This window comes from Rutidosis leptorrhynchoides, chromosome 8, assembly GCF_046630445.1.
Source record: "Rutidosis leptorrhynchoides isolate AG116_Rl617_1_P2 chromosome 8, CSIRO_AGI_Rlap_v1, whole genome shotgun sequence".
Lineage (NCBI taxonomy): Eukaryota > Viridiplantae > Streptophyta > Magnoliopsida > Asterales > Asteraceae > Rutidosis > Rutidosis leptorrhynchoides.
Window position 1 is genome coordinate 322,896,052 of NC_092340.1, and position 72,089 is coordinate 322,968,140.

Genomic DNA, 72,089 nt, shown 5'->3' on the forward strand with positions numbered 1-72,089 from the left:
TAATTAATGGATCAGGGTCTCGGAATTGTCCCTGAGTATTCTCCGGATTCTCAATTGTGATATTGGTTTCAAAAACTGGATTATCGGAAATTTGAGTTGAAGTACTCGGTCGACTTGATGACGAGTCTAAAGAAAAATCAACGGCAGCTATATTTGTTAAACGATGTCTTGATCGAGTTACAGGTGGTGAACGTACAAAAGGTGGTGAACGTCTTGCTCGGTGCATTCACTGAATATCCTATTAGTTTTAAAAAGGAAAGAAAAATTATAATAAGTTATCCAACCAATAGACTTTTCTGATTTTGCCCACGTTTCGAATAGCCAAAAGATGCAGCAGAGGGGCAGGATTCGTTTGGTCTCAATATAATTGAGGACTGTTTGGCTCCAATAACCCGGTCCACGTACAAATCCAACTATTACTACGAACCAGAAAATTTTGATGTCTATTAATTTAACCACTTAAAATAAATTTTCGTAATTTTAAGAAATTTAGAGAAGAAGTAGAAAAAATTCTAAGTCCTAAAAACTAGAATGGCGAGAAATAAGAAAGAAATAGATTGCGCGTCGAAAAATGTCGAAAAATAAAAGGTCGAAAAATAGGCGTCGAAAAATAAAAATAAGAAAGTAGTGCGAAATACGGCGTCGTAAAATTCTAAAGCACCTAAAACTTAGTCTAAGGAATAAGCACTTAAGGGATTTTACGGCAAAGCCTAAAAATTCTAGAAGTAAAAATAACTATGGCAAAACTAAACTTAATACTAAAAGTTGCGACTATAGTCTAAAAATCTAAAGGTAATAAAACTAAAAAAAACATTTTTTTTTTATAGACAAAATTTTAAAAATATATAATTTTTTTTTTTTTTTTTTTTTTTTTTTACGTTTTTTTTTTTTTTTTTTCGTTTTTTTTTTTCTTCGTTTTTTTTTTTTTTTTTTTTTTTTTTTTTTTTTTTTCGTTTTTTTTTTTTTTTTCGTTTTTTTAAAAAAAACGATTTTTTTTTTTTACAAAATTTTTTTTTTAAAACGATTTTTTTTTTTTCTTTTAAAAAAAAACGATTTTTTTTTTTTTTTTTTTTTTTTACACAAATTTTTTTTTTTTTTTTTTTTTTTAAAACGATTTTTTTTTTTTTTTTTTATTTTTAAAAAACGATTTTTTTTTTCAAATTAATAATTTTTTTATAATTATAATTTTTTTTTTAAAACTTTTTTTTTTTAATTCATTTACTATTCATGAATAGTAAATGAAAATAAATTAATTAATTTACTATTCACATGAAAGCGACATGATAGCAATTATTAATTATAAGTTACATAATATACCCCTGAAGTATTTAATAAATACGACTTTTGTTTTTAAAATTTACGTAAACTTTTGATTCTTAAATATTTTTATATTATTATATTCTATTTCAATATTATTATATTATTATATTCTATTTCAATATTATTATATTATTATATTTTATTTCAATATTATTATAATTAAAAATATAGCGTTTTAGCGCTCCCCGGCAGCGGCGCCAAAAACTTGATGATGTAGCGTGAGGGTACGAAATAGTATTATTTTTAATACAAAATACTACAAAATATGACACAAGTTTTATTAATTTACGGATGGGATATACCTAAACCTTGCTACAACACTATAGGCAGTGTACCTAATCGTAGAGTAGTGTAGTTTTTAGTAAGTCCGGTTCGTTCCACAGGGAGCTGGTGAAGTTAACGCTATATTATTAAGTTTATTTGTAAAAATATATATATAAATAAGTAGTAGTATTATTATAAAATGGGGGTTTTACCGTTTAATGACCGGTTTGTCGATTTTAAGCGTAAAAATAAATGACAAAAATTAAAGTGCGTAAAATAAATTGCGATAAATAAAATGACAGAAAATAAAATTGCGAGTAATAAAATGACAGTAAATAAAGATACGATGAGAAATATAATAAAAGAATTATGCTTATTTAAACTTCCGTAATCATGATGTTTGACGTGTTGATTTTAATTTATTACCATGGGTTAATTGTCCTTTGTCCTGGTTTATTTGATACATCTATCTGGTTTTTGTCCATAATAGTTCATCGGTCATAAATATAAAGTGCGAGTATCCTCGTCAAATTACCCTTATACCCGAAGTCAAATATTCCAACTGATTAAGGATTTAAACTGTGACGCAGTTATCACTTCTGTCAACAATTACACCAGTTATCACTGTATGTAATCCACCCCTGTTTTAATTAGTTTATGAATATTAATTCATCCACTTGATCAGAATGAATAATCAATTACCCAACCCAATTGATTAATTAAATGATTATAACAGATTCCATATGAACATCACTAAATAGGACAACCATAATCATTATTAATTATTAGGTTAATTAATTTGAAGATAGGTTCGACAGACTCCAATGAGTTGTCACTCAATTAGACAATACCCCCCATCTATTAATAGTCAATAGTTCAATTTCCACAAGTGTCGGTCTTTTGCCCAAACCTTAATTATGGTACAAAGTTCAATAACCCCGTCTTAATATTTTAGCCCAACATCACGATTACTTCGGCTCAAATAAGCATAATAATAACTTAGCTACGAGACATTAATGTAAAAAGGTTGAACATAACTTACAATGATTAAAAATAGCGTAGCGTTACACGGACAGAATTTCGACTTACACACTCAAATGATCTCTATCATAAATCTTATTATTATCATAATTTAAACTTAAAATTAAGATTATTGTTATATCTTATTACATTAACATTATGATAGAGATATAGAATATAGATATTGATAATTGATATTGATAATTGATCGAAGAAAAAAAAGATCGGAGAAAAATTCTCCTCCCTCATTCATCGAACATAGATCCCTTTTATAGCGAAATATGAAAATTGAATTTTCATTTACGACCCCTGAACTATGCTCAATTAACAACTTTTTATTATTTAATATTATTCTTATTATGAATTATTTAAATATTATATTTTATTCTTGTGCATAGTTGACTCGTAATTTTTACACCGTTGCGTCGAGCGTTGAGAGTTGGTTCATGTCCTGGTTTCGGATTTTCGAACGTCCTTGCGTACAATTTTATATTTTGTACTTTGCGTTTTGTAACTTGTACTCTTGTCATTTTTAGACGTTCCTCATCAATAATTTGAACCTTTTTAATTGTATCTTGTACATTTGAGCTTTTTGGACGTTTTGGTCTTTCAAATCTTTGTTTTTGTCTTTAAATCTTCATTTTCGAGCGATTTGCGTCTTTCGTCTTCGCACTTATTTATTTAACTATTACAACTAAAAATAAGGAAATTACATTTAAAAACTTTACATATTGGAACGATATTGCTACTAAATATATGTTCATTTGGAGCACTATCAACATCCCATGTATCGATCGCCCCTTCAGGTAACGATTCCAACCAATCTTTGGCTTCTCCCTTTAAAGTCCAGGGAAATAACATGAGATATATCTGTTCATCCTCCACTTCTCGGATTTTAAATAGTGTGCAGATCCTATTAAAGGTACGTAGATGTTCATTTGGATCTTCCTTCGGCGCACCACTAAATTGGCATTGATTAGTCACCATGTGTAAAATTTGTCCTTTGATTTCATAATCTGGCGCATTAATGTCTGGATGAGTAATTGCGTTACCTTGGCCAGTGCGTTTAGCTCTCATTCGGTCTTCCATACTTAAAGGTTCCAGATTCTCCATAATTGAATTTGTTGAATCGGTATCACTAGATGATTCTGATTTAATAGTTCGTTCCTCAACAATCTCTGTTTGAATGATTGGTGGTTCCGGAAGAAAGTTTAATGGTTCGGGATCTACAAACCGTTCCTGAATATTCTCTGGATTCTCAATTGTGAGGTTTGTTTCAAAAACTGGATTATCGGAAATTTGAACTGAAGTACTTGGTCGACTGGATGACGATTCTAAAGAAAAATCAACGGCGGTTATATTTGTTAAACGATGTCTTGATCGAGTTACAGGTGGTGAACGTACAAAAGGTGATGAACGTCTTGCTCGGTGCATTCACTGAATATCCTATTAGTTTTTAAAAAGGAAAGAAAAATTATAATAAGTTATCCAATCAATAGACTTTTCTGATTTTGCCCACGTTTCGAATAGCCAAAAGATGCAGCAGAGGGGCAGGATTCGTTTGGTCTCAATATAATTGAGGACTGTTTGGCTCCAATAACCCGGTCCACGTACAAATCCAACTATTACTACGAACCAGAAAATTTTGATGTCTATTAATTTAACCACTTAAAATAAATTTTCTTAATTTTAAGAAATTTAGATAAGAAGTAGAATAAAAATCTATGTCCTAAAAACTAGAATGGCGAGAAATAAGAAAGAAAAAGAGTTCGTCGAAAAAGGTCGAAAAAGAAAAAAAATGGTTGAAAAATAAAAGGTGACGGAAAAATAAAAGAAACTTATCAAAACTTAAAAATACTTAACTAACCTAACCTTATTACTACAACTAACTTAAAATTATAATCGCAAATTGAAATTACTAATTGGAATGATAATTGGTACATAGTAAAAGGTCTAAAAATATTAAAGCTTACAGTAAAAAACTAAATCCCAAATGGAAATAACTTAAAAAGAAACTAAAACTTAAAAAGGCGTCGCAAAATTCTAAAGCACCTAAATCTTAGTCTAAAGAAGAAGCACTTAAGGAATTCTACGGCAAAGTCTAAAAATCTAGGAGTAAAAATAACTATAGCAAAAACTAAGTTTAAAATTAAATATGGGCTAAAAATACAAAAGTTATGCTACAACGATTAAAAAGGTACAAAATATAAAAATATACAAAAAGTTGTAAAAAGTACAATTTTTATAAAAATATTATTTTTATATTATTTATTTAATAAAACTACTAATTTTACAATTTAATAAAAACTAATTAAAACTAAATACAACAAATTAAATAAAAAGTAAAAATAAAACTAAAACTAAAACTAATAATAATAATAATAATAATTAGGTTTAATAATTAATAATAATTAATATTAACCGTAATTAATGCAGTTTTAGGGCTTCCTGTCGCCTGTCAGAAGGTCTCCGCGAGTCGCGGTGATTAATGAGGAAAACCCCGCGAGTCGCGGGGTTCAGGAATTCTGTTGACAGGTTTGAAATTTTTACGCGTTTTCTTTATTTATTTTTTTTTATTTTATGTTTTCTGTTTTTTTTTTTTTATAAATAAAAGATGTTTAATAAAATTTATATTTTTATAAACTAAAATAGAAATAAAGAAACTTATAAAACTTAAATATTTAACAAAATCTTAAAAATACTAATATTTTTGTTTTTTTCTTTTTATATTTTTGAATAATTAAAACGTATTTTTACAAAAGCGACTTTTAATAAAAGTAACTAAAAATCTTTTTTTTTTTTTTTTATATTAGCGTTGCGCTTCCGGCTTTTAAGATAGGTCCCCGGCAGCGGCGCCAAAAATTACTTGATGTGAAGCGAGGTGTATATAAAATAGTTTATATTTTACTAGGAAAAACTATTAAATATGATACAATTTTACACAAGATATTTATTTATTTATAGAATGGATATACTTAAACCTTGCTACAACACTTATAGGCAGTGTACCTAATCGTTCAGTAGTGTAGTTTTTAGTAAGTCCGGTTCGTTCCACAGGGAAATCTTTAAGCAAAGCTCAACGCTATATTAGTTTACTTTTATAAAAATACAAATATATATATAAGTAATATTATTATTATAAAGGGGGTTTTTACCGTTTAATGACCGGTTTGTCGATTTTAAAACTTTAGTCGCAGTTAAAACCTAAAGTAAAATATAAAATAAATACAAGACTTTAAATTAAAGCGTAAAGTAAATAACGATAATGAAATTGCGAATAATAAAAATGCGATAAAATAAAATTGCGATAAATAAAAGTACGATAATTAAAAATGCGATTAAATAAAATAACAATAAATAAAAGTGCGATAATTAGAAGTGCAATTAAATATAAAATAAAGGAAATTAAATATGAAATAAAAGAATTATGCTTATTTAAACTTCCGTAATCATGATGTTTGACGTGTTGATTTTAGTTTTATGCCCATGGGTTAATTGTCCTTTGTCCTGGATTATTTAATATGTCCGTCTGGTTTTTGTCCATAACAGTCCATCAGTCATAAATATAAAGTACAAGTGTCCTTGTCAAATTATTATTATACCCGAAGTTAAATATTCCAACTAATTGGGGATTCGAATTGTAACAAGGTTTTAATACTTTGTTTAATGAATACACCAGGTTATCGACTGCGTGTAAACCAAGGTTTTATTACTTTGTTAACAATTACACCAATTACCCTTGAATGTAATTTCACCCCTGTTTTAATTATTCTAGTGGCTATTAATCCATTCCCGTGTCCGGTTAAATGAACGATTATTCGTACATATAAATACCCCGCCCATCGTGTCCGATCGAGTGTAGATGGTAATTTATAGGGACGCCCAATTGTAAATCTTTATATTAACATTAACAAACTTTCATTTAGTTAAACAAATATAAAGCCCATTAATAGCCCATAGTCTAGTTTCCACAAGTGTCGTTCTTTTGTCCAAACCCCAATTATGGTACAAAGCCCAATTACCCAATTTTAGTAATTAGCCCAACATCATGATTACTTCGTTTTAAATAAGCATAATAATAACTTAGCTACGAGACATTAATATAAAAAGGTTGAACATAACTTACAATGATTAAAAATAGCGTAGCGTTACACGGACAGAATTTCGACTTACACCCTTACAACATTCGCTAACATACCCTTATTATTAGAATTAAAATTAAAATTAAAATTAAAATATAAATTATATATATATATTACTCGTATGAATGAGAAGAAAAAAGATATGAAATTTGATCAGAATTCGGTTGGCTTTATAGCCAGAGTTGAAAATTGGGGCTCCGCGACTCGCGGCAAAATGCCCTTAAAACTCCGCGAGTCGCGGAGAGGTATTTACAGCTCACACCCTTGGAGTTTCTTGCTGCCGACGGTTTTTAATATATATATATATAATATATATATAATTAATATAATTAATTATATATTATATTATATTTATATACATAGTTAACTTGTAATTTTTAGTCCGTTGCGTCGAGCGTTAAGAGTTGACTCTGGTCCCGGTTCCGGATTTTCGAACGTCCTCGCGTACAATTTAATATCTTGTACTTTGTGTTTTGAATCTTGTACTTTTGTAATTTCAAGACGTTTCTTATCAATAATTGGAACCTTTTTGATTGTCTTTTGTACTTTTGAGCTTTTTGGTCGTTTGCGTCTTCAAATCGTCGAATCTGTCTTTTGTCTTCACCTTTTATTATTTAAACGAATATCACTTGTAAATAGAACAATTGCAACTAAAAGCTTGTCTTTCTTGAGGAATAATGCTATGAAATATATGTTCGTTTTTAGCATTATCAGCGCCGCGCGAATCCAAAAACCCAGATGAATGGCCCTTTAAGTCAAGTTCTGACCTGGTTTTACACTTGGGTGCGCGCCGCGCAACCCATTGCGCACCGCGCAAAACCCCCAGGCCAGGCTCTTGTGTTTTTAAATGTTCTCAAAATGTTTCTCGCTTAACCGTAACTCCGATTAACATGAAAATCGGCTATTGTGTTCATATATGATTTCTCATCAGGGGAAAATTGTCGGATACCCGACCCGACCCCGTTGACTTTGACTTTGACCAAGTTTGACTTTTAGTCAAACTTAACCAAACTTTTATGCAAATGTTCTAACATGCTTTTATACGTGATTCTTGCATGAAACTTGACAAATTGATTCACATGCTATATTAATCGAGTCGTAACGAGCCATAGGACTAATTGAACACATTTCGACCTTGTGTCGTAACCGGTTAATTGATATAACTTACTTGTTTAGGTCAAGGCTAAGCAACTTTCATGCACACGTTTACTTGTTGAAGTACCTTTATACTCGTGCACTCGAGGTGAGATCATAGTCCCACTTTTTACTCTTTTGAACTTACTTTTGGGATGAGAAAACATAAACGATTCTTTTGAACTAAGTGAACACAAGAACGGGAAAACAAACATTCTACATACGAGTTTAGAACGAAAATCCTCAATCTGATTATCATTAGTTACATCAGATGGTGTAAGCGAGAACTTATGTTATATGGCCATATGGGTTTGACAACCCTCATCTTTGACGATTCGCTACCGTTTACGGATGAAATATATTTTCGAGAATCAGTGTTTGTTCTAGCACTATTGATGGGGTATTCAACGGACGGAATGTTAAGTTTTGATAATTGGGTGCTCGTGAATATTAACTTTTAGAATGTACTACTATTATTTCAACTTTGCAAATCTTGTGGTTCGACTTACTTTACTTTTACTCACTACTTAAACCTATGATTTCACCAACGTTTTTGCGTTGACAGATTCTTCTATGTTTTCTCAGGTTTATACATGGCTACTTGATACATGCTTCCGCACTCTTTGATTACTTGATTGGAGTCTACCATGCATGCATACGCTAGGGATAGTACTTTTGGATTCAAACTTTTGTCTACTTACTTACGCTATTTATAGCAACTGTGATTTTAAACTAATTATGTCGCGAGTTATTTCAATCATACTTTACTACTTTTGTAAACTTAAACTTGTTGTCGATCCGTTGTTAAACTAAACTTGCAGGTCTTGTACCTTTCAAATGAATGCGACATAATTTTGGTCAAACGAGTCTCATATAGGGACTACGACCACGCAACGGGGCCTAAGTTAACGGCGCCGTCAATAACGGTTTTGGTCGGGTCGTTACAAGTGGTATCAGAGCGTTGGTTGTAGGGAACTAGGACGTGCATTAGTGTGTCTAACAGAGTCGTTAGGACGCATTAGTGAGTCTAGACTACAACCGGATAGTTAGCATTTGCATTCTGACATACATTTGCTATAGATAGCACTTACTTGACTACTTGTGCATTATACTTGAATCATTCTTAGGCAAACTTTTTAATGGTACCCAACCTTCATCATACGAACTCGTATTCCGCCACTTTCTGGTAATACACGTAAATTCAAGATTCATGCGCGTAAGGATGACAACGACTTCATTGGTCACACTTGTCCGGGAACCCTGTCTCCCAGATTATGATTCGCGACCGTTTCAACTTACTATCGGTGTCACACCGGTGTTCCTTACTATCTACCACTTCTTGTTACTACCATCACTACTCTAGGTGAGTATCGTCATCGCTAATTATCACTACGGTTGCGTACTTTTTGTTATCATGATTCGTTACTCTTCTCGTGCCTAAGGGCATTATCGCTTGACTTGAACCGCAATGACGTGAACAATCATTTATACACTTCCCTCGGGGAACGCTTCTTTATAGTTGCACTAATTCTTTCGATTCAATACGAGTCACGTTAGAGACGTCGTTACACTTTGTTTATTTTAAACTTCACGATTACACGAACTTGAATCTATAGAGTGATGTGGGAATGGAGGTATGAGTTAGCGTAATATAACGACACTCGATCAACGTGGTTATATTACGGTAAGACATACCAAAGTTCTAGTGACGCGTGATGGTGGTTAGACTCGATCAACCTAAACACCACCATGTGCCATGTACATGACTTCATCTTTTCATGTTTGGACATCCGAAAACTCCGAGAATATTGATAACAACCATACCGGGGACACACCTTCGACTTTTGTCGAACTGTATTTATGCTTCCGAATGAATTACCGATTCCTCTCGACTTCAACCGTATGTTACACATGTATACTATCTCGTCCTCGCACAGTCTTATTGACTAATTACGATTTACTCGTTATGCTCACATCGGGGCGGAAACTTCTCTTGCATCACCCTCGTACTTCCGGTTCAGGAGGTCCTTATTCTAAATTCTCAATGGAGAGCGACTCTTCACGTCATACAAGTATTCGCCGCGAGGGTGGATAGTCCTAACAATCGTTTTCAAAACCCGATAAGAACTTGCCCCGACGAACGTTTTTGGAAACCGATAAATCTTCCGCGACGCGAATTTTCTTGAGAAACTTGTCCTAGCTAACGTTTTCAATTCCTAGCAAACTTGTTCAATATGCCTTAGGGAAATGTACCCCGTTTCGGATCGAGATCCTCGTTTCACTTCTAGATTTTGGAGTACCTTACAAAAAGCCTCGGGACCGCGTTTAGACATGAGTACCGCGTACCATCCACAACCCGACGGACCGAACAAACATACGATTTAAGTCTTGAAAACCATAATACGAATTTGTATTACCAACTTCAAATTTACTTGAGAAAAGTATTTTCCTTTAACCGAATCCTCGTACTACAATGATTTTCATTCGAGTTTTAACGTCACTCCTTTTGAAACCACATGTGACCGGAAACGTCATTCTCCTTTGTCGAACCAAGTAAACGATGATCAATTCACCGGGGCCGAGGTTATTCATGAGCAACCGAGAAAATTTATTCATATTCAGGTAAAACCCTACGCGACTCGTAATCACCAAGAGCTACGCCGATGTTAGACGTAAACATTTCAAATTCCACGTGGGAAACCGCGTCACGTTAAGAGTCGCACCTTGGAAGGGTGCAATCCGTTTCGGGAAAACGTAGGAAGCTAAATCCGCGATATTTTGATCCTTTAAATTCTTGGGGTGTTTTGGACCCGTCGCTAGCCGTTTAGATTTTTCCGACTCATTTTGGGTCTCCGTTTATCCTACATTCGATGTATCAACTCAAAGACGTGTTTTGTGAAACGAGAACTTGTTATCTCCTTTGATGAACTCACTATCGACGATAACCCTCACTTCCTAGGAGGACCGGTTGAAACCATAAATCGTGAAGCCAAACCTTAAAACAACATATGATCCCGACCGTCGAAATTCGTTGAAATACCCTAGGACGTACTTCTCCCTCACTCGTAGAATTGGCAACGCAAGATCTCGAGGAAGATTCAACAACTACTACTTCCAACTAAATTTCGGGACGAAATTTCTTTTGAGGCGTGGATAATGTAACATCCCGCGTTTTTCCGTTAAATTTAATTTTAACACCGTCTTTTTTTTTAAAACATAATCTTTCGTATTTAAATTAATAGTTTCCGTGAGTAACGTTCATTATATTTCCGCTATTTAATTTTGACATCACCCGTTTACTCGAGCGTTTTAAAATATTCGTTTGGTTAATTACCGCACCTGCTTTGAAACTTGAGGGACCAATCTCGTCACTTGGCCAAATTGGGGCAACTAGTCACCACCTCCCCACCTTCCTCTCCATTCATTTCACCACTCATCTTCTTCTCTCTTTTCTCTCTTCCAACTTTTGAACATAAACACCCATCCCCACAAATTCATCATCTAAAATCGGATCAAGAAGCAAACATCAAAACAAATTACATTTTCGTGATCCTCTCTTCATCCTCTACATTTTGGTACCAATTTCATCGAGTTTGGGTAACATTTCTAAAACACTAAATTTCTCTAAATTGGTTTTAATTACTTGAAATGGTGTTAGTTAGTGTCTATGGCTCGTGTATAACATGAATATATGTTTTGTTTGTTCGATTTGTTGTTTTGGAGTAACTAGTTGAACATTTGAAATGGGTGTGCTTAATCTTTGATTTTGGAAGATTAAATGTTGTTAAATTGTTAAAGTTCATGTTTTAATTGTGTTACTAGTATCACTAGCTTCGTTTTGATGTATAGGTTGATTTAGAAAACTTCAAAAACCCGATTAATGATTTTGTGATGTTTGACTAGGGTTTGATAGTTCTTGACATGAACTTTTTGATGCTTAAATGCCATGAAATGGTAATTGTTAGTGTTTAGTGGTAATGTATGCTTCATTACCTTCAAAACGGCATATCATATGTGTGAATTGGATTCCCGAAACTTAAAATGCATAGTGTGAACTTGAAGCTTTGAAAATCAACTTTTATTGTTCACTTGACGTGAAATCGGTTATTGAAAATGATGTTTTTGTTTGATGAAATGCGTTTAGTTATTTTCCTTGTAAAATTTCCTTTCCAACGATATATGGTATGCATTTTAAATGTTTTCGGTGGATGAAATGTGTTAAATTGTGTTTTGGTTCGAGACTTAGTCTATTTTCTGCAAACAGCATTTTTCCCAGGTATGCGCGCCGCGCATACCACCGCGCGCCGCGCGAATCCAAAAACCCAGATGAATGGCCCTTTAAGTCAAGTTCTGACCTGGTTTTACACTTGGGTGCGCGCCGCGCAACCCATTGCGCACCGCGCAAAACCCCCAGGCCAGGCTCTTGTGTTTTTAAATGTTCTCAAAATGTTTCTCGCTTAACCGTAACTCCGATTAACATGAAAATCGGCTATTGTGTTCATATATGATTTCTCATCAGGGGAAAATTGTCGGATACCCGACCCGACCCCGTTGACTTTGACTTTGACCAAGTTTGACTTTTAGTCAAACTTAACCAAACTTTTATGCAAATGTTCTAACATGCTTTTATACGTGATTCTTGCATGAAACTTGACAAATTGATTCACATGCTATATTAATCGAGTCGTAACGAGCCATAGGACTAATTGAACACATTTTGACCTTGTGTCGTAACCGGTTAATTGATATAACTTACTTGTTTAGGTCAAGGCTAAGCAACTTTCATGCACACGTTTACTTGTTGAAGTACCTTTATACTCGTGCACTCGAGGTGAGATCATAGTCCCACTTTTTACTCTTTTGAACTTACTTTTGGGATGAGAAAACATAAACGATTCTTTTGAACTAAGTGAACACAAGAACGGGAAAACAAACATTCTACATACGAGTTTAGAACGAAAATCCTCAATCCGATTATCATTAGTTACATCAGATGGTGTAAGCGAGAACTTATGTTATATGGCCATATGGGTTTGACAACCCTCATCTTTGACGGTTCGCTACCGTTTACGGATGAAATATATTTTCGAGAATCAGTGTTTGTTCTAGCACTATTGATGGGGTATTCAACGGACGGAATGTTAAGTTTTGATAATTGGGTGCTCGTGAATATTAACTTTTAGAATGTACTACTATTATTTCAACTTTGCAAATCTTGTGGTTCGACTTACTTTACTTTTACTCACTTACTTAAACCTATGATTTCACCAACGTTTTTGCGTTGACAGATTCTTCTATGTTTTCTCAGGTTTATACATGGCTACTTGATACATGCTTCCGCACTCTTTGATTACTTGATTGGAGTCTACCATGCATGCATACGCTAGGGATAGCACTTTTGGATTCAAACTTTTGTCTACTTACTTACGCTATTTATAGCAACTGTGATTTTAAACTAATTATGTCGCGAGTTATTTCAATCATACTTTACTACTTTTGTAAACTTAAACTTGTTGTCGATCCGTTGTTAAACTAAACTTGCAGGTCTTGTACCTTTCAAATGAATGCGGCATAATTTTGGTCAAACGAGTCTCATATATGGACTACGACCACGCAACGGGACCTAAGTTAACGGCGCCGTCAATAACGGTTTTGGTCGGGTCGTTACAAGTTGCACCCGAACCTGAGATTTGACAGACTTTAGATAGATTATCCAAAATATCAAAGGGGTTTACATACTCTTCATTCTAAGGTTGTTGAGGTACCGAGGGTCATAGAATGGGGACCCTTAGAAGCTGCAGAATTGGCCGGGCCAATTAGGGAATTACTTGTACAGAGGTATGGTAATTCTTCTTTTAATGACTGGGTATGTTTATTCACCATACGTAGAACTGTATATAAAGTATGGTGTGAAGAATTGTTATGTAGTATAGAGTTGAATGATCGGGTAGCTAGTTTAACCGATCGTTCTTTTATTAGATTTTTGTTAGGCGGTTCGATGCACCACATGTCTTTACTGGACATGGCTCAGGCTTTACGTATATATACGCCTGAGGAGTTAGCGTCTGCCGATTGTAGAGGATTGATACTAAACGGTAGAAAGATAGATGAAAATTTTGATACACACGGTGTGTGGAGTCAAATGACAAGCCATCACCGTTTCAAAGGGGGAAATTACTCTTATTTGGATATAGATAGAGCCGAATTAAGAGTGATACATAGGTTTTTAGCTAATTCGATTACACAAAGGGGTAAGAACAAAGAAAAAGTAAATGAACATGATTTGTTTTACCATATGTGTATTCGAGACCCACAAAGAGCTGTAAGTATACCATATTGTGTGGGTTATTATTTATCAGCTATGGTTCGGGGGATGCGACCGCATAGCATAATAGGAGGTGGTATTTTTATTACTTTGATTGGTGAATATCTCGGTGTGGATATAAGTCGGGGGGGGGGGATTATTAGTAGAAGAACCGGAACCCCGCGATACTATAGGTTTAAATGTATACCATGGTGCGAAAGTTTTGAAGAGGCGAAATAACGCCGCAGTACGATACCATGGTAGACATCCACAGGTGGAGAGAAACCAGCAGCAAGGTAATGTAGGAGGGGGGAATGAGATGCAAGAAATGCATAGGTTTATAGCTTCTCATGAATACGAAAATGCTAGACAGAGAGCATTTGAAGATTGGCAAGTTCATCAGAACCAAATCATAGGTCATTGCCAAAATATAGGTAGAAACTATATTCCTACACCGAAACCCATCTTCCCTCCCTGATCTATAGAGATGCAGCCACCGTATCCTACGTATGACCCTGCCGAAGCATTCTATAGCACCTATGGTTATGCCTGGAACCCCTATTGATACCAATATCATCCTTAGTTTACTTATTATTTTTTTTTTATTTTGTAATTTGTAATTATTGATACGTTTAATACTTTTGTTAATATTGTAATCATTTTTATAAGTGTCTAACTTTTATTCTTAGATTTTAATAATTTTTGAATGTGGGGTAATATACCAAACTTCAAAAATATGTATATATGTTTGCAGTTTATCTTATGTACACAACAGGGTAAAACAACGCATTTTCAAAGACTGGCATTAAGTTCAGCAAAAGCAACTAATTTTGACGACAAGATGCAAAATATATGTGAAATAACAACAAGACGGAATGAACAAATGATGTGCACCATTTATCATTCAGCAAACAAACGCCAATATATTTGGAAACTTTAGTAAAATTTAATCATTTTCACACAAATCACCCTCAATAATTTAAATTGTTACTGATTTCTTGCAAATGAGGGCATTGCAAGATCTTAAGTGTGGGAAGGGGTTAAATTCTTTCGGATTTTAAAAATTTTTACTTTATACACTTGGTTACCATTAAAAATACTAGTAAAGCAGTAGTTGTATTAGAATCTAGTGCTCTCTGATAAAAAAGAACAGCCCTAGTCTTATATACTGATTACCCAATTCTAGTAAAATTTTTCAAAATTTTCAATTAAATGAATTCAAAATCATGTTTATACATATTTATGAAAGATAAAACTAGGTTTTAACACCGAAATTATTGTTACCTCGGAAAGGACATAAATTAAGAAACAAACTAAAATGTTAAAATTCATTTAAAATGGAATAGAGGACGATAAAAAGGAAAATAAAAGCCAAGTGTGGGAAAATTTACCAAGTTATCTTAAACATATGTCACATATATCTGTAACAAATAACTGAAAATACTTTTGCTTTGGACTAAACTAAACTGTTTTTACCCGGTGAAAGAAAAGAAGAGATGGATCTACATGATGAATCAATTCCATCATTAAAAGGAAGTAAAGTCTTCCGAAGAAGAAACGCGCTTCTTGATTTAGGTCATGAAGTTGTCGTCCAGACCAGCTGTAGGTTGACGAAAAATCTAGAAAAGTCATCACTAAAATCAGCAGGAAATCCACGGACCTCAGCATTAAACAGGGTCGCCAAGTGGTCAGATTTATCCTAACCATGAGAAGGATTTATCTCGTACAATGGGGGGCACCATGCAAATTAGCTGGATAAGACTAATGAATCAGATCCCCAGAAAGGATAATCTCCTTAAAGATTAAAAATCAGCTTTTAAGACTGATATTACTCAATCCTAGAGATTGACCTTAAAGATTGAGAATTACAAACTCATGGAATTCAATGATATCTAAACTCGAGCTTGAACGAGAAAATATTTTGATCAAAATTACAAACCGATTTGTTTTCTGAAAACCCTATTTTCAATGCGTTCATTACCATTGAACGTAAAATCCTAGGAATTCACCTGGAATTCATTAGGTCACCTGAACTAAATCGGGTGTCAACCGTAAGAACGGTGGTTGCATAGTGGTCAAAGACAGGACCTTGTGCCATACCGAAAAATTATAAGGGTGAGCTTTACTATTGCTCCTACCAAGGATAGTAATTGCGTCCGACACGTTATAGACCATAATTAAAAGCATGTCAGGGGACATTGCCTTAACAGTTGCTTGTTCAACGCTTTCCTTTACAACCGGACGGTAGTTTACCGAAAGGTAATATACGGGACAAGTAAACTGGACTTGTTGCTTTCCAAATACAAGGTTAGCAAGTGGGTGACACAAAACCGCAAGTTTTGAGCTAAAATTTTCAAATTTGAAACCCACCAAACCCACAAAAATATTTTGCAAACACCGGTAAAGGGTTATTCCGGAAAACTTATCTAGGGTAAAAACTAGATTTAATTTTCAAAAGATCAAATGTTTTCATAAAGATCCAATTTCCTTAATGGATCTAAATTTTTATAGTCATGTGGGACTGTAAACCATATCGTTACTACCATTGTTTATACCGCCGTATAGAAATCACTGATGTACAAAGTATGAAGAATAAAGAAGTGATTCTATTATTTCAAGACAATATTGCTTGAGGACAAGCAACGCTCAAGTGTGGGAATATTTGATAATGCTAAAAACGAACATATATTTCATAGCATTATTCCTCAGGAAAGACAAGCTTTTAGTTGCAATTGTTCTATTTACAAGTGATATTCGTTTAAATAATAAAAGGTGAAGACAAAAGACAGATTCGACGAATTGAAGACGCAAACGACCAAAAAGCTCAAAAGAACAAAAGACAATCAAAGAGGTTCCAATTATTGATAAGAAACGTCTCGAAATTACAAGAGTACAAGATTCAAAACGCAAAGTACAAAATATAAAATTGTACGCAAGGACGTTCGAAAATCCGGAACCGGGACCAGAGTCAACTCTTAACGCTCGACGCAACGGACTAAAAATTACAAGTTAACTATGCATATAAATATAATATAATATATAATTAATTATATTAATTATATATATATTATATATATATATATTATAAACTGTCGGTAAACAAAGAGCCAAACTCCTCTGAGCTGTAAAAGTAACCTCCGCGACTCGCGGAGTTTGAAGAGGTTTTCACCGCGAGTCGCGGAGCCCCAAAATTAGACTTTTCCTATAAAAGCAACCGAATTCTGATCGCAATTCATAATCTTTTTCTCTCTTCTCTCATATATACGATATATATATATATATATATATATATATATATATATATATATATATATATATATATATATATATATATATATATATATAATTTATAATTTATATTTTAATTTTAATTATAATTCTAATAATAAGGGTATGTTAGCGAATGTTGTAAGGGTGTAAGTCGAAATTCTGTCCGTGTAACGCTACGCTATTTTTAATCATTGTAAGTTATGTTCAACCTTTTTATATTAATGTCTCGTAGCTAAGTTATTATTATGCTTATTTAAAATGAAGTAATCATGATGTTGGGCTAATTACTAAAATTGGGTAATTGGGCTTTGTACCATAATTGGGGTTTGGACAAAAGAACGACACTTGTGGAAATTAGACTATGGGCTATTAATGGGCTTTATATTTGTTTAACTAAATGATAGTTTGTTAATGTTAATATAAAGATTTACAATTGGGCGTCCCTATAAATTACCATATACACTCGATCGGACACGATGGGCGGGGTATTTATATGTACGAATAATCGTTCATTTAACCGGACACGGGAATGGATTAATAGCCACTAGAATAATTAAAACAGGGGTGAAATTACATTCAAGGGTAATTAGTGTAATTGTTAACAAAGTAGTAAAACCTTGGTTTACACGCAGTCGATAACCTGGTGTATTCATTAAACAAAGTATTAAAACCTTGTTACAATTCGAATCCCCAATTAGTTGGAATATTTAACTTCGGGTATAATAATAATTTGACGAGGACACTCGCACTTTATATTTATGACTGATGGACTGTTATGGACAAAAACCAGACGGACAGATTAAATAATCCAGGACAAAGGACAATTAACCCATGGGCATAAAACTAAAATCAACACGTCAAACATCATGATTACGGAAGTTTAAATAAGCATAATTCTTTTATTTCATATTTAATTTCCTTTATTTTATATTTAATTGCACTTCTAATTATCGCACTTTTATTTATTGTTATTTAATCGCACTTTTAATTATCATACTTTTTAATTATCGTAAGTTTATTTTATCGCACTTTTATTATTCGCAATTTCATTATCGTTATTTACTTTACGCTTTAATTTAAGTCTTGTATTTATTTTATATTTTACATTAGGTTTTAACTGCGACTAAAGTCTTAAAATCGACAAACCGGTCATTAAACGGTAAAAACCCCCCTTTATAATAATAATATTACTTATATATATGTTTGTATTTTTATAAAAGTAAACTAATATAGCGTTAAGCTTTGTTTAAAGATTTCCCTGTGGAACGAACCGGACTTACTAAAAACTACACTACTTTACGATTAGGTACACTGCCTATAAGTGTTGTAGCAAGGTTTAGGTATATCCCATCCGTAAATTAATAAAACTTGTGTCATATTTTGTAGTATTTTGTATTAAAAATAATACTATTTCGTACCCCTCTGCTAAAACATCACATATATATATATATATATATATATATATATATATATATATATATATATATATATATATATATATATATATATTTACATCTAAACATAAACTACTGTTCGTGAATCGTCGGGCATGGTCAAAGAGTACATGAATATAGTTTCAAACTTTTCGAGACTTAACATTACCGATTTTTGCTTATCATGCCGGAAACATATAAAGATTAAAGTTTAAATTTGATCGGAAATTTCCGGGTCACTACAGTCCAAGGTATGGGAAGTATGGAACAACAATACCTGTCTGTACTATCTGTACAGATGATGAAGCAAACCCTCGTGATGTTTTTTTTTTTAAATAATAATTCCGACTCGGACCATTCACCACTCCCTTCCCGGTTCTTTTGGCCGGTCGACAACATAGGGCAAAAGGTGAGCAGTAGCAGTTCGTGAGAGGAGGGAGGACAGGTGGACCAATGGGAAGCCAAAAATCACATTTGCTATTAGTATGTGTATAATTATAATACCAAAATGAAACATAAAATTGAATTCGAATGCGGTGCATTTTTAGTTAAACCAGAAAAACTCGAAAAATAATAATTTAACAATAATCATATTAATTATATTTCAAATTCAATTTGTTTTTTTTCCTCAATTTTAATGTGACTGATTTTTTGGATTACTCGATTTAAATAAAATCAAGTAAAATGAGGTAAGCTTTAATTATTTGTTTCTTGACAAAATTTCATGGATGGTCATGTGAATTGTATCGAATTACACTCGTGGTCCATGTGTTTTTTTTTTTTTTTTGTTAAGGATGGACTATGTGGTTTATACATGAATCACCGGTGCTCCCTTTGACTAACAGTCGTTAGAAAATTTCGTTAAATATTGACATATGCTAAACCTGCGACGATAATATTGTCCTTTCATTGTATCTCGTTCATCCCTTACTCATCTCCTTCATGTTCACTTGTTTCAAAATGCGAGACCTATTAATTTTAAGATCTTAACTAATTAAAAACAATGTTTGTTAATCCAACTCGTAACTAAAAAGTTGTTAATTTACAAAACCTAAACTTACAGAAGCTAAACTTTAATAATTAAAAACCTGTTTATTTACAAAACACATACTTAAAACCCGTTCGTAAACCAGTGTACGTAAATTGGAGTTCTACGGTGGTCGGAGTTCGCAAACCGGTTTTCGTAAGCAGATATGAGCCATGATGGTGTAGATCTCGTTGAGATGTGCCTCGTTTTGTAAACAGATCTGCCGTGACGGTGTAGATTTGAGTCTAAATAAGCCTCGTTTCGTAAATAGATCTAAGCCATGGCGGAATATGCACAACCTCCTCTCGTTTAATGAAGATGAAGATGTAGGGGATTTAGGGTTCATTAATTTAAGGTTTTTAAATAGTTAAAATTTAAGTGATGAAAAAGATGATTGGATGATATGTTGGAAATGTTATGAAACTAACTAACTGCTATATATAAATCAACGATGAAGAGGAGACTTAAATATTGTATACTCCTCAATATCTTTCGTGGAAAACTATCACGTGAGAAGAATGTAGAGTATTTATAATGTTACTGTTGAACTTCGGAATGGTGATGGAGCTAAATGATTTGTGTTAAAAGACAAAGTTGCTTTGCAGATGTTGAGGATGTATTTTATGAAAATGATGATGTATATGTGATTTTCATATTTAAGATTTTCTTTGATGGAGATGGTTTATTTGAAAGTGGAAGAGAGTTAAAAAGTGTAGATGTTTTGAGGAAGAACGAAGATGAAGAGCTATATGACAAATAAAAATGTAAATTATTGAAACTACCCTCATGTGCCTTGCAGAGGGACCACGGGTGATACAAGTATAAACCACATGGATCATCCTTGATAAAAAAAAAAGAACAGGGACCACGAGTGTAATCTGATACAAACCGTGGGGACCATCATTGAAATTTTGTCTTTTTTTTTTTTGTGAAATGTAAGCTGTGCCAGTGTGCCGTGTCAAATTTGTACAGAAAGTAAGCACTGCACAAATACATACAATATCCTACTGTCGTATGCAACCATCCAACCTTATTTATTTTCCGATAACCGCCGACGATGAAAGCAGTAGTAATAACAACTCCGGGAGGTCCAGAAGTACTAAAACTACAGCAAGTAGATGAACCAATTTTCAAAGACGACGACGTTTTGATCAAAGTGGTTGCTACGGCTCTCAACAGAGCTGATACGCTTCAACGGCAAGGCAAGTATCCTCCACCGAAGGGAGAGAGTGAGTATCCAGGTCTAGAATGTTCTGGAATCATCGAATCCGTTGGTAAAAACGTTTCTCGTTGGAAAGTTGGGGATCAGGTTACTTACTTAATTAGTGTTTAATTGATCATGTTTATTGTTATAATAACTCTTAATTTTTGTTAATTACGTTTAATTGAGTATGAATTTAGTTAATTTGTTTCAAGTACTTTTGTGACTTTTGTTAGTTGAAAACTGAAATGGCTGTTAGGGCTTCAATTTTAGGATTGTAAGTGCATATAGCTTATTACGTATAAAGCACTTTTTTAGTGTTTGGAGCTTATTTATAGAGGAAAATGGCACTTAACTTTAAGTTTGTGGAGTTGTGTTTAATTTGAATGCAATAAATACTTATTTTTAGCTTCCCCACACATTATGAAAGCTTCCTTGTGTGCGTATCGTATATATTATATGAGGGTTGAATCATAATTGACCTGAAATTGTTGAACTATGGGAAACATCACTTATTTTTAAATTTTTATGTTTCTGAGTTATGTTTAATGAAAATGAAGTAGCTGATCATGTGCCTAATACTCTCCGACTGTAGTTTGAAATGTGATACAGTATTGCAGGGAGTTAATGTTGAATATTTGAAATGAGAACGCTGTATAGATTCTTGTTTGCCAATTTGATAATTTGAATGTGTTTCTCAATGGTTGCTCTGTGTTATTAATGAATGATAATATGGGAATTTTGATTTTTGAACTGTAGGTATGTGCTCTTATAAGTGGAGGGGGATATGCTGAAAAGGTAGCTGTACCTGCTGGTCAAGTTCTTCCTATTCCGTATGGTGTTTCTTTGAAAGATGCTGCTAGCTTCCCCGAGGTGGCATGCACCGTTTGGTCAACTGTCTTCATGACAAGCAAGTTGTCTTCTGGGGAAACATTTCTGGTAAAGTTAAATGTCGTCTTACTTCTAGGATTATACAACTGTTACCTCCTCCTTCATTTCAGTTCAGCTACTAAAATTTTAGTCACTAAACCCTGAAATTGTATAGAAAATGAGCTAATGGTGTACTGTGTATGCATAAAAGAAGTTTGTAAGTCTAAATGATTGCAACTTTCTTTTGCGTCCAAGTATGTGTTTGATGTCCAATGCCAAAAATAGATATTAAGTTGAAGAATCACATGGCTGCAAATCAATGGCAGTGGTTCATGTTTAATGATAAGACCAACAGGCTTTTGGTTTTGACTTAGTGGTAACATATTTGTAGTCACCAACCACCATTTTGTGGGTTCAACTTCCATTAGAAACATGTGTGTGAGTGTGTGTGTGTTTGTAATTATGTGTGTGTGCTGGGGATATGAAAGAGATATCTCATATTTTGCCCCAAAAGCTACCATATATTTCCCCCAGCCTCCATATTTTGCTCTCAAAGCCTCCATATTATGCCCAAAAACCTCCATAGTTTACCCAAAAGTCTCCATAGTTTACCCAAAAGCCTCATATTTTGCCCAAAAAAAGTTGTGGATGCTTTATAAAAAAAATCCCTGGTTCCGCCACTAACCGTTCTTATACACTTTCAAACATATTGACCAAGAGCTGATATGATTTTCAGATACATGGAGGTTCAAGTGGGATTGGTACATTTGCAATTCAAATGGCTAAATACCTAGGTATCAAAGTGTTTGTCACTGCAGGTAAACTCTAGTGTTCAAAAATTTTCACCATCAATTAAGCTCCATGATAATTTACAATCATACATCATTTAATTACTTATTTATTTAGGGAGTGAGGAAAAGTTAAAGGCTTGTAAAGATCTTGGAGCTGATGTTGGAATCAACTACAAGACAGAAGATTTTGTTGCACGGGTGAAGGAAGAAACAGGAGGGAAAGGTGATATATCTTATAATTTTCAATGCTAGTGTGACTTATTTTGTTTCTTTTTATGTCAATTTCGACCTATTTACTTAAGAATGGCTTGAGTTGGATGATATTTTTTCTCAAACGGGTTAAACGTTTCTTTTTTCCTAAAAAGGAGCATGTAAATTACTTCATTTAAATATATATGGGAACAACTGGTCAAAATGGGTTAAACTTTACCAAAGTATGTATTAATGCATACAACCATCCAAATTACTTCATTTAAATATGTATTTTATTATAGCAATATTTTTACGATAATCACATTTAATGCAATAGTTAATAGTTAAATAATATAAATTCAAAAATTGGAAAAAAGTGTTTTCGATTCAACCAAACCCGTTTTTGCACATGAATAAAAAAATGATCATGCTGACCCATGTACAAAAATGAGTTTTTTTTTACCTGAAGCTTACTCAACGTGTACTTGGTGTATTGCTCCAAATAGATCATCATTAAAATGGTTGGTTTCTCTTGCATGCTGCACTTGTGTACTTGGTGTATTGCTCCAAATAGATCATCATTAAAATGGTTGGTTTCTCTTGCATGCTGCACTTGAATCCATCTATCTCAAGTTACTTTTTGTATTTGGCCGTTTTTACTAGAATATTATATTATTTAGTCATTGAAAAAAATGAAAATGATACATTGATTAAAGTATCATTTACTCTTTTATCTTTCTTAATGTGTAACACTGGATGATATGAACTATAGGAGTTGATGTTATACTGGATAATGTTGGCGGACCCTACTTCCAGAAAAACCTAGAAAGCTTAGGTGTTGATGGTAGACTTTTCATTATTGGTTTCATGGGTGGAGTGAAAACAGATGCAAATTTATCGTTGATGCTTGCAAAACGTCTCACTGTTCAAGGTATATACAAGGATCTCTTGTTTATACATATGGTAATATTTTGTAAATTGTACATTCGGTTCCAGAATGGTAGAAAATGTTTTGTCAAATAGTTTTCATTAGTATCATAATCTTTGATTGAACCTACTAAACTCACGTCAACTAAATATAAGTTTTAGGTCAATGTGATGCTTGCGCTTAGGTTATTTAAATCCATTAAAATACTTTTTTCTCATAAAATACTACATAAACAAGAGGTTTTTTGGTTGATGCAGCTGCTGGTTTAAGAACCAGAAGTTTGGAGAAGAAAGCTGAAATAGTAAGTGACGTGGAGAAGAATGTATGGCCCGCGATTGCACAAGGAAAGGTTAAACCTGTTGTGTATAAGTACTTGCCTTTATCGGAAGCAGGAGAAGGTCACAAGCTTATGGAAACCAGTACACATATCGGGAAGATTCTATTGCTCGCATGAAGGTTTTGTGCGTACTCTCATGCTTCAATCACAAAGCTTTAGCGACTGGTTTGGGTACTTGGGAGTTTCGAGTTATTTGTTCCTTTATGTATTTTGATAATAACAGATTAACTAATAATCTTAGTGTTCATAGTGATAACTGCTTCGACCCCAAACTACGTCATACGATGAATAATTGGTACCGTAGTGGTTTCTAAAATCAGAAAATGTTCGCTTATATAGAACATTTACATGTTAGTTGGTACTTATTATCCAAACTCTATGTATGGTAAATATATTTGGCACTGTAGTAGTTTCTAAAATCAAATTTGACAAGCATAAAATATTCATACTTGTGTTTGATCAAGCATATATTCATACTTGAGTGCCGATACGGGTGATGAGTTTGATTTGGTCGACTTGGAAACCCGCCGGTTGGATACATGATAACCCTAGCTGGATGAGAATATGTTGGAGGGTGGTTTATGGTCGAGTCTTGATGAGTTGCCTTTAGTTCTTGTTGGAATTTGGTCGCAAAGTAAGGACTAGGTTTAGCTATCTATAGGCAAACACTAGTATCTTGCATAATCATGGTGAAACGACCTTGGAATATTCTGGTTCAAGGACTTATTTTAGGGCTCCAAATCACTATGTCTAAGTGAAAGTACTATAGTGTCTTTTGTCCATTTTATTGTCATGTGTTCAAATAGATACTAACTTCATATGTTTATGTATAATATTAACATTGATTTAGAAGAAAAAAATTATAAACTTATGTGAAGTTGGTGTCATGTGTTTGGTATGTGTATATTATTAGTCTTTCTTGTATAATTTTGACTTTAAATATTTCTTTATGTTATGTAAAATTAAATAAAACTTGTACTAATGAAAATACATTTTAAAACTGAATTCATTCATAAAATTATTATTAAATATTTTATAACATATGTAAAAAAATTTGAAGTCAAGGTTTTTTTTAAAAAGCTTTGAAAAGTCAAACAATCTAGTTATTCTATACGGAGTACTGTATAACATAAAGAAATTGCTAGTTAAAATTAAAATTAAAATTAAAATTAAAATTAAAATTGAAAAAGAAAGAAGTCATTAGTGGACATGGCGGGACTGAGGGAGTATTAATTATTTAAAGGTTTTTGGGTCTCAAAGGTGACCGGAGGGAATTTGGGTGGAGAACAGACGAAAAGTTAGGTGGAGAAAAAAGTTGGAAAGCAACTTCTACTTATAATAATAAAACCCAGCCAACCTGAGATACTTTCCGATCACCGGAGTCGATGAAGGCAGTAGTAATAACAACTCCGGGAGGTCCAGAAGTACTAAAACTACAACAAGTAGATGAACCAATTCTCGAAGACGACGACGTTTTGATCAAAGTGGTTGCTACGGGTCTCAACAGAGCTGATACGCTTCAACGCCAAGGCAAGTATCCTCCGCTAAAGGGAGAGAGTAAGTATCCAGGTGTAGAATGTTCTGGAATCATCGAATCCGTTGGTAAAAATGTTTCTCGTTGGAATGTTGGAGATCAGGTTACTTACTTACTTAATTAGTGTTTAATTGATCATGTTTATTGTTATAATAACTATTAATTTTAATTTTTGTGAATCACGTTTAATCGAGTACAAATTTAGTGGTTGAAATTTGAAATGACTGTCAGGGCTTCAATTTTTGGATTGTAAGTGCATATAGCTTATTGCGTTTAGAGCACTTTTCGAGTGTTTGGATACAATAGTGTTCTAGCTTATTTTTGTTGAACTATGGGCCTACAACTCTCAATTTTGTTGAGTGTATGTAGACGTTGTTTCTGGATCTTAGAACCTATCTAAGTCGACCTAGAGGCGGAAAACAATAGATCTTACTAGAACTAGTAATCGAATAACGGGTTTACTTTAGGGTCGAATGAATCAAACCTAGACCTAAGAATAGATTAGATCGACGCCAAGGTGTTGTTATTCAGTGGGTTTAATGTTGGGAATCGACTGGAACCGGCAGAAATCTCGTTTAGGTTTCTGTAGGGTGTGTAACATAACAATATGAAGCACAAAACCCATATATACTGATATCAGACACAGTCGACTTGGTGGTCGACTGTCTTGCCTTCACTCAATCTACTATAACATCAGTTTAACTATTGATTAAAAACATTCACGTACTATAAACAAACGTTCAATAGTCACAAGCACATTATATTTTATATTGTTTAACATTACATGACCGGATTACATAAATGAATAAGAACTAGGGATTACAAATATGCACCTGAAATGTGAATGTTGAATATTTGAAATTAGAAAATTGTATAGATTTTCATTTGTCAATAAATTTTAATAGTTTGAGAATGTTTCTCTTGAACTGTAGGTATGTGCTCTTATCAGTGGAGGGGGATATGCCGAAAAGGTAGCTGTACCTGCTGGTCAAGTTCTTCCTATTCCGTCTGGTGTTTCGTTGAAAGATGCTGCTAGCTTCCCCGAGGTGGCATGCACCGTTTGGTCAACTGTCTTCATGACAAGCAAGTTGTCTTCCGGGGAAACATTTCTGGTAATTTGAAATGTTATTTTAATTCTAGGATTATACGACTATCACCTTCTCCTTAATTGCTGTTCAGCTACCCAAATTGGTATTGAAACAAACTTATGGTAATATGGTTTGGTAATTAACGTGCTCAATACTGACTCATAGCTCGCATGATTTTCAGATACATGGGGGTTCTAGTGGAATAGGTACATTTGCAATTCAATTGGCTAAATACCTAGGTATCAAAGTGTTTGTCACTGCAGGTAAAAGAAATTTGCACTATCGATTAAGTTCCATGATAATTTGCATTGTCAATAAATTATTTATATATTTAGGGAGTGAGGAAAAATTAAAGGCTTGTAAAGATCTTGGAGCTGATGTTGGAATTAACTACAAGACAGAAGATTTTGTTGCACGAGTGAAGGATGAAACAGGCGGGAAAGGTGAGTATTTTTACCTCAACCTTACCCAATTTGTTAGTGTCTTGATCCAAGTAGATCACCGTATTTCAAAAATGCGTTGAAAAGGTGCTTATTCCATAACGTGAGGTACTTGAAATAGCATTCGCAAGTATGATTATTGTTTTTCTGATACAGTGTTGAAATATTAGTCAGTACTATTTAAATCTTTTCTAATGTTTAACACTGGAAGATATTAACAACAGGTGTTGATGTTATATTGGATAATATTGGTGGACCCTACTTCGAGAAAAACCTAGAAAGCTTAGGTGTTGATGGAAGGCTTTTCTTTATTGGTTTCATGGGTGGAGTGAAAGCAGATGCAAATATATCTTTGATACTAGCAAAACGTCTCACTGTGCAAGGTATATGTAAAAAGATCCTTTCTTTACGCACATGGTAATATTTTGTACTTGATATAATCCATTTCACAAGAGTTGTTTTGGTTGATGCAGGTGCTGGTCTAAGAACCAGAAGTCTGGAGAAGAAAGCTGAAATAGTAAGTGAAGTGGAGAAGAATGTATGGCCCGCGATTGCACAAGGAAAGGTTAAACCTGTCGTATATAAGTACTTGCCTTTATCTGAAGCAGGAGAGGGTCATAAGCTTATGGAAACCAGTACACATATCGGGAAGATTCTATTGCTCGCATGAAGGTTTTGTGCGCACTCTCATGCTTCAATCGTAAAGCTTTAGCGACTCGTTTGGGTACTTGTGAGTTTCGACTTGTTTGTTCCTTTCTGTATTCTGATAATTACTGATTTAATAACGATCATAATGTGAGGAGCCCATTCAACTAAGAGGTTGGTGGTTCAAGCCTCGTGGTAGGCATGTATATATTCTTGGGATTAATCTGTGTGAAAAGTGTTTGATTTTGCAACAGGTTATAAACAGTTCAATTACCTTTGTTAATTGACTCATTGTAGTAGTTTCAATGATAAATACTTGTTGCTAAACCTCAGTTAATGAGGTGGGTAGACACAAAATTAAATCATATGGTTGTTACAAATTTCCATACAATATTACCATATCATAAATAAATTCAGATATGCATCAGAAAAGTGTTCAGGCACTGCATAGAGCTTCAATTGCTAAGCTTTTCACCAACCCGGGACAGGGGTCGCCTAAGTTTGCAGTCGAAACAGGAACTGAACACTTCTGCTTCCCAACACAAACCTGCATGGTTCATCAAACATAGTTTCAAGCTTCTTAATTTTCATAAATATATATTTTAAAACCAAGTTTATGCTACCAATCCTATACATCAGAGTAAAGCTAGCCCATTCTGTTGAACTGAATCTAATATCTAATAAATATTAATTATAAAACACTTTTAATAAAGTGAAATGAGAACTTTAGTACCAGTTCAGCAATAGAAGTAACATCAACGTGACAGTTGCCTTGAGTAAACATGCCACAATCTCCTTTTGGATTTCCAAAACTAGCAAACTTAATTGATGCAATTTTCCAGCCTTGGTCACATGTTAATCGGACCTCAGGGGTTTGAGTACCGAAATCGGGAATGGAATCATCCTCTGAGACATGGCTACACACTTCCTGCCCTGTTCGTGTCACCACCGAAATTTTTGAAGGGTCCCCACCAAGTTCTTCATGAAGAACAAGCAAGTTCTCACCTTCATGTACCCAGGTTCGTGGTACGTTATATCTACACACAGATTCTTTAAACTTAGTCGTGTTGGGTTGAGGGGGTCTAAACGGGCAATTTTGAGTGTGGGTCGGTTAGGTTTGGTTGACCTGTACCATTTTTTGCCCAAAGTGTTTCAAAAGTTTTATATAACCTTTTTTTAGGTTGCACTGACTGAAAAATATTGAAGAGGACTTTCAACTTGCCCAATTCCTTTTTTATATAATGAATTTGACATGTTAAGAAGAATCATGAAGCCAAATTGACCCATTTGTAAGTAAATGGGTCATAAACTCATAATTCCCACCTGTAAGTATTGATGAAATTTTGTGGACCATGACCTGTTTATGTTACTTACAATATTTGAGCTGGTTGGCCACACTTCTTTTGGCATTTTTGTGCATTATAAGTTCCCCTGTAATCACAATTATCGGTGCAGCCTGTTGTTGGTGATAAATAAGCAGTCCAATATCTTCCTATACTTTGACCGTTGACCCAAGCTTGACCTTTTCCCATACTGGCAAGGTTCAACGATAGTGGACCTTTTCCTTCAGGGGCCACAAATGTAGACTGCAGATAACATAGAAAATTTCAAATATCACAACTTAAAGAACCATACACTCAAACGTAGACCGCACACACAATACTTGTTAGCAGGAACAAAAATATGTATGTTAGGTACCTTTTACCAAATCAAACTATGATTAATAGGTACGGAACTGTCCTGAGTCCACAGGGAACTATTAGCAAGATCGGTTTTATCGAGTCCAAGGCTTTCGCCTTCGGTTCCCACCTGATAGGTCCACTCACTTGATGAATAGTCTTCTTTTGTATTCTTCAGATCGGCTAAAATGACTGAGTATAAGCCTGCGCCCAGGGGCGGACCTATGAAGGGTCAGGGTGGGTCGCCCGCCCCCAGTGGATTTCCAATTTTTAGTGTAAATTTTTTCGGTTTTTTGATTTTGCCCCCGGTGGAAATTTTTTTTTGCCCCAAACCCTTCATATTTTGTCCCAAAACCTCCATATTTTGCCCCAAAACCTTCGTATTTTGCCCAAAAATCTCTAAATTTTGCTCAAAAAACTCTATATTTTGCCCCAAAACCTCCATATTTTCACAAAAAAAATCTTTACGTTTTAGAAAAAAATTTCGGCCCCGATGAAAAAATTTCCTGGATCGGCCACTGGCTGTGCCCATAATATCGAACCATGGACGGAAGTTCTGAAAAATAAATAAAAAATAATTAGAAATAATAAAGATAGTGATATAAAAAGCTGTAAAATCACAACAGTAAAAGTTCCACATTACTGGCTTTAGGTCCACTCATTGATTGCCTAATACTATGCTGATATTTGGACCTTTATATAACATTTTATGCCCAATCCTATGTTTATAAGGGCATTTAGCTTATCATATAAGAACAAAACCATCACCTGTAAACCAATGATCATACTAATTATGTCCAGTGTGTTGTTTCCTTGTTCGAGACTAATCTTTTTGCTTATGTTGAAACTTGCGTCATCATGATAGCCATAGCCAAATGCTACAATTGATTGCAAGAATAAAAGAGTTTATCCTATGATAAATTAGTTTAAGTTTACAGACATACAAGAGTAATGACAATATTACTTTGATAGATACTATTGGCACAATAAAAAGTTACCTAAAACTTTCTTGTTCAGAAAAACCAAAGCAGCATGTCCCAAACTTTGAATCAACAAAAATGCATCTTTCTTTTCATCTGATTGTATACTGCAGAGTTTACATCAAGTCAACATGATAATGTTTACAATATTAAAGTTATCATCAAACTATAAGATAATGAATAGAAATCAACGATCGGGATCTTGTTTATACACGAATTACCTTGTTGTGTACCATAGAAAATCACTTGTGTCTTTAGTTACATTTATCTGCTCTAGCAAACTGGTTGCTGTTAACGAATCGTTACTCCAAATACCTACTTTTTCTACATACCAACTCCAATGTGAATTTGACAGTGACGATTCAAAAGTAGGATCACCAACAGTTTTCTGAGCAGCTACCTTTATTGAGTGATATTCAACATAAACAACAGTTAAATTACACCCTTTATCATATTTTATGCAATTCAATGAAAAGGAAAACATAGATTTATATGTGAAATATCTATATCTATTTCAAAGGGCTTACCTTTGCTGTGTTGAAAACAACATTGGTACAATCTGGAAGTATGCTAACAGACCATGCAGGAAGAAAATATGATATCCCGTTAAATGTCACATTTGCGTCTAGACTGCTACCGTAATTTGCAAGAAAAGCTGCACAGTTGTTGGCTGTTTTGTAGTATATATCTGCCTGGTGAATTAGACAATTGTATCATGCACATAACAAGAACATACAAAATGAAAGAAACTAAACCAACAATAGTAGGAAATTATCTTCATCTATCTTTTATTATATTTATATTTATATTAAGATTAAGATTAAGATATAGATATGCTTAGTGTACCTCTAAATTTATACCAAGAGATTGATGAACTTGATCTCCTTCTACCAAATATTCCTCACATTGCTTTATTGCCATGTGTAGATCTCGCAGGTGACCCCATTTTGGCTGCCTTATAAATCCTGCATAATTTAGTATAATTTTCTTCTGCTGAGCTTTTTTTTAGTGTAGTTTTTTTTAACAATCAAACATTAGTTTTACCGAAAATACTTCCTTGTAGTATTTTTAAGATATCGGATAAATTACCATACTTATCTATCGGGGCATCATAATCATAGCTGGTTGCAATTAGAGGTCCTCCAGCTGTTCGTCCGAAATTTGTTCCACCAAAATACTGTAGTATACTACTGTTAGTATTTACATATTTACATAAATAAATAATAACAGTAGAAAATGATTTTCTTTTGATTGTACCATATAGTAGTTATGGAAAGTGCCCCCTTTTTCAAAAAACCTTGCAACAGCAAAAGCCAGGTCTTCAACTGGACGATAAGGAACAGGGTACCCAAATGAAAGAAACCTGTAAAGTTCAAGAAAAAAAAAACGTACGTCTTTATATATACTTTCATAAAGCAGAAGGCTAAAGTAAACAGATAACAAATTGTACTACCATCCAGTGTAGTCTTCAGTCCACATCTTCGGCTTTGAAGGAGAATTTGGAACGAAGGTATCACAGTAGAATCCGTTACATGTGTTTATCTACATTTTGTTGTGCCATTTTTCATATTATAAACTGAGACAAAGTTATTGAATGAGGAGGATCATAAGTTTACTTACAATGGGATCTGGTGCGTCTTCCTGTGAACACATCACCCAAGGAACAGATGTGTTAAGATTTAGAGCTGTTTCTGCAGCCCATTTTACATAAAGCGCTCCACCAATACCGTAAGCCCACTCTACATCACCATACTCATTCTCAACCTGGCAAGTGTATACAACAAACATTTATCTTGTTCCCATAAGGAAAAAAAAAAAAAAAAAAAGGAGAGAATTTGAAGAAAATGATGATTTAGATACTAATAAACAGATGATGTTTAATATGTTTTCTCCGTTCAGGCTACCCAAAACCTTTTTAGCTCAACCGCTTATAAAGTGACAGTTTACGACCTTTTTTCGGCCGCTCAAAATATGCAGCTAATGAGGTTTGAACCCAAGACCTCTTGTGAGGATATTAAACCAGTAGGGATGATTATTAAGATACTACTCCGTATTAGTTAAATGTAATTAGAGTAACCTGGGCCAGAATGATTGGGCCTCCTTGTAATGCAAATAGATTCTCAGCTTTCATTAAGTTGACAATTTTAGTAAGAAAAACCTCCATTTCCGCCTGCAACAAAGTTTTTCGTTATATTATATGCACATATATATGCCGTAAATCAAACAAAAACAATCAAAACACGAGTAAACAAAATGAAAAATTTAAAGTGGCTGTGGTGTTAGTACCTTAAATGGGCCATTTGTGGTGTGAAATTGAATTCCAGGAATGAAGTGTAACCATAGAGGGAATCCTCTGCTCATCAACATAAGAAAATTGATAAAAAAAAATGGAAAATAATAAGTTTTCGCAACAAATTAGTTTTATGTACTTAAAACTAGAAGATATAAGTATGAAACAACAGACCCATAATTCCATTCTGCACACGCGTACGGACCAATACGAAGATGAACAAAAAGTCCAGCATCCTGCACCGTCTTCACAAACTTAACCAAATCGAACCGCCCTTCAAAATAGAACTGTAGCATAAAGTGAAGCAATAAGTATTAGTACTAAATTCAACATATAAACTTTGGTTTATCTTCTATAATTCAACATGAATATAAATATATATATGCACATTTGATACTTACTTGTCCCTTCACAGGCTCATGATAATTCCAAAAAACATAGGTCTCGATCACATCTAATCCACCCTCTTTCGCCTTTTTAATTATACCTGGCCACATCTACAATTTTAACACCAAAATTTAATTAAATACAGTCTCATATCACATACATTGCATCACAATTCACAACAAAAAGTAACCGAAAATGGAACTAACTTCAGGAGTGGCTCGAGGATAATGAATAGATCCGGACTGCAAAATCTGTTTTCTTCCATCTATAACTAATGCTTTACTGTCATAAGTTACACTAACAGAAGACACTAATTGAAAAAACCAAGCTCCGTATAAAACTACTAACACAATCAACCTTAAAATCGTATGTTTATACATGATTCAGAATAAAATAAATGCATGAAGTATTAGATAGTAGTACCGCTATATAAAGAACAGCATACCTGAAGGATTGTTTCCATGTGATTGGTTTGTAACATATGGTGATATTGAAAATAAGAATAAAAATGTGATAAAAGAATTATAAATTGTTTCGTAGTATTAAGATTACATGTAGAACGGTGATAACTAAATTTGATTCGTACGAATTATTATGATTTGCTAATAATTAAGGTATAAGACACTTTTGTGTTCTTATTTCTGTTGTTTTCCCGCCAATTTTATTGTGCAGATTCCAGTTTGGCTGGATGTGAGTTTGATATTATTTCTTTTGGTTTTTTATGTTCCAAATAAACAGAACAGACACTATTTGAAAATATAAAGACGGGATGTTTTAGTTATGTTCATACATTAATTATTCAACAAGGTTAAAATAATAAATAGAAAATAGGCGTTTATCGGTATACTGGTCACAACTAGTCCAGTTTTGACTCGCATTGACTCAAATGGACCTGTTTTGACACATTACTTAACCAACCCAATTTGACACCACAATTTCACATTATTAGATATTTAAATACAACCAAGTGACCAACCTGATCAAATGATACTGCTTTACTCACAACCATCATTTCGTTTGGGGCTTCGTCCATATAAAATTACTCAGGTCTTAATTACACAGTTAAGAATAACTGTAGCTGCTTCCCCTAACACTTAGATTTACATGTTTTGAATAGCAAACAAGTTTTCATTCAACAAACAAAAAATATCGAAAGTTAACATCACATATATCAAATGAAATGTATTGCAGCACAAATACTGAAAGCTAAGGCATAAACATTATTAAGTTGCACAAGATGATATAATGATGAACTAACATTCTTGTACTTTGTAACCTTCATAAGAAAACAAACGCATAGCGTTTTTGTAGCTCAAATCCGCAAGTTCTTCTTTAGTCACATCATACAAACCCGCAACGTAAGAAAGCACAAAGTGAATATTGGCTGGTTGATTAAGCACGTCTGAAACAGAGTCCTGTTCCTCAACCAAGAATAAGTCGTCTGAATCATTCAGTTTGGGTAATGCATCTGGTGCATCAGTCTCCAATAAAATCCTATCATTAGGCACCGCTTTCACTATTTTCTTCCCTCTAGTCTCGTCCATCGGCATAAGATGTCCAGAAAACGAAAAATACGCACCGAGTTTAGCAAACTCAGGAACCATGTCAGCAGATCCTATATAAGAATGCAAAATTACACCTTCAGGAAACGGCCCAATTAACTTCATAATTTCAAGAAGTTCATCAAAAGCATTCACACAGTGTACAGAGACGGGTCGTTTGAGTTCTTTAGCAAGTTGAAGCTGCGGGCGAAAAGTTTCAATTTGATCGTTGAAATCAATGTGTTTTGCTAATGGCCCGTTGTCTAAACCAATCTCTCCTACTGCTGCTTCGGGATTAACGATTAATAAGTTTCTTAAAGTGGTCAACCATTTGGAGGTGCGGTTCGTGATGAACCACGGGTGGAGCCCAAATGAAGGAATTACAGAAGGATAGTTGTCGCCCATTTCTTTGACCAATTCCCAATCTTTTTCCGAGACCCCGTTGACCACAAAATGATGTACTCCGTTGTCTAGAGCTGTCTTGGTAAGCTTCGGGGCTATGTTGACGACTCTAGGGTCTTGTAGGTGACAGTGAGCATCAAACAGTTTCATCATCAGTTTCAATTTTTCACTGTACGTATGATGTATCGATGCATACACTAGTGCAAAGAAAGCAGATTACAGATCACAGATAGGTATATAAAAGAACCTTAAGTATTGACCAATCAATCAATATATTTATTACTATATAATAAGTATTTGTCAGGGTGAAATAATAAACAACTGTATAAAGTTTAACAATAGATGCTTTATACTTAATTTTTAAACAATACTATCTGTGTCACTCTGTTAATGCGTGATTAGTTAGCAACAAACAGTTATATTAAAAGATTATTGTAATATTGCTGAATGTATAATAAGATAACAGGTTTGGTTTTTAATTGACCTTTTTTTGATTAATACGGAGTAACATTTTTTCAAAACTAATGAATATCTGTTTTACCATCATCTATAGGTCCACTTCTTATTATTAAAAATAATATCTGTTAAAAAGGCATCACGGTATTACTAGACCAATGAATGTGATTATTAAACATCCCAGATTTAAAATTTAAATGAATATGATTATTAACATCCCACTATGAATGTTAACAAGCATTTTATGATTTTTTTCATCATAATCTCATATGGGTCATCACTATAATTACCACCCATATACACCAAACACATACCAATAATAGAAGCATTAAATTCACAATAACATAACAAAAAACTAAGCAGAAACTTAGATAATTTAGCTACAAAAGTTACCATTTGCTATGAATAAAACAGGTCCAACACTAAAAAGTCTCCCAAGAAACACTTCTTACATCATATATATGTTTTTTGTATAAAATTTATACAATATGATACTAGGCTGAACTACCCTTTCCTAATTTTGATCCTTCATAAGAAAACAAGTGCAATGCATTTCTGTAACTTAGATCCGCAACTTCAGCTTCAGACCGATCAAGCAAACGCGCAACATAAGAAAGCACAAACTTAATATTAGCCGGATGATTAAGCACCTCTTTCGAGTCTCCATCATTCACAAAATCCCGTTCATCAACCGAAAAAACAGATTCCAAATCATTCAATTTAGGCATCGCATCAGGCGCATCAGTCTCCAGTAAAATCCTATCACACGGTACCACTTTCAACATCTTCTTCGCCTTGTTTTCTTTCATCGCCATAACAAACCCCGAAAACGAAAAATATGCTCCAAGTTTCGCAAATTCCGGAACCATCTCTGCAGAACCTATATACGAATGCAAAATCACACCTTCAGGAAACGGCCCAACCGATTTCATTATCTCAAGAACATCACCAAAAGCACGCACACAATGCACCGAAGCTGGCCGTTTCAGATCTTTCGCAAGTTGAAGCTGCAAATGAAAAGTCTCAACCTGATCTGCGAAATCAATTGTTTTTCCGTGTGACCCTTTGTCTAAACCGATCTCACCAACCGCAGCTGAAGGATTTGCATCGAAGAATTCACGCAATGATGTCATCCAGTTGGTGGTTCGGTCCGTTATGAACCACGGGTGGAGCCCGAACGATGGAATTATACAAGGATGGTTGTCGCTCATCTCCTTAACCACGTGCCAGTCTTTTTCAGAGACCCCGTTGACCGCAAAATGAAGAACGCCGTTTTCGAGAGCCGTTTTGATAAGCTTTGGTGCCCTGTTAAATATTCTAGGGTCTTGTAGGTGACAGTGAGCATCAAACAGCTTTATCATTACGTAAGATCGAATTTCGATTCACTTTTTTTGTTATATAATAGATTAATGGATTTATCCCTGTACCGAAACGACAATTTAATTACATCATAGTGTAAAATGTATGAAATTTGTACAATCATGACACAAGAATCACATTATTACAGTTCTAATCTAACTACGCTCTCACAAAAAGCTGCTAAGTGCTCAAATCATATAATTAGGGTTTTGAATTAATATTTCAGATCATATAGTGGTTTAAAATACGCAGGAACATTTTATTCCCAAAAATAATAATTAGGGTTTTGAATTGACAAAGAAAAAACTGATTTACGAACTATAACTGCTACAAATTGATATCTAATAATTTAATTTCACGAACTAAACGAACCTGAAGATAATAATTTGCAAACTCGATATATCAGTTAAGAATATTGATTTTCATCAGTGAGAGCTACAAATATATATACAAAGAGGAATGAAAATATACATACAAAATTCACACAGCAACATAACTTTATGAGAATAATATACCTGTATTTAGCTGTTTATGTCCACTGATTTACATAGAATTGATATTTCCACCACTGTTTTTACTTAATCCACCTAAATGTACTATAATACTCTTAATGATAAATTATACAGATTTTTTGTTACAATCAAACAAGGGATATTGTTGGAATAAAGACACCAAATGATGGTGGAAGAATAAAATTTGAAAGTGAAAATATCAACTCCCGTTTTTCATGGAAATGAAATGAGAAACTCTGTAATATGGAGTACTACTATTTATATTATTTTAACCCCATGTAAACTAACTAGTTTTTGGAACCCTTTTCGCGCCGGTATTTCGATTTTCAATGTATTTTATTGCGTTTAGTTTATAAAATTATTTCGATGGCGTCGTTGAAGAGCAACTCGAGTCGAACTAAAAGATATAACCCGTGAAAGATTTAAATGTTATTTTAATTTAACAATATATGTGCATCTCCGCGTTTCGCTATGGAATTGTTGACTTTAAAATATTTAACGCAAAATCAACGTGTATGAAAAGTACCCCAAATATTTAGCATTTTTTAAAAAGCGTCCGTTTTGCGTATAGTTAGTGACATTGTGTTCCTAAAATTATTTCGAGTTTAACGATGGTGTCGGAAAAATTTAACTTGTTGCGAACGAGAATATATGACCCGTTGAATATTTGGGTGGAGTCTATTTAAGATTTTTTTATAAAAATGGTTATTTGACACTTTACCCCCCTGTTTGGAGGGTCGATTTGAATTTTTGAAAAAAGTGTGGGGGGTTTTTTTGGTGAAATGAAATTTAGTTAAAATTTAAAAAAAAAGTGAAAAGTCAGAAATACCCCTATTACTATTCATAACTTTTGTCTGTTAGATATATGTATAATGTATAATATAATTAGCTCACAGAAATCTGTCGTTTTATTTCTCCTGCATTGTCGTTTTGAATAAGCTAAGTAATATGTTATGCGTCATTAGTACAGGTTTATTTTCCACAGCAATGGTTTGGGATGTTTTCATTGTCATGCTTATCCCAGGTTCGATTCTCGACGTGTTTTAGGGTTTCTTTTTTTTTTCACCAGCCACGTGTTAGGGTATCTATACAACTGTCCACGTACGTGTCTAGCTCCTCTTTTCTATTCTTTATTCCTGTTTTATTTTCCTTACTAGTAAAATGACCTGTAGAATCACGAGTTTGTTTAAATGAAATAGTTTAATGATATGTTTTATGTATTACTTGAATGTAAATGCTAAATTCATTTAGTTTAATTATCCGTGGAACCACATATCGACACACTTTTCGGAACGTCGACCACAAACGAAGGATAGCCAGGCCCCGGTTCCCAGGGTTAGGGTATTCCCTATTATCTTATGAGCCTACTCAGATCAGAACTAGAAGAAAGTGGTCAGGCTCCCGGTGGAGCAGAGGATACGGTTAGGATAACAAACTTGAAACGCGGAGCCCGGGCGTCCGGCGAGCGAGTGGTTAGTGGCCAAGGGTTCGGTTGTTCGCCGATTCGTGTGGTACGTGAGTTGGGTTTAGAACGTCGTGTGACAGTTCGGTTCCTATCTTTTCCACCGCAATGGTTTGGGATGTTTTCATTGTCATGCTTATCCCAGGTTCGATTCTCGGCGGGTTTTAGGGTTTCTTTTTTTTTTCACCAGCCACGTGTGAGGGTTTCTATACAACTGCCAACGTACGTGTCTAGCTCCTCTTTTCTATTCTTTATTCCTGTTTTATTTTCCTTACTAGTAAAATGACCCGTAGAATCACGAGTTTATTTAAACGAAATAGTTTAATGATATATTTTATGTATTAAGTGAATGTAAATGCTAAATTCATTTAGTTTAATTATTCTGTCACGATTGATTGCTCACACACAATTAGGTTAGGCAGGCTCGGGGAGGTAGCTACAGATTTCGATTAAGAAACATGATAATCATATCATTGAAGTTTATAAAATGCATATAGCAAATAATGACAACGAAAGCTTACCACAAATATTTTTCCTGAAACATATGATCCAAAATAATCAAAGTTTTGAAAGAGAGAATGCTAAACCATTAACATTAAGGTAAGTGATATTGTTTTGAGATTGTGACTAAATAATATGTTTTGAGATTGTGACTAAATAATATGCAGGAGAAATTTTTTTAAATTTAGAAACAGAATAATTGTTTAAGTTATCTCTCTTTTGCATTTATTTTTCATTATTATCATTTTACCTATTAATTAAGTGTATATAATTAAGATTAATTTTTATTTATGACATCATCATAGTTCTCTACGAATTTTTCATTTTTTTTTTTTTTGAATTTTTTCTAAACTTGAAAAATGTTTATTTATTAAATCATCATTTTAGAATTTTAATAAAAACTATAGATAGATAGATAGATTCTTACATAAAAAATTCAGAGATGTACTTCATCTACTCTACTCTATCTTTCTCAGCCGGTTTGCCTTCTGCACTCTCGCCATTTCCCTGTTCCTCAATCTTCCGCATGTTTATCGCTTCAATTTTGCAATCGACTTAGTCCGCAGGTAATGATACCGCCACCCGCAGGCGCACCGCAAGAGTATGCGGACAATCACTATTGTGCGTATGCGTGTTCTTGTGTGCGGTATGCGGTGTGCGAATGCCTTTGTTCCCGGTACGGCGGTTGCTTAGCTGTCAAGTAAATATCTTTTCCATAATTATATCCGTGATTTGGGGGAGTCAGTTATGGATACGATTAACGTGATCTGGGACGGTTCTAGAATTAGGGTTTGCCTATAAATACAAACCCTAATCATCATTTACCCGACACAGCACATTACGTAACCATCGCATACGATACACATTACAACATCATTCAGCATCTCTTCAAGGTTAACAGGTTAGTCTTTTGTAAGCTAGTACCTACGACCTTATTTGGGGCCTCTTGATCGACGACCGTTATCGGAGGTGGACTTAATCACTTGGCCACCCCGCCGACATCATCATGTCGGCCAGGGTTATTCACGGTAGCCGGACCGGAGAGCCACGTTATAAGATCCTTAAACCCCCCCCCCCCCTTATGTATTGAGCAGACATATTAAACCCCGCGGTTAAAATATGCATGATCAAGTGGTGCTTTCATTGAGAGTCGAATTAATTCAAGACTGTTTAATTGCTTTTTCTTTTAAGGTTTTGAATTGTATGACTCGTAATTTACAAAATTTTTGAATTTTTTCTTTAACAGTATCATGACTTCCGAGGAATCATCGGAACATACCCAAACAGATGTTCAGAACGCACCGTCTGGTAGTCAACATACACCGGTTATGACTACGGGGGCCGCTACTCATGCGGGATACACGATATACCCTCCACCTATATCCGGCGAACCCTTTCAGAGGTACAAGCCGATATATTCAGACGGGGTCACACCGCCAAGAGCAAACTCACCAGTCACAACCACGCGGCTGGACTTTTCGTCAGTGGATCCAAGGGTCATCTTTGCAGGCACTGGCGTGGAACAACGGGGCCGCATGTGGTTTGCTGCGGCCAGGTACCTATTTACAGTACCACTGTTTCAATACCTCTGCATACGTAGAGCATTCAGCAGAATTCTTCATTTACACCGTTGCAACCTTGGCAACCACCGCGCCCAGTTTCACAATTTTTAACTCCTGCGGATGCGCAGGCATTACTTAATAGTTGGGGATTTGGTGTCATCCCAGATGCGAACTCTCATTGGGCGCCGATAACAGCGCAGCAGCAAAGCACAGCGCATACAGTTGGGCTTTTAAGTGTGTATCCTCAAGTTTCGCAGATATCTGCGCCACAGGTTTCGCTTCCTTTACAGCCACCTGTGTACTCTGCGTCTTCAAGTTATCCCTCTTTTCCAACGCAGCAGCCTTGGTTATATCCGCAGACGCAGGGTCAACCTTGGCAAAATGTTCAAGGGCAGGCAAATCTTGCAAGTCAATTCATGCAGGCCGCACCTCCTGATATGGTTCACTTATTTTCACAACTTGACTTTGTTCAGGACATGATGAAGCGTTTCTTTGCAAACTTGAAAGGGGATCCTGTTAAACCACCCTTCGAGCTACCGACTACCTTTGACAAGTTTCCTCCGCATATATCCGCATACCCGTTTCCATCAGCACCAAAGATACCTAGCACGTTGGGTACTTACAATGGCCTGACCGATCCAGATGATTTTTTACAGCGTTTCGAAGGCGCAATGCGCACTCAAGGCTGGGTGGATCCGGTTGCGTGTCAGATATTTCCTATGACACTACAGGGTATTGCTCGTGAGTGGTTTAATAAGTTGCCGGCAGGTAGTATTGCCGGGTTTATGGATCTGCGGACAAAGTTTTTGCTGCAATATCAGAATCAGAGACCACGCAAGCGCACTCACATTGAATGCCATGACATCGTGCAGAAGTCCAAGGAATCTTTGGGCGAATTTCTCACAAGGTATACTAATGAGTGCCTGCGTATACCAGATCTCAAACCAGAGCAACAGATTTCCGGACTCATACATGGTATAAACTCAGAACGTCATCCAACACTGGTAAGGCATCTGCGCCATACAGTCCCAACAACTTATGCTGAGGCGCTTAATGAATGCCACGACTATATGCGGAGTGGCGAAGATAATGACATTCCAACAGCTAGCTCACGCAACGAGAGGAAGGACGATGATGATCGTTCGCGCGACCAAAATCGTGGTAACAACTCTCGTGGAAGGTTTCCTAGCGGTGGTCCCATCAGGAATGATAAAGGGAAATCAAGTGGCAATTATCGAAACAATAATCAGCGCGGCATCAATAATCAGAACTATGCGCTGCTTAAAAGTTTGTCCAAAACGCCAAAAGAAATTTTGGCAACCGAACCGGTGTGCGCAACCTTTGCGGTCCCAACTCCGCTTACGGAATTTGGTAAGCGGGACAAAACAAAGTATTGTGAATTTCATGACGATTATGGTCACGACACCAATCGGTGTAAAAACTTGATGGAACGGGTTCTGGAGGCGCTTCGTGCGGGCAAATTGGATCATCTAAAACCACCTAAAAAGGACAAGGGAAAGGCCGCAGAAGAGGCTTCGAAGTCTAAGACTTTCGCGTGGCAGAAAGTTGACAAAGCGAAAAATGCCGACTTAACCATTAACATGGTTGACGCAGAGAAAATCAGCCAGCGGAGAAAGTACAATGATCACCAAGATTGGGAGCTTCTCCCAATCACTTTCCCTCCTGTAATGTCAATTGATTCTATTAATGAGCCCATTATCATCAAGTGTCGCATCCCTGATTGCGGAATCCAGGTTAAGCGCATGCATGTTGACACTGGCAGCGGTGTCGATATTATGTATGAGCATTGTTATCGTTTCCTTCCGGCAGAAGTCAAAGCGCAGTTACGCCAGCCTGATATTACGCTATCAGGGTTTTCTGGAGAAAACTCGTGGCCGCTAGGCCGAATAGAGTTAATGATAGAGCTTGCGGATGACAGGAACCCGCAGATGATCAGGCGTGAATTGGTCGATTTTTATGTGGTTCGTTCAACTTCACGATATAACGCACTGCTAGGGAGAAACTTCATACGGCGTTTTAACATTATCCCATCGGTAGTGCATGGTTTGATTAAGTTTCCCACACTAGGAGGCGTTGCCACAGTTGCGTCACATCAAGCAACCGAGTTGTGTGGCTCTGTTGCGCCTATAAGCACTCCTAGCGTGGGAGAACAACTGGCAAATTGTGCAGTCATAGCAAATCGCTTGCATCCGGATAAGCGAATTAAAATTGGCGCAGGCTTGTCAGCCGAAACAAAGGCCAAATTGCATGGAATTTTGTCCGCAAACGCAGATGTTTTCGCGTGGCGTGAGTCAGACATGACTGGGGTTCCGCGTGATATTGCGGAACATAAGTTAAATGTTAATCCATCATTGACACCCGTTAGGCAAAAGAAGTGGCATATGGCTCTAGACCGTAGTGATTGGTTGTGCGCAGAGGTGGACAACCTTGTCAAAGCAAGCATTCTGCGGGAAGTGCGTTATCATACATGGGTTGCAAATCCTGTATTGGTAAAAAAGGCTGACGGTAACTGGAGGATGTGCGTTGATTTCAAAGATATTAATAAGGCATGTCCCAAGGACAATTACCCTCTCCCGGAGATAGACTGGAAGGTAGAATCCTAATCGGGATTTAGGTACAAGTGTTTTCTGGACGCATACAAGGGTTATCACCAAATCTTAATGGCTGCAGAAGATGAGGACAAGACTGCTTTTCATACGCCGCAGGGTATTTATTGTTACACGAAGATGCCTTTCGGTTTAAAGAATGCTGGCGCGACCTATCAGCGTGTAATTGACGCAGCACCCAAGCACCAAATCGGTAGAAATCTTGAAGCATACGTCGACGACTTGGTAATTAAAAGTAACACCGAAGAAGACATGCTCGCGGACATCCTGGAAACGTTTGCATCTCTGCGCAGGATCAACATGAAGCTTAACCCGCTTAAATGTAGTTTTGGGGAAGAGGAAGGCAAGTTTTTAGGCCATGTGGTGACAGCGCGGGGTATCAAGGCCAATCCCAAAAAGATTGAGGCCATTGATAATTTTCCACCTCCAAAGACAAAGAAAGATGTGCAGAGTCTAACGGAGAAGCTTGCGGCTATCACACGGTTTCTGTCGAAAGCCGCAGAACGACAGTTACCATTCTTCAGTACTTTGAAAAATTGTTTGAAGAAAAAAGACTTCGTATGGACTCAGGAGGCAGAATCAGCCTTTCAGGAGATGAAAAAGGTGCTTGCAGAATTACCAACACTTACTGCGCCAGTATCAGGAGAAACGCTAACGCTGTACCTCGCGGCATCGAAGGAAGCTGTCAGCTCAGTCCTCATCGCGGATCGCGGAAAGGTAATCCATTAATTTACATGCTTTATTTATATCGCAGAAATTTAACGACTGAGGGTTTTCTCAGACGCAAATGCCGGTCTACTTCGTAAGCAAGACGCTGACATCAAGCGAAGTAAACTACTCACCAATAGAAAAGCTTGTATATGCGCTGGTCCATACGGCGCGGCGTTTGCGCCGATATTTTCAAGCACATCCAATCGTGGTTCTAACTGATCAACCAATCAAACAGGTTGGTAAACGCCTACATTGCGGCAATGACCGGGGTTACCGCATTGACTAACGCAATCATTTTTCTTTCAGGTGTTATACAAGCCTGAGATTTCTGGCCGAATGGCTAAGTGGGCAGTTGAATTAGGTGAACACGAAATAAATTTCTCTTCGCGCAGTGCGGTTAAGGGTCAAATACTTGCTGATTACCTAGCAGAATTACCTGCGGATGTCGAAGCGTCAGCAGAACATCAGGATCCACCTGCACCAACTTTGTCACCATGGGAATTGTACACCGATGGTGCGCGCAGCGCATCTGGTGCAGGTGCGGGTATAATTTTAACAGGCCCGGATGGCGAAGAGCATACATACGCACTGCGGTTTAATTTTGCTGTTACGAACAACGAAGCAGAGTATAAGGCTCTGTTAGCAGGTATGCGCATTGCGCATAAGTTAAATGTTAAAATTTTGCACGCATATGTGGATTCAAAGCTAGTATGCAGTCAGGTCAGCGGAGATTTCGAAGCGCATGACATAGCCATGCAGCAATATCTATCGCTTGTTCACAACCTCGCTGACCAATTTGAAGCTTTTCAAATCTCCCACGTAATGCGTGGGCAAAATAAGAAGGCGGATGCGCTAAGCAAACTGGCTGCCTTGGCTTTTGATCATATGGGAAAGAAAGTTCTAATAGAAGAACTCAATGCGAAATCCATTGTTATGATGCCTTTAGTGGCACCAGTTGAGGAATCAAGCTCAACATGGATGACGCCCATTGTGGCTTTTCTGCGGGATGGCACATCTCCTGCAGATTCCGCTGACGCAAAGAAAGTCCGCGTTAAGGCACCGCTGTATGCCCTTGAGGGTAACGTCCTATATCGAAAGAATTATTTGGGACCGCACTTAAGGTGCATTGGCCCGAAAGAGGCGGAGGAAGTTGTACGCGAGGTGCATGAGGGTGCATGCGCACTCCATTCGGGGCACAGGTCCATTGTGTCAAAAATAATGCGGCTAGGATATTATTGGCCCACCATGTACGCGGATACTGCGCGCATAGTTAAGCAATGTGAATCATGCCAAATACATGCACCTATTAGCAGAGCACCTGCGCATCCTATGATACCAGTCTCCTCACCGTGGCCATTCTCCAAATGGGCAATCGACATAGTCGGACCATTCCCAAAAGGCCGAGGTAATTTTATCATTTATTTTCTAAACATGCTACTCACATCAGTATCTTACGCACATTCTGCGCACGCAGGAAACATCAAATTCTTGATTGTTGCAATCGACTATTTCACAAAGTGGGTCGAAGCAAGACCGCTGGCAGCAATCTCAGGAAAAAGGGTGCGAAATTTTGTATGGAAAGACATCGTCTGTCGATTTGGTATACCAAACGAAATTGTTAGCGATAACGGTACGCAGTTCGCGGGTGACCCTTTTCGCAGCTGGTGCGCGGAGCTCAATATTAAGCAAACTTTTACATCTGTTGCGCATCCGCAGGCGAATGGCCAGTGCGAAGTCACCAACCGGGATATAGTAGCTGGAATCAAAGCTAGGTTGGGTCATGGTCGCGTTGGTTGGGTGGATGAACTACCGAAGGTTTTATGGGCGCATAGAACAACACCCAAAGCAAGCACTGGTGAGACCCCGTTCAGTTTTGTCTATGGATCAGAAGCTGTTGTACCCGCAGAAATTGGGGTACCAACGTTCCGCATACAAAATTTTGATGAGCAAAATAACTCTGAAGCTTTGCGGGAAAATCTTAATTTGCTGGAAGAGCGCAGACTCTCTGCGGCTGTCAACGAAGCAAATAACAAGCAAAAAATCGCAAAGTACTATAATCAGCGTGTGCGTTCGCGCTCTTACAAGTGCGGTGACTTGGTTTGGCTTCAGAACGACGCAAGTCATGCGGAGGATACTGGGAAACTGGGCCCCCGTTGGGAAGGTCCATACAGGGTAGCGAAGGCAAACAATACCGGGGCGTACCATCTCGAGACACTAGATGAAAAACCTGTGAAACGCACTTGGCATGCGACGTTATTGAAAAAATGTTATATGTAGCTAGGTGGACCTGATCACTCCAATTTATTGTAGCACATTATTTTTTCTATGTATTTTCCGTCCGTTTGGATGTGTCGCGGTTGTAATTGTGATTAATGCCAATTAAATATTTACTCGCGCATACTTTTGTTGTTTAAATCTTTTTTGTATGCGGTTCCTGCCTACTTAAGGGGTGTCCTCTAGCCCCCGTGCGGCAGAAGCCTGTTTGGTTACAAGGCTAGACGCTAACGGCAGGCAAAGGGAATTGGTTTTCCCCTAGCCAAGCGCCACACAGACTAGATGGCTGCAAAGTCGACTTAAAAAATTACAAGCATTGGTTTGCTTGTGCGTAATTACTCTCGCATTGGTTTGCTTGAGGAACTCAAAGCATAAAAACATTGGCTTGTTTTTAGTTGCGTTGCTTACCATACAGCTATAGTGCACCTCTAGTACATGACAAAGCGATAACGCAGTAGCTTTCGAGTCTAAATTATTAAAGGTTAATTGTTAAAGTATTGGTTTATTTTACGCAGTACTACCCGCATACGCATGAGTTTTGGTTAACTATGCGCATGGGCATGCGGTTCACATTTTGTTTTGATTCGCGATATATAAACAAATAAACACACTACGCATGCATATCAGGAATATATATACATCAAATTAAGTTGTTACATAAGAGGTAATTGTTTGTAACGCCTGCCCAACACGGGACTTAGGGCTGCAAAAATACAAATACCTACCTAAGCATAGGACTTACGGCGCAATCCAACACTAATAATCCTCCTTTAAAAACCCATCGATCGACATGTTCGGGTCCGCAGCGAATGCGTTGATTAGGGGGATAGGGATGGACTTGATGGCTTCTTCCGCCTCCATTAACGCTGCAGCCGTTCCCTCTTTTAGCTTCTTTTGAACGATGTCGGGGAACGGCGGTGTTAGACCGCAAGCTTGGATTACCTCCTGCACAGCCTTGTTGATTTCATGGTCCCTGACCGCATCAACGTAGGCATTGAACTTGTCGGACACAGGCTCTGAGTCCATCACCTTTTGCGCAATGGTAGGGAGTGCGGTGCGCAGCTTCGCTAGATCCGCCTCTGCCAGCTCGCGGTTGGTTACCGCGTCATCCCTTTCCCTCGTAACTTTCTCAAGCTCTGACCGCAAACGTTCTGCATCCCCCTTCGCCTGCTCAACCGCACCAACCAGCTCACGGCTCTTTTTTCTTTCCTCAATCAGCGCGGATTTGGTTTCATTCGCGGTCGACTCAACCGCCTTACGCGCCTCCTCAGCAGCATCCCTATCCTTCTTGACCTGATCTACACCCGCCTGCAGTAGTCCTAGCTCTACCTCTTTGCGCAAAGCTAGCTGGTATATGCTGGAAGAGCGGCGGGCCTGATCCGCAAACATGCCGAAAAATACAAGGCCGTTTTGAATGAAGGCATTGTGCGCCTGGTTAAACGGTAGAGCGGCCAGTTGCTCGCGGAATTCGTCCGGAAAGATTTGCTGCAGGAACGCAGACTGCTCTGCGGCATTTTCCGCGGAAGACTGTGTGAGTTGGCTGAGGTTGGCAACGCGGAAGCTACCTTGCGGAGGAGTTGGTGTGGAATCGGAATCCACGTGTATTGTCTTATCCTTTGATGTGGCGGTAGCTTGGAGATCTGGGTTGACCCGCGGGGTGGACGGCTACGTCTCCTCCACATGCTCTGCATATCAGTAAATAGTTCTAACGTGAACTTTAGTATGCGGTAAAGGCGCAAGGAATGGACGCTTACCAGTAATGGGGGGAAGTAGTTCTGCGGAGCGTGGCTCGATTGGAACAAAGTTATCGTTCCGCATGTCCTCCCTTTGTTTGGGAGTCATCTTCTTCTTCTTCTGCTGAGCCGCAGAGGTCTCAGCTGCTTTGCGTTTGTTGCCAGATGCCGCCGGCGATTGCTCCACGTTTTCGCTAGCTTTCTCCTGCTCTAGCTGTACGTTCACATCTTGCTTGCGGAAGGAGATTCCCGCAATCTCTTCCGCAGTCAGCACCTTCTTCATCCTCATTTCTGCAAAGATACGCGCATGCGTTAGATAATATACATACAAAAACAGTTTAGTACGCGATTATACTATTCCTACCCTTTCCATCCGGTCCGACTATGGCTGGGCGCACATCCTCCCATGGCCAGTGTGCGGATATCTTCCCTAGCCGCAGCATTACGTTCCCATATGATCGATGCACTAGCTGTGCGTTTGCACACTCCGCTAATAGTTTCCTTTCATCCTCATCCAGGGCGGGGGTCTTGTTTACATCCTTCTCCACCTTCTCGAACCATATCAGCGTTTGCGGGAAGTTTGTACTCACCACAGTTTGGTCGACGAAAAAGAATGTCTCTTTCCAATTCCCCGCATTCGATTTTGGGGTCTTGGTGAAGTTTTGACGAGCGAAGAAGGTGAACCACGATTTGTGGTGGTGGGCTAGTCGGTATAAATGGCAAAACACCTTCACCAGGGGCACTTTCTTGAGTGCAACGCACCACATCTCGAACAAGACTATTTTTCCTATAGCGTAAGGGTGTAACTGACCTAATCCGACCTTAAAGTGATCTAGCACGCCCAGGAAGAAATCAGTGGGAGGAACCCTAAAGTTGCCATGCTTAAAAGCATGTTCGTAAATAGCCACCTTCTTCTCCGGTGGCTCGTGGGCTCGCTGATTGGACAAAGGGGGCACCGGATTGTACTTGGCTAAGGGAGGATACTGTTTCACTAAGTAATCTATGTGCTTCTGCTCTATAACAGACTCTACGCTATCTACATACGTCTCGTTAGCTTTAGTCATTTTCTAGGAGTAATCGGATGAATACTAACCTTTAAATGGTGGCCGGAATGTTCGATTTTTGATCGGAATTCAAATTGGCAGCGTAACGAGGAAGCTTGAAGCAGGAAAGTGAAAATGAGCTGCAAAATGGGGTATTTATAGGGAAGATTGGATGGAGTGGTGTGATCGTGGCTGTACACGTGTTACGCAATCGACGGCCAGCACTTTATTTATGCGCGTGGATGCCAGTTGGGTATGATTACATGTACGCGCGTGGTTGGCACGCGCCTGACACACTGCCACTTTATGTCATGTCCGCCGAATGGGCTTCTGCGATTGTGACAGGCATTTAATGGCATCGAGGCGCACGCGGAATATTAAATGCTAGCCATTTTCTTGTTTTTTCTTTCGCTTAATAGTTTGATATCATACGCCTCGCGCCATATAACATCAAACTGGGGGGACATAATGATACCGCCACCCGCAGGCGCACCGCAAGAGTATGCGGACAATCACTATTGTGCGTATGCGTGTTCTTGTGTGCGGTATGCGGTGTGCGAATGCCTTTGTTCCCGGTACGGCGGTTGCTTAGCTGTCAAGTAAATATCTTTTCCATAATTATATCCGTGATTTGGGGGAGTCAGTTATGGATACGATTAACGTGATCTGGGACGGTTCTAGAATTAGGGTTTGCCTATAAATACAAACCCTAATCATCATTTACCCGACACAGCACATTACGTAACCATCGCATACGATACACATTACAACATCATTCAGCATCTCTTCAAGGTTAACATGTTAGTCTTTTGTAAGCTAGTACCTACGACCTTATTTGGGGCCTCTTGATCGACGACCGTTATCGGAGGTGGACTTAATCACTTGGCCACCCCGCCGACATCATCATGTCGGCCAGGGTTATTCACGGTAGCCGGACCGGAGAGCCACGTTCTAAGATCCTTAAACCCCCCTTTATGTATTGAGCAGGCATATTAAACCCCGTGGTTAAAATATGCATGATCATGTTCAATCGACTTAGTCCGCAGGTATTTCCTCTTTTCTGATTGTCTATATATTTCTAATCGACATAGGTCCGCCCTTGGATGTTCCCCCATTTGTTGTTTATGATACTTTAAAACGTTGACCCATTTGCTTTGAATGTTCATGTTCAATCTTTCACGATTCAGATATAATTAAAACAAGTTAACCTAATAAGTGTATGAGTCAAATGGGTGGAAATCCACACCCCAGTTCATACAGTATTTGTAAGTTGCTTAAATAGTTAATATTTCGTTTTGGAAAATTATGTTGTTTTATACTCATATTGCAACACCAATAACATTAACATTAACATTAACATTAACATAATAATAATAATAATAATAATATTTAAAAAAGTTGAGAGAAAAGTTTCAACTCTTATCAACAACTCATCCAATAGTTGTGTTTATTAGGGAAAAGGGTTACTTTGACAGATTGTCGTTTTATCTGTTTTTAGTGATTGGGACGACTCTTTCTCTTACAGATTATTAGTTGAGTCAATTTGAGTTGTATGAATAACTCATCCAATAGTTATGTTTATTAGAAAAAAGAGTTGGTATATTTGACTGTTTCACCTGTAGTAAAAATAGGTATGTATATTTGACTGTTTAACCTGTAGCATCTCTATTTGATTGTTTGGTTGCGTTTACTATATTGTAGAGAAAGACACTTTCATTTACTATATTGTAGAGAGAGACACTTTTCTCTATGGGTGTCTAATTAACATTGCTATATTTGACCACTTTACGATATTTGTGGAGTACTTAGCTGTTTCGATCTTCGAAAGACGAGTTATTAATGTTGACCAAGAAGTTATACAGTTTTTGTTACATAGATGTTCAATACTGTTTAACAATCAATTTATGACTATCAATGTTTGTGAAAATGTTGGACTATAAGAAGATCACTGAGTTCATTAGTTTACTTTACTACGATGTCTTTTTTATATTTTATACAGTCCTATTTTATTAAGTATTATATTAACTCTGTCGTTTTTTATGCAGTCATGTAGACTATCAAGTTTAAAAAGTGTGGGTCGCTTGGATACAAACTTCATCATCGACCCGTTAATGCTTAAAAATAGCATCACCGTCCAACCCCGCTGCATCGCGCGGGCTGTTCCGGACCTCGTTTACACTATTTACCTTTACTGGTAAAATGGACTATCTTAAAGCCCAGATAAAAAGCCCTAGTAAAATAAGTCAAACATGTGATAAGCATTTAAGATGGATTAAAGATGGTGATCCAATTCTTATTCCAACCACCCAAATTCTTATAGTCAAAAAATAAGGCTAAACCTACCAATACCGAAAACAAAACAGCTTTCATGATGTCTATATTTCACGTACTCATCATGAGGGAAGAAATGTCATACGGTTAATACCGGATCAAAACAGGCTGTGCAAATGGAGAAAGCCGCACCAAATTATTTTGAGCAATGCAGTCTGAGAATCGGTTTGTCTGTTTCATGAAAGTATTTTGAACAAGAGCTTCCACTGTTAGATCAGAAGAGTTCAGGATTTCAAGATGATTGTCTGATTGAGGGGCAAGTAAAATGGAATTCACAAATATTCTACATTCGAAAGGGAGTACAAGATATATGTTTTGTCACTGAGAAGCCTCTCAAATCCAGATCACTCTCTCTAAGCCAAGCATTTCAAGAAAGATTTATCTTCAACTACTGTTGTGTATTCTAAAGTTTTAAACTCTTAATGAAGATCAAGTTACCGAGTATGCTTCAAAGATCTTCTCGGCACTTGATACATACTCCTCGGTATTCAAGCATCAAAGAAAATATCAAAAGTTATAAGTTTATCAAATTATTCTTCAATTATCAAAGAAGTATGAGTCATCAAAAGGGGAAGATTGTTAGGATTAGTTTATGACCAACTCCAGAAGAAACAAGTATTTCACGAGCGTTCAAAAATGAAGTTATCATTCTTGAATAATTTAGTTCAAGTTTCGTGTTTCAAAGAAACAGTCAACTACTCAAAGCTTTCACAATGCAATGACAATTATTAAGAAAAAGTTGGAGAGATTAAGAATTCAAGATTCGAGATCATCATCAACGGATCATGCATAAATCACACTAAATGAGTGATTGTCAGGAATAGACAATCGACAATAATGTTTAATGTAGTCGTGATTATTAGAGGTGACCGTCATCCTTCACAACAAATTCATATGATTATGTACAAAAACAAGACGTAGAGGTGCGCGCTTCGCTGCTGATAATTGTATGCGATAACGATGGGTATTCATTACACAATCAGTTTACATAAACTACAACAAAAAACAATTATAGTCTCCAAAAACAAAGCAAAAAAAATCATAACATTTGCAGAGATAACTAAAATACCATTCTAATTACAATAGTACTTAATGTTGTGTAAAAATAATTGATACGACACACTTCTAATGGAATACATATTTACTCGTATAATACTTGAAAATAGAAATGTATACCTTTTTTGAATCGACATCTTTGATGGTACTGCGATCAGATAGATGATTTTAATAGTTTTTTCCAGTTTATCATCGACGATGGTTTTTGAAGCTTGCAAATTGGATGTGGTTATACAACGACTTCAGCAGGAATATGGCAAACATTACACTTAATTACCTAAACACACTATCGATCAATTATTAAATAATATTCAGTCATCAATAACAAACAACACTGACATAATCAAATAAGAAAAAAACCCAAATTCATATCAAAAAAAGGGAAACAAAACAACTGAAAGCAAAATTGCTTATATACCAGCAATTAACCTAAATACATAAACAACCAATTAAGCAAAAAGATGCAAGTAAAAACTCTCGACAATTATACATTATATGAACCAAACTCTAACATAATGAAAGGACGAAATAACACCTAATCCAACAACAACAAAGGAAGCCACTGAACGGGAATTTGAGATAGAAGCCAGCATCTATATTCGATAAACAAATAAAAAAATCAAAACATTTTTGTAAAACTAGTGAAATGACCCGTGAAATCACGGGTGTGTTAAACGAAACAATTTAATGACATGTTTTAGGTATTAAGTGAATGTAAATGCTAAAGTCATTTATTTTAATGACTCGTTTGACTAAAAAACTTGTCTTTGTTTTTACAAATATATAGAGACATATATTTTCGCATACATATGTAACGTAATTAATTTCGTAAAAAGAATCATATTTGAATATTAATAATATAATAATTATAATTATAATTATTAAGTTCGCTCAAAGTTGAGTATTTATATCTTTAATAGGGACTCATTCTGACTGAAACAAGGGGCGGGTCTTTACCAACTTCAAAATCTGCTATTTATTTTAGGGAAGCCAAAAAACGTGAGCGCCTAGCGCGAGCCTTATTGAAAAGGCCCTTTACTAAAAACATAGAAGGTAAGGGCTCCTGAACGACTTCCGTTTCTAGTGGGAAGTCCATTCAATGACCAAGTTGCTCTATCGAGAACGAGTTTTCAACCTACTCTAATGTACAATAAATATTAGTAATAATAAATGGCTTTTAAATTTTTTTAGAAAATTAAAATTACAATTTAGGAGAGACATTAGTATTTACTTTTATAAAAGATTTAGTATTACTTTTTTAATTAAATTAATATATAATTATGACATCATCATTATGAAAATTAAAGGATAATTAGCTTAATGATGACATCATCATTTTAGAGCTTTAAATGGCTATATAGATATAGATTATGTAAAAGGATCACGGTTGTATAAATAGAAGATTTAGTAATTCACATCTTTAGTGTGGGTTATGCTTTTTGGCTCGCCAAGGCACTCGACGACGCATTCAGTTCCATCACTACCTGCAACCTATCAAATAACATCCCAAATTCTTGTTTATACTAACATCATATACCTAAAAGTAGTATACACTATCAACGTGAATCGTACAATGCTTACCAAAATCGTCAACCCTTCACGAGTTTCGTTGGCACACTTCATACTAAAAGCGTTACAAATAGCCCCACCAAATGCAAATGCAAATGTAAAAAAAAAAAAAAAAATAGGAAAACTCGCATATAAGTAACAAAGAATAACAATACCTCTTCTAGATACAAACACGGGCAGCAGCAAAAGGCGAAACTACAGGAAGGGGAAAAAACATGAAGAAAGTGAGATTAAAAAGTTAAAAAAAGGTGGATGGGAAAAATCATACAACCTAAAAATTTTTCAAGAATTCAATAACAAAATAAAGGGTTGTTGCGGACGTACACAAAATCTTTCAGCAATTCCCTTAACGAATTTGAAATCGGAATTAATTGATGAAACACAATTGGTACGAAACTAACTCACTCCGACCAGAATACCAAGAAGATCGAGAGATCCCACAATAAATCTCAAGAGAAACCCTAGACCAGAAACAAAAAACAACAACGATTAAACAACGCATCACAGTTATACATTTTTACATTGAATTAGGAACCAACAGATCATCTTCTTAATTATCAAAAGGGAGCATTTAATCACTTACTCCTAACTCTATAATCCGTTACATCTTATCAAACACCAATATAATTGTAAATGTATTTATATATTGATATTGATATACCTGAGGAACAGTATGTAGCAAAGAGTGTGGCTGCATATTTTCAAACTAAGGAAACAAACTACTCATGTTCATGTTCCCTCCTCTCTCCTGCATATCAACAAAACAATCAAACACAAGTTTAATTACACATTAAGGACGTACAATTTCCTAATATCAGCAACCCACACATACACATACATATTTACAAACACAAAGCACTTATGACATATAAACACGAATATTATAAGAAAGAACTTACATCTTATCTTGTATAAAACGGCATTCATTCCCAAAACCGGGCTCCACGCCGGGTGGAGCATGGTGTCCTTCATTGTTCTGCGTAGTATTTTGTTGTTCAGCTATATTCAAAATTTAACAAAATAAGTCAAACACCAATGATAGGAAAAAGTCAGCTCTTTTAAGGTAAATTAAACTACCAACGTTAATCAGACAACATTTTAATTTCACATTCATTTAATATAAGGAAACAACAAACCCTATTTAGCAACAAAGACCCAAAATTCGATCAATTTCAGGAATTGAACTTTCAAACCCTAATATCGACATGTATCGGATTCTACAAACCCTATTTACCATCTCAGATCACTTTCTAAGGGTATAAGCTAATCTTTCTTAAGCGGAGTAGTAGGTAGTAGCTGAAACCCATTTTTTCTACTTTAAAGGTCACACAACCTGGTTTTAAATTTCAAAGCAGATATATTCATTATATTTTAACACAAAAAGCATATATGACCATGACTCGATTGATTTCTATATCTTGATTTCGATTTCACTTTTTACAAATTTAGGAGTTGATGTCTTCTTGTTATAAATGGAGCTGAGGTGCTGATGCGTAATTAGAGTTGCCTGAAAGTATGTTTCTGTGTTTTAAAGAGCTGGTGTTTAAGGTTTTCTATATGTTGGGTTAAAAGTCATTACGAAAAGCAATAATTAATTGAAATCAAGCGATATGTAGAGGAAGGGTAATGATAGATCGCATACCTATTAATTTAATCAGGATCTGATAAGAAAGAAAACAACAAACGTATTTCGACCCTCACGCGACTAACCAAAAAAGTGGAAGAGGAAAAGGGTCGAAACGGAAATTAAGGGACTTTAGTAAGGGTAGGGGGAAGAAGATGGGTTGAAGAAGATGGGTATGGATATGACAGAGAAGTTGGGTATGGAGACAGAATGAAGTTTACACGCCACATCTTTAAATGCTGTACGCTACCTCAGTCTAATTTTTTTTTTTTTTTTTTTTTTTTTTGTAGGAAACCGTTATTATTATTTTTTAAGAGCTTGACCAGTGTGAACGATTGATTTTTTTTAGGAGGAACCCCTAGCGACGAGCCATAATGGCTACCCTCTAGTTGATAAACCCCGGGTAAATGCGTGTTGATGAATAGTATGAATAGTTTGGAATGGAACAATAGGAATGAAGTATTTTGTGTGGCTAATAGATGATAGTCTATTTTTTTTTTTTTTTTTTTTTTTTGTAGGAAACCGTTATTATTTTTTTTTTAAGGGCTTGACCAGTGTGAACGATTGATTTTTTTTTTTTTACGAGGAACCCCCTAGCGACGAGCCATAGTGGCTCCCCTCTAGTTGGTAAACCCCAGGTAAATGCGTGTTGATGAATAGGATGAATAGTTTGGAATGGAACAATAGGAATGAAGTATTTTGTGCGGGTAATAGATGGTAGGGTAATTTTTTTTTTTTGGGTAGGAAACCGTTATTATTATTTTTTTAAGGGCTTGACCAGTGTGAACGATTGATTTTTGTTGGCGTGTTGATGCGTGGTGATGAGTAGTATGAATAGTTTGGAATGGAACAATAGGAATGAAGGATTTTGTGTGGCTAATAGATGGTAGGGTAATTTGAAATACTAAGATTACTAATTAAGCCACATGTTAGGAACGACATGATCAATGTTAGGATTTAAGACCCAAACAAGACAGGTGATTTATACTAATCACCAAATTCACAAACGACAAACGAATAATTAAAGCATAACGATAAATAAAAGCATAAAACGACACAGGATTTAACGTGGTTACATCCGAACTCCAAAACACAGAGAAGGGTTTACTCCACGGGCGCAAACCAGAGATTATTTCTTATAATTTCCGCGCATTCATCTACAGGTTACAATGAGTATGTATTTATAGAACAAAACGATAAAACGAAACAAATCAACTCAACTTGTCCTGCAAGCTGGCAAGCCATCGCGACCGGGATCAAACCCATCACGACCGCGATGGTGTTTGTTCCAAAACCTTCTTCCTTTTTTCTTCATTTAACATCTTCAATACTAAACAATCAATTCCTCTTTTGCCACACGTTAAAGAAAAACTTACCCCCTGAATTGTTGCTCTATCCTTTCCCATAAGCCCATATGTATTACTCCGTATTAATTTATTATAACTGTTTTAAATTAATTATCACTCATACGCATACTAATACTAATTACAGATATGATTTTTTTGGCAAAAAAACCAAAACTATATAACAAATATTTTTTTCGGAAAGAGAGAAAGACAATAAAGATACAAGAAGCAAACACGAATAGAGCTCGACAGCAGCAAACTAACGCTAAAAACAAAACCGAAACTATAGAAAAGTAAACTCGAACGTCGTCGAGAGCCAACAAAACAACACAACATACAATCTATCTATAGGGAAAAATTAACAATGAAGACCATTACTAGCTAAGGAACAAAGCCAAACCCCATTAACCGACTTCGTCGTCAGTGTTGTTGGTAACGACACCATTGCCCGTTGTAGCCTTGAACGAAAAAGTCAAATCGTTTCCGGTCCCATCACCTGTAGTAGTATCCGTCGGAGGAGGATTGAAACCGTGTAAATTAAACTCCTCGAAAAAACCAGCTTTTCCTGAACGAAAGAAAAAGAAAACAAATGCTGAAGACCTCCTGGATCGCGAGGATGAGCTCGCGAAATGCGGGCATGAGGTTTTTTTAAAAGATAGATCCTTGGTGGTATTGTCGCGTTTGAAAAATGGTTTCAAGTTCTGAGAAGCTCGCAGAACGCGAGGGGTCTCGCAAAACGCGTGCCTGAGCGTAGCCAGCAAGTTTTTTGTTTTTTGGAAAGAATTCGCTTGTTGCCCTATATATGGTAACCCTATTCTCATTGTGCCTGTAATATCTACGAAATTATCAATAGAAAACTCTCTCTGTTTGGCCTTGGACTAAACTAATCATTAGATTTAACGATTAGACATAACCACGTTAAATTTCTTTGTTCTTTTTTTTTCTTGCACATTATTTTATATTTATCTTTGCGTGTTCTTGTCGATTATCTGTTTGTTGGTCGGTGGGTGATAGATGAGGTTACCGGTATGTATATATATATATATATATATATATATATATATATATATATATATATATATATATATATATATATATATATATATATAGGATTCTTGTTTAGGGCTCGCTATTTTTCCTAACAAGTGGTATCACAGCTTAGGTTCGATTTGCTGCTAGAACAATGGCAGATAATAACACGATTAAGATAGATAAGTTCGATGGGTCAGATTTTGGCTTCTAGAAGATGCAGATTGAAGATGTACTTTATCAGAAGGGTTTATATCAGCCGATCACTGGTACTAAACCGGAAGAGATGAAGCACTTGGTGTAGTCGGATTTCTCTGGCCAAGAATGTCGCCTACAATATCGTGGCTGTAACCACGAGTAAAGGAGTGTTAATTTCTTTATCAAACATGTATGAGAAACCGTCAGCTTTAAATAAAGTCTTCTTGATCAGGCAGCTTGTTAACACAAAGATGAAGGAAGTGTCTTCTGCAGCAGATCATGTGAATGAGTTCAACTTGATTTTGACTCATCTAAAATCATTTGATATTAAGTTTGATGATGAGCTGGAAGCTTTGTTTCATTTGTCTTCATTGCCCGAGAGTTGGTCTGGCACGATTACAGCAGTTAGTGATTCATCCGGAACTACTAAGTTAACTTTTGAAGGGATCCGAGATTTAAATCTCAATGAGGGAATTAGGAGACTGGTTTCGATTTGAAATTCGAGTTCTCTTTTGAGTGCAACATGCACAGGTAGTGGCATAAGTAGTAGCAGAACAAGAGCTAAGAGAGATCCATCACATGCAACAAAACGTTGTTTGCTGAAATTGTCAACAAGTCGGCCACTTTAATTCGCAGTGCCCACGTTTGAAGGCATATTAGAACACAACGGCGGTGGTTGAAGATGATTTGATATGTTGTGAGGAGTTTCTTTACGAATCTTGGGTTGTAGATTCGGGTGCCTCGTATCATGCGTCCCCATACATGAACGAGATGTTTAATGTTAGGTGGTATTCTGGTAAAGTTTGAGTTGCGGATGAGAAATTACTTGATATTACAGGTATTGGTGATCTTGCCATAAAATACTTGGATTATATTTAGATCTTGAGAAACGTGAGATTCATTCCCAAGCTCACGAAGAGATTAATCTCGATTGGGCAGTTGGATGATGAAAAGGTGTCATGTTTTGTTTGGAGATCAAAAGTGGGTAGTATCTAGAGGCGGTTAGAGAATTTTTTTTGTGGAGTTAAAAGGGGAACCATGTATATGGTTGAGGTTCCTATTACGGAACAGCTAGGTGGGAGGTTAGATGCTCAAAATCCTAGCATGCTTGAACATTCTGATTTTGTTGAGGGATCTTGTTGAGTTGAGAGCTCATGAAGAAATGAAACTAGTAGGGACACAAATTTTAGTGGGAACATTGAAGTCCCTAAACAAATTAGTCGATTCAGAAGCACTAGAGATTTAGAGACTTCGGTTAGATCACCTCCAATGGCAACTATGTTGCAAATAACCGGACAAGATTAACAAGGTATTCTTGTGGGAGTCATTGGGATTACTACATCCATAAAGTGAAGTTGACTCGGGTTGAAGAATTGGGTTCGTATGAATTCGTATGCACGTATGTGGTTAGTGTTCCAACAGTAAAAGGGAGAGCGGTAAGGTGGAAGATCAAGAATGTGGTTGTGTTCTTTCACATGTATCTTGATGAATGTGTCCACGTGTTTGATCTACAAGGGTGTCTATTCTTTGTTGGAGAGGTATACCGAGTAGATAGTATTTTGTACGGATGGATCATTAGGTGATGGGGTTGGTAGATTCGGGTCGGACTCCGAACCGAAATCTCAGGGTCTAGTAAGATGATTTCCAGAAATACGAGAGTTGGCTTTTTCCCAAGCTAGTAATGATGATTGGATATAGGGTGTTAGAAGTCTTCCTTCCCATGGCGTGGAAGTGCGGCAAGTCCCGAGTAATCTATCTGGCGGTATTTTTTTTAAACGGAGTTATGGTAAGGTAATCAATTGTTGCTGCGGGATGATGATTGGAGTAGAAGTTTACAATTTGAGATTGGTAGATTACGTTTTGACAAGAAAAGTTGAAATGCTCTTTATCAAAAGCTGCTAGCTTGTTATGCTTAGAATGTGCATGTCCCAAGAAGCTTTCTTGGCGGTATAGATGGGTATTCAATGAAGTCAAGATGGTGGTCTGATCAAGGTTTGTTCAAAATCTTCAAAGTGGGAGATTTGTTGGGTTGAAGATGCTAAACGAAAGAAAAAAAACAGATGTTGAAGACCTCGCGGAGTGCGAGGATGAGCTCGCGAAACGCCAGCATGAGGTTTTTTTGAAAGATCGATCCCTGGTGCTATTGTCGCATTTGAAGAATGGTTTCGAGTTCTAAGAAGCTCGCGGAACACGTGGGGGTCTCGCGAAACGCGAGCCTGAGCGTAGCCAACAAGTTTTTTATTTTTTTGAAAGAATTTGTTTTTTGCCCTATATATTGTAACCCTATTCTCATTGTATCCGTGACACCTACGAAATTATCAATAGAAAACTCTCTATGTTTGGTCGTGGACTAAACTAATTGTTAGATTTAACGATTACACATAACCGCGATAAAATTCCTTGTTCTTTACTTTTCTTATTATTTTATCTTTATCTTTGCGTGTTCTTGTCGATTATCTGTTTGTTGGTCGGTGGGTGATAACTGAGGTTATCGGATTCTTGTTTAGGGCTCACTATTTTTCCTAACAATTTTATATAGTATATCATAAATATATTCAAGATCTGCCACTCCTAGGAAGGCCTCGTGTGGTCGCGTGGGGAGTTTGTAACAACTCGTTCCACATCGGCTATAGATTGAAAGTATTGGTCATTTATGAGAATAATGTTGTGGCTAATTACTAATTAGTATCTCATCCCATGGTTTAGTTGTTAACCCAAAGATATCCGATTCGCCTACTGCTTTAACTTGTGAGAGACGATTGTTTCTCGGGTTGTGAAGGGTACTCGACTACTCCCGCTCAAGCATGCTTAACTGTAGAGTTATAACAAGATCTGGTATGCTTGTAGCTCTATATTTATATAAATGTTGAACATCTAAAAAGGATGTGCACAATTAATCATTGATCGCAGTCTTCTCTTTTCTCTCCCAATGTGGGGATCCCTATTGTATTGGAGTTAGGCGCCCATCTTTTGACTGTTGTTAACTAATCTCTTCAATGTTAGATTCTACTCTATTTTAGAACATTTCTGTGATCGAGCCCGTGATCTTATTTGAAATGTGAAGATCTAGGATAGGCGGCCAAATTTTTGAAAAGAGCGATGTGCATACATATTTATATTGGATACATATACATATTTATATTGGATACATTTCAACCTAATATATTTATATAAATGGTGATAGCTAACCAATTGAAGAGTTTAGTACTATTAACCAAGGTTGCAGAAATCAGTTCTCGGGAAGTTCTCGGCAGGGTCTCCAAAATGAGAACTCGGAGAACTCGGGGAGAACTCGGGGAGAACTCGGGGAGTTATCGGTGGTTGACTTTCGTTGACTTTTGAGATTTTATCGAGTTTTTTCCGAGATTTGACCGATTTTACCGAGATTTGACCGATTTTTTTGAGATTTGACCGATTTTTTCGAGATTTGACCGATTTTTTCCGAGATTTGACCGATTTTTGGTCGTTGACCGATTTTTGACCGATTTCAAAACGAGTTCTCGCCAGGAATGAAACTCCGAGTTCTCCCGATTTTTGCAACCATGCTATTAACTATATATAGTATATTTTTAGACCATTTATCAAATAAGAAGTAATACTTGTTAGATATTAAATGTTAATCTATATATAATCACAATGTAAACTAATGTTATACATAATATATCATAATTTTATTCAAGATCTCTCATTCCTAGGAACTCGTGTGGTCGTCTGGAGAGTTTGTAACACTCAGTCTCACATCGGTTACAAATTGAAAGTATTGATCATTGATCATTTAAAAGAATAAAGTTGTGGCTAATTAGTATCACGCTTGATACAAATATAATAATTAGTCATCATAGTTTAGCGAGTTGGCTCCCAGATTAAATTAATCGTTGATTTTGTGTACGAGACTTATGCAATCTATCTATCTATACATAACTAAATATTGACTCCCAGGACAATAAATAAGCACAATTAATTCAATTACTTAATATTTTTTTTTATATTTTTACTTTTCTTATATTAAATAGTTTTATAATAATCATGATAAAACTAAATATTGACTCCCAGGACAATAAATAAGCACAATTAATTCAATTACTTAATATTTTTACTTTCCTTATATTAAATAGTTTTATAATAATCATGATAAAATAAATACATAAATTATTAATTTCTAGAGGTAACAATGATTGGTTAACCATTATGATAAAGGATGTTTAAAATTTTAAATGCGAAATATTTTGATTAACATATTTTAAATATTTCAAATATAATTTTTATTTAACAATCTTTTGATTAATTATTTTGTCATACATAATAGTAATAGTTTCAATATACTTAATTATTAATTATGATAAAATTAAGTTATAGTAAAAAAATTTATTAGTCCTATTTATTATACTTAATTATTAACTATTAGTTTAACTAATTATTCAACCCGTTCATTGTTAGTTTATGATGATTCATTAGTCTTAAATTATGGTAAAAAATTTTATAGCTTCTCAAAGCTACATCTACATCTACAATCTATCTACAATACTTTTAATGTTAAGTTTTTTACAATACTCATAAAGTTGAGTCCTATATATGATACTAGATTTATGAGCTCGTGTGTTGCACGTGGACTTTTTCGTAAACAAACTTGAATCGTAAAATGTTATAGCAATTAATGATATGATAAATACAGTATCACAAGTATTATTGTGGGTGAACTGCTTAAATATATTTCATATATTTAAGAGCCCGTACGTTGTACAGAAGTTTAAAAACCAACTATAAAATAAATTACAGATACTTAGGTTGATTAGTTTAACAATGACTATAAGTGTAACTAATGAAAAATATTAAAATGCAAATGTTTTAAATCGTTTGAATAACCAATAAGTATTCCCAACATATGCCCATTTGTAAAATTGGCAAAGGGAATACTGAAATGTCCCGTTCACATCGATTATAAACGTTTCATATTAATTGATCTCTTTTCGAGGTTTTGACCTCTATATGAGACGTTTTTCAAAGACTGCATTCGTTTTTAAAACAAACCATAACCTTTATTTTATCGACAAGGTTATAAAGACACACCTAGATTATCAAGAAATGATAATCTAAAAATATCACACTTACACACTACCAATACAAATTGGTTTACAATATTAATATGTTACAACAAAGTAAATCTCGAATGCAGTTTTAAACAATATTATACAATCATGCTGACACCGAATCTTGTCTATATTTTAGCATGCAACAGCGGAAGCTCTTAATAATCACCTAAGAACAAACATGCTTTAAACGTCAACAAAAATGTTGGTGAGTTATAGGTTTAACCTATATATTTATCAAATCGTAATAATAGACCACAAGATTTCATATTTCAATATACATCCCATACATAGAGATAAAAATCATTCATATGATGAACACCTGGTAACCGACATTAACAAGATGCATATAAGAATATCCCCTATCATTTCGGAAAATCCATCGGACATGATAAAAAACGAATTCGAAGTATTAAAGCATCCGGTACTTTGGATGGGGTTCGTTAGGCCCAATAGATCTATCTTTAGGATTCGCGTCAATTAGTAGACCGGTTTACTAATTCTTAGGCTACCAAGCAAAAGGGGCATATTCGGCATCGATCATTCACCCATATAATGTAGTTTCAATTACTTGTGTCTATTTCGTAAAACATTTATAAAACTGCATGTATTCTCATCCCAAAAATATTAGATTTTAAAAGTGGGACTATAACTCACTATCACAGATTTTTACTTCGTCGGAAAGTAAGACTTGGCCACTGGTCGATTCACGAACCAATAACAAATATGTACATATATATCAAAGTATGTTCAAAATATATATTTACAACATTTTTATTACGTTTTAATGATTTGAGTTTATTAAGTCAGCTGTCCTCGTTAGTAACCTACAACTAGTTGTCCACAGTTAGATGTACAGAAATAAATCGATATATATTATCTTGAATCAATCCACGACCCAGTGTATACATGTCTCAGGCTAGATCACAACTCAAAGTATATATATTTTTGGAATCAACCTCAACCCTGTATAGCTAACTCAAACATTACTGCACACAGAGTGTCTATGGTTGTTCCAAATAATATATATACATGGGTCGATATGATATGTCAAAACATTTGTATACGTGTCTATGGTATCCCAAGATTACATAATATATTAGAATATATGTATTATACAATATAAGTTAGCTAGGATATGATTAATATAGATTTGTTACCAATTTTCACGTAGCTACAACAAGCAAAATTATCCAATCTTGTTTTACCCATAACTTCTTCGTTTTAAATCCGTTTGAGTGATTCAAGTTGCTATGGTTTCATATTGAACCTAAATTTATGAATCTAAACAGAAAAAGTATAAGTTTATAGTCGAAAATACAGGTTACAATTCAATATTATAAGAGGTAGTCATTTCAGTCGAAAGAACGACGTCTTGATGACCATTTTGAAAAATATACTTCTACTTTGAGTTTAACCATGATTTTTGGATATAGTTTCATGTTCATAAGAAAAATCATTTTCCCAGAAGAACTTTTAAATCAAAGTTTATCATAGTTTTTAATTAACTAACCCAAAATAGCCCAATTCATCTAATGGCCCAAAGGGAAAAATAAAAACATGTGGCCCAGATTTCATCACAAGTCCTAGTAGAATTACATAAAATATCTTGGATAGTGGGCACTGTTAACGACTCAGAAGGGAAAGAAAGAGGTTCACCGATGCCAGCTATATATGTCGGCCATTAACTCTAAATTGTTCCACCTGCTCCTTAAATAATAAGACATAAAGTGGCATTCTCAAAAACCAAGTTGGTAATTATTCTAATCATGTTCATTCTTTCATCACCACTTTCGTATTTTTATTGGTTTCGTCATACAGTAGTGATGTTATGCGAGGTCTATATAAAATAGCTTAAATTTTAGCAGGAAATACTATTAAATACGTTACAATTTTACACAAGATATTTATTTATTTAGAGAATGGATATACTTAAACCTTGCTACAACACTTATAGGCAGTGCACCTAATCGTACAGTAGTGTAGTTTTTAGTAAGTCCGGTTCGTTCCACAGGGAAAATCTTTAAACAAAGCTTAACGCTATATTAGTTTACTTTTATAAAAATACAAATATATATATAAGTAATATTATTATTATAAAGGGGGGTTTTTACCGTTTAATGACCGGTTTGTCGATTTTAATTCTTCAGTCGCAGTTAAAACCAAATGTAAAATATTAAATAAAAGACTTAATTTAAAGCGTAAAGTAAATAACGATAATGAAATTACGAATAATAAAAGTGCGATAAAATAAACTTGCGATAATTAAAAAGTACGATAATTAAAAGTGCAATTAAATACAATAACAATAAATAAAAGTGCTATAATTAGAAGTGCAATTAAATATGAAATAAAGGAAATTAAATATGAAATAAAAGAATTATGCTTATTTAAACTTCCGTAATCATGATGTTTGACGTGTTGATTTTAGTTTTATGCCCATGGGTTAATTGTCCTTTGTCCTGGATTATTTAATATGTCTTTCTGGTTTTTGTCCATAACAGTCCATCAGTCATAAATATAAAGTGCGAGTGTCCTCGTCAAATTATCCTTATACCCGAAGTCAAATATTCCAACTAATTGGGGACTTAAACTGTAACAAGATTTTAATACTTTGTTTAATAATTACACCAGGTTATCGACTGCATGTAACCCAAGGTTTTAATACTCTGTTATCAATTATGCCAAGTGTCCTTGTACATAATTTCACCCCTGTTTTAATAATTCTAGTGGCTATTAATCCATTCCCGTGTTCGGTTAAATGAACGATTATTCGTACATATAAATACCCCGCACATCGTGTCCGATCGAGTGTAAATAGTTATTTATAGGGACGCCCAATTGTAAATCTTTATATTAACATTAACAAATTATCATTTAGTTAAACAAATATAAAGCCCATTAATAGCCCATAGTCTAATTTCCACAAGTGTCGTTCTTTTGTCCAAACCCCAATTATGGTACAAAGCCCAATTACCCAATTTTAGTAATTAGCCCAACATCATGATTACTTCGGATTAAATAAGCATAATAATAACTTAGCTACGAGACATTAAATTAAAAAGGTTGAACATAACTTACAATGATTAAAAATAGCGTAGCGTTACACGGACAGAATTTCGACTTACACCCTTACAACATTCGCTAACATACCCTTATTATTAGGATTAAAATTAAAATTAAAATTAAAATATAAATTATAAATATAAATATAACGTATAGATATAGAGAGATTGATATATTCGATATAAAATGATCAGAATTCGTTTGCTTTTATAGGGAATTGAGTTCAGGGGTTCTCCGCGAGTCGCGGTACTTTTAACCTTCGAACTCCGCAAGTCGCGGAGTTCGTTTTTACAGCTCATTCAGCCTTGGCTCTTTGTTTGCCGACGATTTTAAATAATAATATAATATATATATAATTTTTAAGAATTATTTATATATTTTATTATATTCATGTGCATAGTTGACTTGTAATTTTTAGTCCGTTGCGTTGAGCGTTGAGAGTTGACTCTGGTCCCGGTTCTGGATTTTCGAACGTCCTTGCGTACAATTTAATATCTTGTACTTTGCGTTTTAAATCTTGTACTCTTGTAATTTCGAGACATTTCTTATCAATAATTGGAACCTCTTTGATTGTATTTTGTATTTTTGAGCTTTTTGGTCGTTTGCGTCTTCAATTCGTCGAATCTGTCTTTTGTCTTCACCTTTTAATATTTAAACGAATATCACTTGTAAATAGAACAATTGCAACTAAAAGCTTGTCTTTCTTGGGGAATAATGCTATGAAATATATGTTCGTTTTTAGCATTATCAAATATTCCCACACTTGAGGGTTGCTTGTCCTCAAGCAATATAGTCTTGAAATACTAGAATCACTTCTTTATTCTTCACACTTTGTACATCAGTGATTTCTATACGGCGGTATAAACAATGGTAGTAACGATATGGTTTACAGTCCCACATGACTATAAAAATTTAGATCCATTAAGGAAATTGGATCTTTATGAAAACATTTGATCTTTTGAAAATTAAATCTAGTTTTTACCCTAGATAAGTTTTCCGGAATAACCCTTCACCGGTGTTTGCAAATTATTTTTGTGGGTTTGGTGGATTTCATATTTGAAAATTTTAGCTCAAAACTTATGGTTTTGTGTCACCCACTTGCTAACCTTGTATTAGGAAAGCAACACGTCCAGTTTACTTGTCCCGTATATTACCTTTCGGTAAACTACCGTCCGGTTGTAAAGGAAAGCGTTGAACAAGCAACTGTAAGGCAATGTCCCCTGACATGCTTTTAATTATGGTCTATAACGTGTCGGACGCAATTACTATCCTTGGTAGGAGCAATAGTAAAGCTCACCCTTATGATTTTTCGGTCTGGCACAAGGTCCTGTCTTCGACCATGCTATGCAACCACCGTTCTTACGGTTGACACCCAATTTGGTTCAGGTGACCTAATGAATTCCAGGTGAATTCCTAGGATTTTACGTTCAATGGTAATGAACGCATTGAAAATGGGTTTTTTAGAAAATAAATCGGTTTGTAATTTTGATCAAAATATTTTCTCGTTCAGGCTCGAGTTTAGATATCATTGAATTCCATGAGTTTGTAATTCTCAATCTTTAAGGTCAATCTCAAGGATTGAGTAATATCAGGCTTAAAAGCTGATTTTTGATCTTTTAAGGAGATTATCCTTTCTGGGGATCTGATTCATTAGTCTTATCCAGCTAATTTGCACGGTGCCCCCCATTGTACGAGATAAATCCTTCTCATGGTTAGGATAAATCTGACCACTTGGCGACCCTGTTTAATGCTGAGGTCCGTGGATTTCCTGCTGATTTTAGTGATGACTTAGATTTTTCGTCAACCTACAGCTGGTCTGGATGACAACTTCTTGACCTAAATCAAGAAGCGCGTTTCTTTTTCGGAAGACTTTACTTCCTTTTAATGATGGAATTGATTCATCGTGTAGATCCATCTTTCTTACAGTAAATCAGGTAAAACTTTTTAGTTTAGTCCAAAGCAAAAGTATTTTCAGTTATTTGTACAAAAATATGTGACATATGTTTTGAATAACTTGGAGAATTTTCCCACACTTGGCTTTTATTTTCCTTTTTATTGTCCTCTATTCCATTTTAAATGAATTTTAACATTTTAGTTTGTTTCTCAATTTATGTCCTTTTCGAGGTAACAATAATTTCGGTGTTAACACCTAGTTTTATCGTTCATAAATATGTATAAACATGATTTTGAGTTCATTTAGTTGAAAATTTTTAAAAATTTTACTAGAATTGGGTAGTCAGTATATAAGACTAGGGCTGTTCTTTATTATCAGAGAACACTAGATTCTAATACAACTACTACTTTACTAGTATTTCTAATGGTAACCAAGTGTATAAAGTAAAAAATTTTAAAATTCGAAAGAATTTAACCCCTTCCCACACTTAAGATCTTGCAATGCCCTCATTTGCAAGAAATCAGTAACAATTTAAATTATTGAGGGTGATTTATGTGAAAATGATTAAATTTTACCAAAGTTTCCAAACATATTTGTGTATGTTTGCTGAATGATAAATGGTGCATATCATTTGTTCATTCCGTCTTGTTGTTATTTCACATATATTTTGCATCTTGTCGTCAAAATTAGTTGCTTTTGCTGAACTTAATGCCAGTCTTTGAAAATTTGTTTTACCCTGTTGTGTACATAAGATAAACTGCAAACATATATATATATATATATATATATATATATATATATATATATATATATATATATATATATATATATATATATATATATATTTTTGAAGTTTGGTATATTACCCCACATTCAAAAATTATTAAAATCTAATAATAAAAGTTAGAAAATTATAAAAACTATTACAATATTAACATAAGTATTAAATGTATCAACATTACAAATTATAAAATAAATAAAACTAAGTAGACTAGGGATGATACTGATACCAGAAGGGGTTCCTTGCATAACCATATGTGCTATAAAATGCTTCGGCTGGGTTATACGTAGGATACGGTGGTTGGATCTCTATAGACCAGGGAGGGAATATGGGCGATGGAGTAGGAATATAGTTTCTACCTATATGTTGGCAATAAGCTATGATTTGGTTTTGATGAACTTGCCAATCTTCAAATGCTCTATGTCTAGCATTTTCATACTCTTGTGAAGCTATAAACCTTTGCATTTCTGCCATTTCATTTCCCCCTCCTACATTACCTTGCTGTTGGTTTCTCTCAACATGTGGATGTCTACCATTATATCGTACTGCGATGTTATTTCGCCTCTTCAAAACTTTCGCACCATGGTATACATTTAAACCTATTGTATCGTGGGGTTCTGGTTCTTCGACTAATAATCCCCCCCGACTTATATCCACACCGAGATATTCAGCAATCAAATTAATAAATATACCACCTCCTATTATGCTATGCGGTCTCATCCCCCTAACCATAGCTGATAAATAATAACCCACACAATAAGGTATACTTACAGCGCTTTGTGGGTCTCGAATACACATGTGGTAAAACAAATCCTGTTCATTTACCTTTTCCTTGTTCTTACCTCGTTGTGTAATCGAATTGGCTAAAAACCTATGAATTACTCTTAATTCAGCTCTATCTATATCCAAATAAGAGTAATTTCCCCTTTAAATCGGTGATGGCTAGTCATTTGACTCCATACACCATGCGTATCAAAATTTTCGTCTATCTTTCTACCATTTAGTATCAACCCTCTACAATCGGTAGATGCTAGCTCCTCAGGCGTATATATACGTAAAGCCTGAGCCATGTCTAGTAAAGACATGTGGCGCATCGAACCTCCTAGCAAAAATCTAATAAAAGATCGATCGGTTAAACTAGCTACCCGATCATTTAATTCTATACTACACAACAATTCTTCACACCATACTTTATATACAGGTCTACGCATGTTGAATAACCGTACCCAATCGTTAAAAGTAGAATTACCATACCTCTGTGCAAGTAATTCCCTAATTGGCCCGGCCAATTCTATAGCTTCTAATGGTCCCCATTCTATGACCCTAGGTACTTCAACAGCTTTAGAATGAAGAGTATGCAAACCCCTTTGGTATTTTGGATAATCTATCCAAAGTCTGTCAAATCTCAGGTTCGGGTGCAAATCTTCCAAGTGCATATCAGAAAATGTCATGACTGGATGAGGTATATCTTGTTTGTAGTAGTTATCCACCTCCTGTTATTTCGCATTCTCAGCAGGAGCATTGCGAGCTTGGGATGAAGATTCACCCCTTTCAGTCTGCAAAACATATCAAACACAATTTTTGTGCATCCAAATATGCATTAGTGTCAGCAAAATCATCAATCAAAATAATTACAATGACATGTTTAATTTATATCAAACTTAAGCTCATTTTCATATTTTCATCAAATCTACAATTTTTCAAATAAGCATATACGAAAATGTTTGCCAAGTTCATAAGCATTCAACTCAAATAACATGTCAAAATAATCATTACTAGCAATTAAACAAGTTTCAAATGGCATTATCTCTCAAAAATCAAGTTCATGAATTTTAGACTTGAAAAAGTCCACTTTAATTCTCAAAATCATGTTTAGGCTCAAAGTTTGGATCATTTAACTACCTAAACATGTTACACTACTTAATTTAGCAACAATTCATGACAAAAATCGGCCATAACCTGTTTTTATCAAAAAGCCCCAAATTTGCTCAAGAACGCAAACCCTAGATTACTCAAAATTTGAAGTTTAAGGCATCTAATCATGTTAAATAGCATCAATCTAGGTTATACAAGCATAATCCATAAGCAATTTAAACATAATTACACTAAAAAGTATCAAAATCAAATTGGGTATAAAATTACTCAAGAACACTAATTTTCGGATTAAATGGTGTTTAGGTGTAGAAATTTACCATTTTTCTTGAGTAATTCCTTGATAGCATCCTTCTCAACATGATTTTAGTAAAAGATTTGATGATTAACGGTCAAAAATTGCGAATTTGGTGTGTGTTTTTCGGGTTTTTTCTGGTTATTTTCGCAGTATTTTTGTTTTTGTGGTGTGTGGACTGAGCTGATTACGTTTTTATTTTTTTCTGGGTTTCGATCCCTCCGCGAGTCGCGGTGTTTGACCCTTCAAACTCCGCGAGTCGCGGAGTTTGTATTTTTTTTTTTATATATATCTTATACTAATTAAAACAATTAAGTAATTAATTTTAAAATTTTGTTTCCCTTGTTATTTAGGACGAGGTCGTTTCGGATCGATGTCCTAGTCCGTCCCTCGACAAAATTTTAAAATTTGTCTTTTTTGTAGCGATTGTTTTAAAAGTTAAGATTTTTGTGTTTTTTTAATGTTTTTGGCATACTTTAATT

At 35.6% G+C, this 72,089-nt stretch overlaps 5 protein-coding genes, 1 long non-coding RNA gene and 1 pseudogene across 8 annotated transcripts; 2 read left to right on the forward strand and 5 right to left on the reverse strand.

The window, feature by feature from the left end:
• Positions 1-20,902: 20,902 nt before the first annotated feature.
• LOC139861435 (uncharacterized) lies at positions 20,903-24,683 on the forward strand. The gene is made up of 6 exons (XM_071849825.1): positions 20,903-21,223; positions 21,875-22,054; positions 22,722-22,803; positions 22,892-22,999; positions 23,741-23,899; positions 24,154-24,683. The coding sequence occupies exons 1-6, from the start codon at positions 20,972-20,974 to the stop codon at positions 24,348-24,350; spliced, it is 978 nt and encodes a 325-aa protein (XP_071705926.1). The 5' UTR covers positions 20,903-20,971; the 3' UTR covers positions 24,351-24,683.
• Positions 24,684-25,444: 761 nt separating this feature from the next.
• On the forward strand, positions 25,445-28,086 carry LOC139861948 (uncharacterized). The gene is made up of 6 exons (XM_071850472.1): positions 25,445-25,870; positions 26,700-26,879; positions 27,037-27,118; positions 27,191-27,298; positions 27,520-27,678; positions 27,769-28,086. The coding sequence occupies exons 1-6, from the start codon at positions 25,619-25,621 to the stop codon at positions 27,963-27,965; spliced, it is 978 nt and encodes a 325-aa protein (XP_071706573.1). The 5' UTR covers positions 25,445-25,618; the 3' UTR covers positions 27,966-28,086.
• Positions 28,087-28,376: 290 nt separating this feature from the next.
• LOC139865043 (beta-galactosidase 6-like) lies at positions 28,377-33,656 on the reverse strand (annotated as a pseudogene).
• A 767-nt stretch (positions 33,657-34,423) lies between these two features.
• Positions 34,424-35,422, reverse strand: LOC139865045 (uncharacterized). Its single transcript, XM_071853598.1, has one exon. It carries the CDS (start codon positions 35,370-35,372, stop codon positions 34,530-34,532), a length of 843 nt encoding a protein of 280 aa, XP_071709699.1. The 5' UTR covers positions 35,373-35,422; the 3' UTR covers positions 34,424-34,529.
• Positions 35,423-35,995: 573 nt separating this feature from the next.
• Positions 35,996-37,519, reverse strand: LOC139865044 (uncharacterized). Its single transcript, XM_071853597.1, has 2 exons — positions 37,407-37,519; positions 35,996-37,096 (listed from the first exon to the last, which is right to left on the reverse strand). Exon 2 carries the CDS (start codon positions 37,034-37,036, stop codon positions 36,170-36,172), a length of 867 nt encoding a protein of 288 aa, XP_071709698.1. The 5' UTR covers positions 37,037-37,096; positions 37,407-37,519; the 3' UTR covers positions 35,996-36,169.
• A 9,802-nt stretch (positions 37,520-47,321) lies between these two features.
• LOC139862992 (uncharacterized) lies at positions 47,322-48,945 on the reverse strand. The gene is made up of 2 exons (XM_071851648.1): positions 48,438-48,945; positions 47,322-48,368 (listed from the first exon to the last, which is right to left on the reverse strand). The coding sequence occupies exon 2, from the start codon at positions 48,070-48,072 to the stop codon at positions 47,440-47,442; it is 633 nt and encodes a 210-aa protein (XP_071707749.1). The 5' UTR covers positions 48,073-48,368; positions 48,438-48,945; the 3' UTR covers positions 47,322-47,439.
• A 4,296-nt stretch (positions 48,946-53,241) lies between these two features.
• On the reverse strand, positions 53,242-56,233 carry LOC139861791 (uncharacterized). Of its 3 annotated transcripts, XR_011763962.1 has the most exons (8): positions 56,058-56,233; positions 55,315-55,414; positions 55,077-55,163; positions 54,740-54,876; positions 54,571-54,610; positions 54,428-54,463; positions 54,263-54,337; positions 53,242-53,439 (listed from the first exon to the last, which is right to left on the reverse strand). It is a non-coding gene; the product is annotated as an uncharacterized lncRNA (long non-coding RNA). The 3 variants fall into 3 exon arrangements; XR_011763961.1 differs by lacking the exons at positions 55,315-55,414; positions 56,058-56,233 and having other exon boundaries at positions 55,077-55,302; XR_011763963.1 differs by lacking the exons at positions 55,315-55,414; positions 56,058-56,233 and having other exon boundaries at positions 54,428-54,470; positions 55,077-55,302.
• Between the last annotated feature and the right edge of the window lie 15,856 nt (positions 56,234-72,089).

Bases quoted from the DNA above. Each gene is read 5' to 3' on its own strand.
- LOC139861948 (XM_071850472.1), top strand. From the start codon at position 25,619: ATGAAGGCAGTAGTAATAACAACTCCGGGAGGTCCAGAAGTACTAAAA. The intron at 27,119-27,190 runs GTAAAAGAAATT...TTATATATTTAG, and splicing joins CAAAGTGTTTGTCACTGCAG to GGAGTGAGGAAAAATTAAAG. The intron at 27,299-27,519 runs GTGAGTATTTTT...TATTAACAACAG, and splicing joins GGATGAAACAGGCGGGAAAG to GTGTTGATGTTATATTGGAT.
- LOC139861435 (XM_071849825.1), top strand. From the start codon at position 20,972: ATGAAAGCAGTAGTAATAACAACTCCGGGAGGTCCAGAAGTACTAAAA. The intron at 22,804-22,891 runs GTAAACTCTAGT...TTATTTATTTAG, and splicing joins CAAAGTGTTTGTCACTGCAG to GGAGTGAGGAAAAGTTAAAG. The intron at 23,900-24,153 runs GTATATACAAGG...TGGTTGATGCAG, and splicing joins AAAACGTCTCACTGTTCAAG to CTGCTGGTTTAAGAACCAGA.
- LOC139865045 (XM_071853598.1), bottom strand. From the start codon at position 35,372: ATGATGAAACTGTTTGATGCTCACTGTCACCTACAAGACCCTAGAGTC.
- LOC139862992 (XM_071851648.1), bottom strand. From the start codon at position 48,072: ATGTTTGCGGATCAGGCCCGCCGCTCTTCCAGCATATACCAGCTAGCT.
- LOC139865044 (XM_071853597.1), bottom strand. From the start codon at position 37,036: ATGATAAAGCTGTTTGATGCTCACTGTCACCTACAAGACCCTAGAATA.